Genomic DNA, 55,564 nt, shown 5'->3' with positions numbered 1-55,564 from the left:
CGTCCTTGCTCTTAGACAGCTCTTTGTCGCTCTCCACGTGCCATAGCATTGTCGTCCTCAGTGCTGCTCGAAATTCTGCATTTCTTGAACAAGCACTCGACCATAGCAGGTGGATTGGGTTCCATGCCTCGGAAAGCCATTCAGCCATCTCTTCAAAGGGCCCAACAATATTTAAGCATCTGCTTTTTTTTTTTAGCACTCCCGGCTTTTTTAGTGGTTCAGGAGACACGGGGAACAAAAACAAAACCATAGAATACAGTAGAAGCTCGTTGATACGTTTAAAAGAAACGCAAGAAAAAAATGTATTACTTGGAAAAACATAAATCCAAACTTACTATTTTTCAGCACACATGCACACAAAAAAACAAAAAAACAAGCGGTAGTTAAACAACAAGCAGTTCTGCGATGGCGTCGCGAAACGAAGCAAGATTACGCGGCACAGGAAAAATAGTGAAATGGGACGGCGCCGGCTTACCACAGCGTAGCCAACTCAAAGAAAGAAACAAAAAAATGCCAGATTCGTTCATTTACTACTACCGCTACTACTTCCTTGTACGTCCTAATCTGGAGTTACTCTTGCGCACTTTTGCAATCGGTGCTTTCAACCCTCCGAAGAATGCCTCTAAGTGTTTGCTGGAGCTACCGAGATTGAATCGTGACCAAAGAATTTCGACTTACATTCGTGACCAAATTTTGTGAACCTACCAAGGGCATGACGCTATTGAGTCACCGAGCCGGTGTTGCCGTAGAGCCGCGCCACTTTTTGTCTCGGAAAGATTTTGGTGCATGAAAACAACCGAACAGCAGCAGCCGGCGGCCTGCCCGCCATGGCTGCCGCCCGCGCGGATCCCTCGGCCGTCGGGTTTCGCACCTGTCCGCTGCCAGCACCGCTCACGCATTCCCCTCGCTGTGCAAGGGGGGAAAACCTGTTGCAATGATGCGTGTAAAATCCAAATTGAAAACGCGCTTATACGAGCATAGATACACGTTGCTAGCATAAAAAATGCAGTTAGCTTGGGTCGCTCATAAAGCTGGCGGACTACACTTTTAGGCAATTATTTCAATTAACAAAGTGATTACTCATCCCTACTTGACATTAAAGGGCCGCCACACATGCCGCTGCTGGTCCCACCGGGTGCAGAATGTGGACTCATCCGTAAAGATGATTTGTGAAGAATCGTCCACAGTCTACTGCTCTAAGGCTCGAGCAAATTCGAGCCTCTGCTGTCGCTGTCTGTCGGTTAGATGCAGCTTTTGTGCTGCCATGCAGTTAATCAGCCCCGTTTCCTTAAAACGAGGCTGTATCGTGTCGCAAAATAGGCATCTAGCTCGTCCCGAACTTCCCGTGCGCTAATGAATGGGTCTGCTTCCATCGTGGCTACAATTAGCCGGTCTTCCTCTTCAGTTCTTGGCCGGCAAAACGATGAGCATCAGGAATTCTGCCTTCCCTGACAACCATATTTCGGCTAATGGACATCCAGACAACATCTCCTGCAAGATATTAAATTTCCAGGGGATGTTAAAAACATTCAATTTATGTCTAGTAGATATCGTTAGGATGTGTCTATTGCCTCAAGCTGTATGTCCATGTAAGGTCCTCAAGACAATCTCATTGCGTCCACAGGATGTTTTTGTAATATCCAAAGGACTTTACTGACGTGTTATGGGCATTAGTGTGAACCTCCACTAAATGTTTTGGCGATGAAGTCACAATGTCCACAGGATGTGTCTGATATATCTTATGACATCCGGAGAACATATACTGCAGAGTATCCTCAAGCAATATTCAGGCTTAAAAATGCAGTATAAATAGGCCAATGAATGCACCGAGATTAAACTTTTCACAAAGGTGCTGTAGGCGGTGTATTTATCACGCTCACAATTTTTAAATGTAGATTTGTAGATTGTCAAATGAAAAACCTACTTTCTTATGCACAGCCGAAAGAAAAAGAAAGGCAGATCACTGGGCTGATGCTGTCCTTACTTACACCGTGTGCTAAGTTCTAATAAATGTTCATTTTTAAAATTTATATTTCTGTCAAAAAAAAAAAACAATTTTTTTTTATCGTTAGGGGTTGAGATTTAAGGGGGTCGACTTATATTTGGAGTCGACTTATACGCGGCAATATACGGTGGGCACCACTTGGATCAGAGAAAGAAAAGGTCCTCGTTTGGTGGGCTCTATGATGCCGGCCTGTTTCTTGGATGCCACGGCGTCCCTAAGCATGGGGAGTTGGGACACGGGGGGTGGGGTCTACCGTTAAAAACGAAAGTTTTCCGCGAGAAAAAATTTAAGGAGGTGGGATCGAAGGGCGGGGAGTAGCTAAAAAGATGGGAGGCAAGCTCCCAATCCACACGGGGGGGTTGCTCACTTGGTCGGACCGCGTGGTGCGGCGGGCCAGCTGGAAAGGCCGTCGGCTGTTGGTGGACTCGGCCTCGGCCTCGGCGTCACCGAGATTCGGGGAGGGCTGGTGGATGGCAAGCCATCGCAGGATGTGAAGGGCGGCATCCGTAAGGCTGTCCTCCCCGTCGTTGGAGTCCACGCCGGAGTCCAAGGAAGGCTCAGACGCCGAGCTTAAGGAGGGGGAGGGTTCCCCTGCGTCCGACCCCACGGGAGGGAAGTCGGACGGAGGGGAGGTTTCCTTCAGAGAGTCGGCGGCCAAGGAAGGCCCGGACACCGGCGAGGACGGAGACAAGAGGGCGGGAAAGCCAGCCTCACGTATCGGTTGAGCCAGGAGGTCCTCTGGTAGGAGGACATTCTGGATAAGCACCAAGGTGTGCACTCCATTCACCAGAGCGGCTGTAGGCCGGGCGGGGCTGAGGACGAGGTCGAGGACACGTGGAATGCCTTGGGGGGCCTCCATTTGTTGATGAGCTTGATGCATTCGGGGGGGTGCCACAAAGTTCCGTGGTAGGGGGATGGGTTCACTTGGGCGGTCAGCGTGGGGAAGGCTCGCGGTGGCGGCCGGGTGAACCTCTTGAGCTTCACTTTGGCTTCTTTTTTGGGGACTTCGGGGGTTACTGGGAGTGGGTGTTGGGGCGGTTGGCCCGCGAGGGACTGCCGCTGCGCTCAGGGGAGGTAGTTCTTCCTGTTGTGGCCGGTCGGCGAGATGGTACGGGGGCCCGAGAAGGAAATGCCCCAGTGATAGCAAAAATTTGCCTAACCTCTTGTTGACTCAAAATTCTCATTTATGTTATATATATCCATCAGATTATTCTGCGATTTGTTTAGAGGACACACACGACGTGGCATATGCTCTGTATAACAACAGTACCTAGAAATATGCGCCCTAAGAAGTTATGACAAACAGAAATGTTGAGTGGCTTGGGTCACTGCATCAGTCAATCAATTACTGTGCTTATTTATGAAATGAGATGTATGATATATACATATACTCTGGCCAGACACCCATTTTAAAGTCTTGCTTTCGCCACTTTTGCAGATTGTGTATGACCCCTAGCGAGAAACGAATAATGCTCCGTTATTTCTTTTTTGATGTGAACTTAGATACCCATTGTCATATTTGCAATTTCATACAAGAGTATTTGTAAACCATTTACAGATAACCCTAAGTTTTACCAGTGCATATTAAGCAGACTCTTACCAGCTGATCTCTTGTGGCATCCTGGATTGTCTCGTCAAATGTTGTTGAGTCTTGCACTTCATTGAATGGCTCTGGCAGAAGTGAGGAAATGTGGCTTTACCGAGCATGTTTCCAGCTCGCAGGGCTTCCAGAAGTTCTCTGTTTTGCTGTAGCACGAGCCTCATTACTTTCAGATGTAGAACTTGCTTTTGAAATAGTAGCAGATTGAAACAGATCAAAAACGGTTGGGGTGGTGGCTTTTCAAGACATGTCACTAGATGTAAAAAATATAAATAGATATAAAATAAATTTTTATAATATATAAATATATAAATAACATATATAAATAATGATGTATATTTATATAGAAATAATAAATATATAAATAGATACGAAAAGAGCTTTGAAGTTTAGAGTTACAAATACCTCGTTGTCAAAGGCCATCCTTTTTTCGTCGAGATCCTGTACACTTCTTTACATTGGCTGCAAGAATATTCTCAGGTGTTATGTCTGCACAAAAGTAAAACTCAAGTTTTTTTTATAGGATTAAGGTGCAACTAATTTACTGTATACTACTACAGTATGTTAGGAGCCATTATTTTGCTGTACACCACTGCGGTGTGAATGTCTTCAGCCAGGCATTAGGCACAGCGTGCAGAGAAACATTCTTGCAATCAACAATAAAATGAGCACCTTTAAAAACCTTCATATCATCGCCACAATAACAGCAGCTTTCCTTTAAGGGTGACTACATTATTTAGAAATATTAATAGAAGCAGCCCGAGAGTAGGAACCTGAAGATAAACCAAATAATTTTTATTGTCTGTAAAAAATTAAAACGCAATTCATAATGATAAATTGTGACTTTTAAGCCATGTTGGTAATTAGAAGCAACAACCATATAACAATAATGTCTGAGACAATAGCTCATGAGCAGTGATGTGATTGCTGCGCCAATTGCACCAAACTGCGCCAAGGAGCTCGCCCTGCTACATCCTGCTACATTTTGCCAAAATATGGGTAATCTGCGCCAAGCCTGCGCCAAGGGACCGTTTTTGGTCGCCTTTCTAAACCGAAATTAAACTTAGTACCGTAATGGAGCACGCGTGAACTAGGTGGCGCAAGCGGCCGCCCGACACAAAGTACCCTGCATCAATTGTTCATCCGGTCTTGCACGGATTTTCCCGCCATGTATAGCTGCGCGCCCTCGTTGTCTCGCTTTTTTTTTTTTTTTTTTTTTTTTTTTTAACGATAGACCCGGGCGTGTGCGGCCGCTCCGACGCTAACGTGCATGGGGTACCAGCCATGCCGTCATGTTCGGAAACGAAACCACTTTTTTTTGCGCGGCGGGAGTTACTTCATAAGCAGAAGCACTCGCTCCTGAGAGCAACGGCCATGGGTAAACTATATTTGGTCCCTGCCTTTCCGTCACCGTGGTCGCGCGACGTCGGGTGTTGCCGTCCCCACGTCGCTGCAGATATATCGCTTTCTAAAATGAAATTTAAGGACCGCCGCATGTTCATCAACATTCTTGTTCTTGTTTAATACGCTACTACAAAAGATTCTCTAGCTCAAAGGGTGCTTTGTCAGAGTATCGATTACTTAGGTTTCGCTCGGTTGGCTTTCTTTAAAGAGGAACCCTGGTACGTGAAAAATCTGCTGCGAAAGAAAGTTGGTGAAGAAAAGTGAGCTAAAGCAAAGAATGCAATGTTTGCACGCTGAACCTGCACAGCGCGCTTGTTTGTATCGAGTTCAGTCGTTGCGCAAAGCGCTCCAAGAACTTTTTAACCCTGGCTCGCGATGTCTTTCATCAATGTGCTCAGGTTTTTTTTTTTTTTTTCTGTGTGTTTAGTTTGTAGCTTGCCTGCCGGCCTGGCAAGCGCGTGCCGCTGGACTGTTTCTTGTCGTATGTTGGACAGTTACATTTTGTATACAATTTTAAGAACCACTTGGCGACGGAGCGGAGTGGCATGATTTCTATCGAACAGCCATCTCCGCTCGCGCGACAATTTCGCATTGCAGTGCAGTAGTTACGTGTTTCATCCGTTGGAGACTGCTTTCATTTATTTTATCAGTAGTCAACCTAATGCTGCGCTATTTACTACTAAGATGGTAATTTTCGAATAAATTTTCATATGTGCACTTTGGTTCTTATTTACTTATAGCGGGTACATATATATGTATCATTTAACTGAAGCATTGCAAAATGTGTCATGTCATTGGCATTTCAGTTACATGTTGAAAGAATCCCAGGTGGTCTTACTGGTCTAACTTGACTATAATTTGTTTATTGCGGCAAGCAGAGTGTCCTTCGTTTGTCCAGCACTTCAAGCAAATATTTGTATTTTTCTAAGAATATCTGCTCCAAAAGTCACTTTTGCTTCTCCGAAACACTGTTTTAGCTGCTCCAAAAGCCACTTTTGCTGCTCCAAAACACTTTTTTTGCTGCTCCAAAGGGTGCTCCAAAACGGCTTAGGCCAATCACATCACTGCATGAGTCAAAATTCATATCTGCATGATAAGCTTCTAGCTAATGCACCAATAATAACCTAACCTGTTGAACCTGAGGTGGATGGGCCTTGTGCTCCTAAGGTCAAAACACCACCAGGGCCCGCTTGCTCGAAGAGCTAACCGCGGTTAGCGTTGGCCAAAGTCCCTAGCAGGTACCGAAAGTACCTAGTTGTACCTACATTGTACCTAGTACGAAACTTTAATGGCTGGACATAAAACAATTCCGTCCTTTATTATTGGGCTGGAGCCTGCGCCACCTTGTGCTGAAAAAAATAAATCATTATTTTTTTTATGATACAACGTTTGCTTTATGGGAACCGTTTTCGGCTGAATCTAGTTGTAACTTGCAAGAAACGTTTGCTCAATTGAAAAGAAAAAGGATAGTTTCTTTTTTGCATCGAAATTCTTTCTTTCGAAGTGTGGAAGCGTAGACAAGACACCTAGTCAAAGTGCTTTGCAGTTTTCCGTTGTCGCGTTTTGCAAAAAGCAAGTGCGTCGACCGTCGCTTCCAAGTCTGGCAACGCCGTGTGTGCCGTGTCGCGTGCACGGCGTTTGTTTATACAACCAGTTTTGCCTCGTTGCACGCAACGCGCGTTTCTCGTTTTCGGTTATCATCTGAGTTTTCCTGTCTGTATTCTGCCCTTCGACCGACCGACCCACCGACAAACCCTCCGACCGGCCACGGACTGACTGATAAGATTTGCGGACCGATTTCCGACTTTGCTACCGGGCAGAATGTCCAACGCAAGGAATCGCCGACACAGAAGAGACCGCACGGACGCGCAGTACGCAGCGGCAATGATGAGGCGACAGCGTGTGCTGCGGGACCGCCTGGACCCCTTTGAGGATTTCGACGAGGATGGGCTGCAGCAACGGTTCCGATTTGGAAGAGCGGGCATAATGTTTCTCGCCGACACACTGCGTCCGGACTTGGAGCGCCGTGCTCGTCGTAGCCGCGCCCTCTCTGCAGAGCAGCAAGTGATCATCGCCTTGCAGTTCTACGCAACTGGGAACTTTCTGATCACTGCAGGCGACTACATTCGCGTGCATGTGTCAAGTGCTTCACGGGCTGTGAGGCAAGTCACCATAGCGCTGGCTCGTCGAGCACAAGACTTCATACGGTAAGGGTCCTTTTTTTTTCCTTTTAATTGTAGTTTGCCAGCCGTATTGAAGTAAAGTAAATACACTAAAAATATATCTGAATTGCTGGTGATAGGGATGTTTTGTAGGTTGCCTTTTTATGGCAGTAATATTCTACCTACTGGTAACTAGCCCCCCCCCCCCCTTCCCCCCCCCCCTTTTCAATAGAAAAAAAAATGATTACGGCCGTAAGCGGCCTACTTGCCCGATTGGAAAAAGCCCGGGCACGCCATTTTTCTGAGAAACCTCAGAAAGCGACCCGTTTGCACTTTTGGTAAGGACTTGCACCGAATCACAGTCACTTTATAGGTCTTGGTAACTGAACAAAAATAAAAAGGGATCCTATGAAAACATGCAAACTTCACTATTGAATAGGTGCTACTGAGGCACTTTACTGCTACCACATACTTGAAGGGCACAGCCAAAGTCCTTAGCATTCCTCATTAAAAAGGTATTCATGAGCATTGTAGCTGTAAGTTTGCTATATGTGGTTTAATTGCTGAGGGGATCAACGACGCAGATGGCCTGACGCTGCGGAGGGGGCAGCCTTGCAGCACAAGTTCTACGACATGGCCGGCTTTCCTTTGGTCGTGGGTGCTGTTGACGGTACCCATGTCCGGATCCAGGCACCCCATGTGCACGAGGAGGCGTACGTCAACCGCCATGGATACCATTCCATCAACGTACAGGTGGTCGTTCACGCCTCTTCTCGGATTCGCAACGTGGTTGCAAGGTGGCCTGGAAGCACCCACGACTCTCGGATCTTCACGGAGAGCACCTTGGCAGTCAAGCTGGCCAGTGGAGAGTACGACGGCCTGCTGCTTGGTGACAGCGGCTACTCCTGTCAACCATGGCTGATGACGCCATTCCTGTCGTCGTCATCAGCAGCCGAGGTCGCATACAATACGGCACACACGACGACAAGAAGCATCGTTGAATGGTAAATCTAGGCCATATATTGTGAAGGGCACAGAGATATTCATGCAAGACATTTCGAGACGACTAGCTGTCTTGACGTAATATGTGCAACACGTGCATGCTCCTTACGTCTATTGCTATTCTTTATGGCATAAAAATATTCATACCAATTTTTATATTAATCTAACGAAGCATAAGATACCGTGGTTTTATGTAAGCAAGATGAAAGTAGTATCCTGAGATTACGAATCAATACAACTTATAATAGCTGCCTAGGGTTCTGCGGTTTCAGTTTTTGTTTTTCTGGAATCTGCATACTTTTTTCGGTTTTTATTGTGAGTATGAAATTTTCAGTTTTTATCGATGAATATTTTTAGTCGAAAGCTTACTGCCTTTTTCCGGTCGATATCTATTGACCAGTTACGTTTTTTTTCAAGCAGGTTTGTCGAGAATGCAGTAGATTAGGTTCATATCTGAGTTATTCGTCAAGCGGCAACACTTGCGGACATGGCAAACGTAACCTTGGTTATACATGTGCTGTGACGACAAATTCTTAATCGCAAAATTCGCAAACGTAATTCTTGGCACGCTTCTTTGTTCTTCACATGTGGAGGACTATTAAAGCTGCTTTCCTCTAACCAGATAGCACCTTGAGAGAGGCTGTTTAAACGGCTTTGGTTGTTTTTTTTTATGCTCCCTACAATAGGAACAGAATGACATTCCATTCCTCCCAGAACAAAAGTAAGACCAAATGGCTTGACAAACAATGAGAACGCTCCAAATCCGCCCTCTAGACGACCACAGCAAACATGATGGACAAAGGAACGCAAATTGCATCGATGACAAACCCAAATACTTCCTAAAGTGTGCTTCCAACAGAATTGTTTGAAAGCACGGAGATAAGATAGTTGACTACTCGGTCACATGCTTCTATACTCTGTTTACTCGGTCACATGCACCTGTAATGGTCTAAAGTACTGACCATTTAAGTTTAAAATAAAACTTTCGAAACTTACCTCACCACACTTTATTGGGTTTTATCGCTTGAGACTGAAAATGCAGAACCTCAGTTATGTCTTAGGTCCCCAGGACTGGCAATAATGGGGACAAGTACTAAACTCACCTCAGGTGCCAGTGCTATGCAAGACCCGGACAGAAGTTGATATTTTGTTAATTGGACAAAAAGAAGCATTAATGACAATGGAATTTTTTTCCTAGACACAGCAGTGGAAGTAACACTGTGCCTTGGCACTTTCATATGTCTACTTTTTGAAATGTCAGTTTCGGGGTGTTTAATGGAAACTAACTAAACGTGCTAGATATGTATGTACTCATATTGAGTGCACAAGTACAGCTAAGCTCGTGCGTGCTAAGATGCGTGTGATCCAAAAATAGCGGCACATCGCTGTAAGTCGCAAACGATTGTGTGTTGCTGACCGTCTTGACCGATTGGCCAAGAGTACATGCCTAGCATGACCTATTCTGCTCTCATCGATGGATTTAAGAGTAGTGCCAAGGCATCATTTTGGACAATGTTGAAGTTGAGTATGCAATAACAGGTTTCCACAAATAGTCTCTAGACACCATCTTACACGTCATTCACGACTGATGATGAGTCGCTGCAATCTCAAATGTTCAGGCAAATCTTGCTTGGGATTCCAGTGATGTGATGGTTGCGCCAATTGCGCCAAACTGCGCCAAGGGGCTAACCCTGCTACATCCTGCTACATTTTGTCAAAATATGGGTAATCTGCGCCAAGCCTGCGCCAAAGGGCCAATTTTGGTCGCCTTTCAAAACCGAAACTAAACTAAGTACCGTAACTGAGCATGCATGAGCTAGGCGGCGAAAACGGCCGCGCGACACAAAATACCCTGCATCAATCGTCCATGGTTTTTTGCATGGATTTTTCCGCCATGCCGCCTCTTCTTTCACGTTCTCGTCGTCTCGTAAGCGTGTCTCGTCTCGCGTTTTTTTTTTTTTTTTTTTAGCGATAGATGCCGGGAAAGTGCGCTGCGACGCTAGCGTGCTGGGTACCAGCCATGACGTGACGCTGTGAAACGAAACTATGTTTCGGCGCGGCGGGAGTTACTTTTTGAGCTGAAGCTCTCGCTCCTGAAATCAACGGCCAAACGACGTTGCAGATATGGAGCTTCCTAAACTGAAACATAAGGACCGCCGCATGTTAATCAACATTCATGTTCTTGTTTAAAACATACGCTGCTACAAAAATCCCTCTCTAACTCAAAGACTGCTGTGTCGAAGTATTGATTACCTAGGTTTTTCTTGGTGGGCTTCCTTTCGAGAGGGACCCCGGTACGTAAAAAATGTGTCGCGAAAAAAAGTTTAAGTGAGCTAAAGCAAAGAAGGGAATGTCTGCACTCTGAACCCGCAGAGCGCGCTTGTTTATCTCGAGTTCAGTCGTTCCACAAAGCGACCCTGGCTCGCGATGTCTTACATCAATGCGCTCAGGCTCTTTTTTTCTGTGTTTAGTTCATACCTCGCCTGCCGGCCTTGCAAGCACACGGCGCTGAACTCTTCTTTGTCGCATGCTGGGCAGTTACATTTTGCATAGACGTTTGGCAACCAGTTGGCGACGGAGCGGAGAGGCATGGTTTCGGTTTCGATCGAACAGCCATTTCGCTCGCGCGACGAAGCACGTGCACCTGCAAGCCTGCCGGAGTTGCCCTCACGTGCATGAGAACCAACGATGCGAACATAATTTCACGACAGAATCACCAGCCGGGACGCTTGCGATTCATTGTTTTACATTTAATTACTCTTGACAAATATCTGGACGTCAGCAATCAATAAAACGGCGGAAAGCGGTTTTTCGGAATTGCTTGGCAACGCCTACAGCACTGTACACTTGTGGGATGTCGCAATGTCTCTTTGGAGACATTGAAATTGGACATTCATTACTACCCTAAGCTAAAGCAAAGCTTGCTCCAGCCTTGCAGAATGTTTCGAAAAGCAAAAAGAAATGTGTCATGTCATTGGCATTTCAGTTACTTCTTGAAAGACTCCTAGGTGGCCGAACTTGACCATAATTGGTTTATTACGGCGAGCAAGATTCCCTTGGCGTGTCCAGCGTTTAAAACAAATATTTTGATTTTGATTAGAATATCTGCTTTAAAACCTACTTTTGCTGCTCGAAAACACTGTTTTGGCTGCTCCAAAGGCCACTTTTTCTGCTCCAAAACACTGTTTTGGCTGCGCCGAAAGGTGCTCCAAAAAGGCTTAGGCCAATCACATCACTGGATTCCGTTGTGAAAGCGCCATAAGACCCTCTACCAAAACTTTTGCTGCATGCGTCCAGGAGCTTCCACTTGAGTCAGAAATGGCGGTGCGTGGACCTCTAACTAATAGGAACACTAGCGGCACAATCAAAGGGTAGGAGTACTTGGATAAGGCGTTATATCAAGTGCTTTACGTCTTACATCTCCCAGACTTACAAGACGGATTCTTATTGATCAATGACGAAAGTAGATGGGTTGCGCTACCACGAACATCTATTCCTGGAGAGTGGAAGGGGAAAGGCTCAACAAGACAAGAGTCTGGCTCTCTTTCTCTTTTCACTCTGTCTCACAAGTAACATGTAGAATGAAATTTTGATGGTACTGTATTTGTTTCAGTATAAAGCTTGGTTACAAGTTAATTCTTACAGCGTTGGCAGCAATCGGGTAGCAAAAAATTCTAACATATTGGCCTGTGCATATGCAGGTGTTTGCTTGGAAGCATATCCACGAAACCCTTTGAGGATAGCGCTTGAATAAAGCTGCACTTTGCTTGTTGCTTTCTATAAAACACATTGCACAGGCTAACCTCAGGTGACCCCGGATGTGAACGCAGTGTAAAAATAATTCGGAAGGAAAATAAAATGGTATGCATAATGCCCAGCTTTCGATATCCTGGAGCAATGGGCTGGAGCTTGGGCTGGAAAAATTAGGAGGTGTGATATCGGGCACGGCAGCCAATTTGCGATTCGAATTCAGCTGTAAATTTGTCCTTGTTGCGTGTCATCCTCTTGAGTATTTGCGTTCCACGCTGTTGTCCGATTTTGCTATTGGGTTTCTGGGAAGGAATAACATGTGGTTTTGATCCATGCGCTCTGTACAGGACAATCGGCCAACTCAAGCGGAGGTTCCATTGCCTTCACGCTGAGCTCTGAATGGCTCCAGAACGGTGCTGCGACACCATTGTCGCGTGCTGTGCCCTCCACAACCTGGCCAAGAGGTACCCCTGCAGGACACCCGTGGCCGCCATCCCCGCTGAGGTTCCCGTTGAGCCCGTAGCAGCCAACCGTGCTGAGAGCAACGAGGCCCGAGACTTTATTGTCAACCATTTCTTCGGCTAAGTGTAAGTGTCTGGATAGGTATCTTCTGGCTGTCCATTTCTAATGCAAGATGCTTTGTTATGATTGTGGCTATTGCTTTCACCTTTTGTTTATCAGGCTTTGCAGATAATTATAAGAAAATTATGTCAGACAGTTGTCTAACTAGATGGAATAATTGCTTGAAATAATATTTATTGTTTTGCAACTTAAACATCAATTGTATTTTTGGAAACTGCAACAGTTAGGGGCTCAACTGTGCTGCACAGTCAGCAAGAAGCCAACAGCTTTGAGATATTGATTAATTTTATTTTAAGCTTTTTTTGTATGATCTAACTGGATGTAAGATTATCATAAGTTCTACCCAAAATAACCCATAAAGGAGTGTGACACATGTGACAATGCTGAAAGTGTGTTATCAACATGACAATGACATTCCAGCAATGCATATATCACTCTTGCACAGATCAATTTGGGTAGTGCTTGCAGATATCCCACATAGAGTTTCGAAATTTGGATGATAGAAATGTAAAGAATGATTGATGGACATCCCCTTATACCTGTTGCTTCCATAGCAGTACGTGTAAATTGCAGCATGAGCGACGAAATAAGTAATGAAAAAAAATTTTCTTACTTCCCGCATTATTGTTGCAAAGGCTTTGATAGCTCGAAATGTGTCATTTGAGGCACTTATAATTAGCTTGTTGGAAAGAGTGTGCTCGAAAAAAAACCCTGCCGAAGCTATTGGTCAAACGGGAGTGCAGTGCAATGTCCAACACTCCTGCAATCGCACGCTGCAGCTCAACTGCTTGTTACTGCTTTGGTCTCCTCCCCATCAACTCCTGCACTCTCGCTGAGCTACAAGCATAGGCACACACAGGCACTCTTAAACTAATAGATTTTGAATTTGATTTCCGGAGTTCATAACAATGCACTTTTCAAACTTCTAACTAATGACACGAGGGATGCTTCTTCAAATTTGTGCACTTCTTCGCACTCTCTGGAGCTCTCTTTTATACTGTCATTATTTTTTGTAATATATTTCCCACACCGACGGACGCTTTATGGGAAGTGCTGAAGTCAGCCCTATAACAGACTATGTGTGCACAGTTTATAATGAGGCAACTGAAGAAGACAGTTATTTTCCCATTCAATATCTACAAACTGATACTATTTAATGGGTACAGGAGCATGAATAGGAGAGTATAGTGAAACAATGTTCATTTGATACCAATTTCAAAGCTATCAGTACAAATTATATATACTACCCCATAGAATGTTCATTTTTCACTGCATACTCATGGTTACTAGCTCATAGGATTTACATAGTGTACGCTTCTGAGTGTTGAGTCATAACACCTTTCACAGGTTTTTCCAACCTGCAAAGCTTTTCTCTTATTTTTTACAAACCTCCTAGGGTTAGTTCATATTTTCTTCATCCTGGCTGGCATGATAACATCATTTGCAAAACATTTATTTTTAGTAGGGCATTGTCCAGAGAGGAGCTTTATTGTACATACTACACTCTCATTAATTCAAACTCCAGAAAGTCACATATTTTAGTTGGATATATATGATACTAGACAACATTATGATTTGTTACATGGATAGCGACATATACAAAGCAGATTTTGGCCAGTTTCCTCTACATAGCACAGTAGCTTGCTTATAGTTAATGCATAACTATAAGCAAGTACAGGCGTAACAGATTTGTGAAAGAACTGTGACTAAGTTTACTCATCCGGCAAAAAAGTTGTCAATTGTGGACTGTTTAGTCAGCACATGAGATCTCAGAACAAAATTTTCAATGCCAGCCAACGCAAGTAGCTCTTTACGGGACTTTTCCTTTGCAGACAGAAACTTCCGGAGCTGAGCGATGTGCTCAAAGGTTTCTGTGGCTGTGACAGTTCGTAGTGGGTCATCCATTTCTTCATCGTCATCTTCACTGTCACTGCTGCACTGTGCTGGCATTACTTTCCGTACTATGTCCTCTAATGAGTCATCATGACAAACACACACATCGTCGTCAAGACTAATATATTTCGCCTGCACGGCGTTCACATTACGTGTTTCAAGGCCAGAAATCATGATACCAGTGAGCTGTGCCTCGTCCTCGTTGTCGTCTTGGTCATCATTGCTAGTCTTGAAGCACATAATGTGAACGCCGTTTTCCATTCATGTGTGCCGTTTTCGCTTAAGGCAAGACACTGGTTCTAAAATCGACTTTTTTGTTTATTAATGGATTATAATGAAAATAAGTGTGCATATGTGTTTTGGCTTCCTCTTTTCAAATATTCAATTAGTTCTGCAATATCTCAATTACTTTTTGAGTTACGAAGAAAATAATTAAGCCTAATTAGGTCATTTCTTACGACTCATTAAGGAACTTTCTAATACGAATTTTTTTGCATAAGTGATATGGATTTGTAGCTAAAGACCTGTCATGCAAGATGATGCTATTTATATTTTTGTAAAGATAGATCATTGTATAGAACTAGTCTAATTAGGTCAAGTACACTATTTAGAAAGCCTAACGAGGACACATTATCACTAGTAATAAAATTTCGGGCCCATACTGTCATACAAAAATAGCATCACCCTGCAGTTCACTTCTTTCTGAATTCAACGGTATAAAGTTTATAGAAATCCTTGAAGAACAATCTCCTGAAAACAACCGTAAGGCTAGGCATGTAGACGAAAAATGCGAAGCTGAGGAAATTGCAGTTGAAGTTTTGACACTCATTGCATAAAATTGAGTAAGAATCCCATGCAATAATGTTCAGCAATATGAAGCATAGTTCTATCTGAACAAATTGAGATGAAAAATTCTGCAATCCGTTCACAAGAACCTTTAAAAAATAATATAAAACTGAGAAATAATGTCTGCAATGTAAAATAAAGTTATAAAAGAATGAGTAGACTCTATAAGGGACAACGGGAGGAGGCACCAAGGGTTGCACGTTCCGAAAGCAGATTTTGTTTGGCCCTGAAAAGGGCCTTTGTTCGTGTAGCACTTGAAAGGGGAGCCCCTCACAGCTGTCCAGGACTGTAGTCCCCAGCTGTTCCAGTTTGGTGTTGCCTGGAGAACCTCTGCTTTGCATTGCTGCTGCTCTGGTGGGCAGCGCTGGCCTTACGCAAACACAGATTGTCCTTCTCCATGCTTTGAGAGCTTTCATGTCCACTACAATGAACTGTGTCCCAGCGTCGCGCGTCTGGCCTCCTGTGGTGATGCCGAGAAGGTCGGATTTGCGCTGGGTCGCCGACTTTTCCGATAGCGCACGCTTGCATTCGTCCGATCGTGCGACTCGTTGCGCCTGCTCGGCCGTGTAGTATGCGGTGTCGACACGAACCGCGCTCGCAAAGCTCGACAAACTGCCACTGCTGCATTGAGTCGCGATGTCTCCGGCTGATGTTTCCGGAAGATCCAAGGCATCCGGCGGTGCCGATCGCGGTGGCGCCAATCGCGGTGGCGCACTTGCAGCAGACAGCTTCGGCTTCTTGTTCCACGGTCGCTTCCTCTTCCTTCCGAACGCTTGCCGCGTGCTCGATTTCAACCGAGCGTCGTCCGGCATCTCGAGAACTCGAAGCGAAACAAAACACGCGCGACTTCGTAGGAAAACGAACCAACAATATTCAACGCAAGCGCGCAAACGGGAACTAAAACCTGCGCTCGACCACGGAGGAAACAAAGCAGACAGGCCTAAGGAGACGGGCGGAGACGGGCCCAGGAGCAGACGACGCACCTCTCGCCAGCGCGGGAACGGAAAGGAGGAAAGGAGAAAAAGAGCGGAGGGGCGCGTTTAGGCCAATAGCAGGGGCGCTAGGCGCCGCGCGTGCTCTGACGTATGGGCACCTTGCTAGCCGGCCAATGAGCGATCACAATTGGGGCCTTCGAAACCCACGGAATGCGGACGTTCCCCAATGTTGTCGCGATAATGAATGGAATGGGGAGGTGGGGAAAATAAGCAGCTTTCCAACAAGACCAAGATGACCGCGATCCGACGAGCGATCGCGAAACGCGCGGGGCGCGAAGTTCCACTTGTTTTCATTGAACTCGCTGTGTTAGGGCTCTGCGGGGACATCGTAAACATCATTTTTTGCATGCTTAGACATTGAATTCGACACTGAAACTTTGCAGGCAGGTACCTTAGACTACAATTAATCCAAATATGTGAATTTTGAAAAACGTGAAATTTCGCGTTTTTTTACCATTTTAAGACCCGCGTCTCCCCTTAATTCATAGTTTTTTGTTCTCGCGGCCCCGTTGACTGCGCTTCTTTCCGAGCACTGGTGCACTGCGGAGAAGCAACACTCGCAAAAGCAAGCTCCGCAGGTATTGCTTCTCTGCGGTGCACCGGTGCTCAGAAAGAAGCGCACTCAACAGGGCCGCGAGAACAAAAAACTATGAATTAAGTGAAAACGCCATTCGAATTAAGTGGCTTATAAATACATAAAAAAGCTTAGCGGGACAACCAAAATTTTTAAACCTGTTTGAATTAACTGGAAGTATGAAATATCCGAGTTCGAATTATCGCGAGCCTACGTGCAAGCAGCAAGTAGATTTCAGCTCCAAAAAACTGTTGTGTTGGATAACGGTGTATTTTTTTCTCGGTTGTATATCTATTCTGTGCGGACAAGTGATCACTTTGTGTTTTTATGTATGTGTGTTATTTCCCACCCCTCCTACAATAATGCCCTCGAGGCGATGAAGGTACTCTTTAAATAAAATAAATAAATAAATAAATCAATACTTAAAGAACAAGGTAAGTGGTGACGATTCAAAGTAATAAGAGTTGAAGACCCGGGGCCCCAAAAGGTGACACACGCAACAAAATGATGTAGTGTTGTCTTTGATCCCTTTTTCTGTTCCTGAGTTTCGGGATATTCTTAGTATGAACTTTTTCGTACATAAGCAGCACACAGTCCATAGGTCGCAGGAGCATATCCAGGCAGAAAGAGCCTTTATCTTAAAAGCAGAAGGAATATTTGCAGATGCAAGTCAGAAAGTGTCTGTGGTCCACTCATCGATTACTCGAACATTTTCTTAAAACACAGAAACTCGACCTTAGTCTTCTGCCGGGAGGCTAATCGTCTTGGCGACCTCCTCTCTTGAGCTGTGATGGGGAGCCGCGTTATGAAAGGGAAACATGTGAAGGGATATAGGAAAGAAGGAATTATACCTCTGCCTTTGAGCTTAACCCATATTTTTATTTTAGGTATCCATGTAAATTATGTGCCACCTACGGGGCGTCGAAAGCCTGGGTGCCATACTGCCAGTATGATATTCTGTTGCTTACTTAACCACAGCGTAAAATATTGCGATCAGAACAACCACGCTGGTCTAGTGTAGGGATAGTCAACGACATGGAAAAGATTGTGTGCAAGCTTCCCTTGTAGATAGCATGCATAAAATAAATGAAGTGTCAAACATACCGTGTTTGCACGATTCTAACGTGCCCCCGATACTTACATGCAGGCAATTTTAGCTCCCAGATATCGAAAAATTTAATTGCTGCCGATTCTACCACGCAGGTAAAGTAATGCACTTTGAACACCCATACCTCATAAAACCAATTTTAGGAAACGCACGGCAATACACAAAATAAATACCGCGCACAAGTTTCTGTTGTCGGAATCTGGCAATTGGTCTTCGCTGTCCACAAGACTGCAGAAGGTCATCCTTGCTTCCATCTAAAGCGTTTGAGGTGCCGTTCTTCTTGCGCTTGAACGAGTGCGCGACCGTTGCCTATTAGAGGGACGTTTTAGAGTGCAGCTCTTAGGCGCTCGCTTCCGGCTTGAGCGGCGTCGCCGTCGCCGTAACCGCCGGTGCATGATGGGTAAATTTCTCCGCTAAATCTAGCGGAAAAATTTCTCCGCTAAATCTAGTGAAAAAATTTCCCCGCTAAATCTAGCAGAAAAATTTCCCCGCTAAATCTAGCAAAAAAATTTCCCCGCTAAATCTAGCGAAAAAATTTCCCCGCTAAATCTAGCGGAAAAATTTGTCCGCTAAACCTAGCGGAAAAATTTCTCTGCGGGGTCACGTGACCTGGGGGTCACGTGACCCCCCCCCCCCCCCCCCCCCCGAGGTCACGTGACCCCCCCTCCCCCTCAGTACCCTTCCCTACTCCTCCTCAAGAGCTGCACTCTAATTCGGCGTTACAGAGTTGTAAACGGCCTTCACTTTTTTTTTTCATACAACACTTCGCGAGCTCATTGGGTCACTGGGATTGTGAGGCTACGCAGTGTCGCTCCGTGGTTATCGTTTCCCGTCAGTGTGATGACATAAAGGCGAAAGAACGTGCGATACGGATACCAAAATATCTAATGTAAACAAACGGTCTTAAAGGCGATTGGGCTAGCTGCCTTGCGTTTTTCTTTTGAGTTTTGGTTTCAATTGTAAGTGCATCTAATTTTAGGCACCCATTTTGGCAAAAAAAATGTGAGCGTTATAATCGTGCAAACAAGTATGTAGGTCAGAAAAAACGCAAAATATGTATACAACACAGCGACAAACAATGCAAGTAGCCCATTACATGAGTTAATCTTGTCCTAATTGTCTTTTTATCAGTTCAATTTGCAGCTGTGCTCGGGTGGTTTCAAGTCTAATGAGTTCTCTTTGCTCCCTGAGCACTTCCTCCCCTATAGCATAGAAACTCCGTGCAGCATCTGCTGCAGCGAGGGTTGCGTTTGCAGCCTGTATGGCCCCATTTGTGTACTTTCTCTCAAGGAGTATATTCTCATGCTCCAGATCCTGCTGTCGCTTGGCCCTTCTCTGGTACTGCTGTGCAGCCTCACGGGTCCAGCGCTGGTTGTGCTGCACAACAGGAGAGGCCAGTGTTCTCTGTGCTGCGTCGTCTTCAACTGTACTGCTGCCAGATGACGAGGGTGGCGGCGTCGTCACCCTTTCCGTGCAGCTGCTGTAGTGACACGCATGACCAGGAAATTGTTTGAGGTTAAAGGGATACTACAACAAAATTTCGGGTTTCATTTTTTGGTCTATATGTGTTCGAAGGAGCAGTATCACATCGAACACAACAATATCTTGTTAAAAAAGTCACGAAAAGGAATTTTAAAATGAATTAAGCGATTGGCAAAGAGCACCAGGTGGATGTCGCTAAAGCCTCGTTTGTAATGCCCGTCTAAGAACCTTGACAGCTAGTGACGGTAACTGTCTCGCCTCCGGCTACCACACTAGAAGAGGGGAAGGAGGAACTCTCCTCTTCCAAAGAATCCTTTTTGTATGTCCCAGAAGTTGCTATTTTCCCCCTTCAAGATTATAAAAGATCAACCCGTCACTCAAAATTCGTACAAAAGCAGCCGCTTTGGTGGCTGGAACGACTAGGCCATCCTCTCGACGTCAGCCTCGTCGCAGCTTTGCTCGTCCCGAGACGAACTACGTCACGATTGCGTTGGGTGTCACATGCTCTCCGCTGGCTCTTCTCCGAGCGCTTGTCAGGGTGGGCCGTTTGTAACGAAAACTATTAGCCCCGAGAACATGACGTGGCGCCACCTAACGGGCCTATCGTCGTGACGTAGGATAGGAGATCACGTGACCGTTTTTTGCGCTCAGTGTGTAGGGTGCAGTGTCTCGGTCTTCGCTTTTTTCTATTAGTATTAGTACGAGTGTTTAAGGTTTATTTTAACCCATTTTTTCGTTTTTGTACTCGATCCGGTCAAGCTCCTAAGTCGGCTACCGTACAACTGCTTCCGGGGAGCCGGTGAGCCTGTTGCAGGCTAGCAGGGAAACGGTCGCTGCAGGGAAGCACGGCGGCGTAGACTAGACTAGACGGTACGGGCCAATTTGTCGTTTTCGGCGGCTGTATCGGGCACTGCGATGGATGCGGACCATGTGCGACCTACCGTTGAAGGTAAGCGAAGCTTTTTTTTAGCTTCTATTTGACCGGGCAGCCCGTTAAAACTGTGTACCCCTTTTCAGTTGTGCTGCCTGTAAGCAGCATCAACGCGTTCGTGAACAAGGCCCACGAAACATCCCGGCTGTTGCTCGAGGGCGAACGAGTTCTTGAAGCGGGACATGTCTTCTCCTGCAGTATCAAGAAGGTGGATAAGGACTGCTACACGTTCATTGGATTCGTCCTCCAGACGTCGGCACTGACTTCGGACCCGCACGAGCTGGAGATGGCACTGAATGGAAGAAACGTCGGTGACACATCGTGCTCCTGCAAAGCAGGGTAAAGGAACATGCCGTGTATCATTACTCGGTTGAGTTGTATGTACTTATCGGCCGGCGTGTTGTCAAGTCGATCGAGGAGCTCGCGGCTCGAGCCGGGAACCGAACAATTTGTGATAACCGGCGAAGTGCTGCGCCTTGTTTACGAAATACGATCGGGCTTTACTCGTTGTTCCCGTGGTGCAGTGGTAAGGTGCGCGCTTCGTGAGGCGCTTGTCGCGAGTTCGACTCCGTGCGTCCGTCTTCTTTTTTTTTTTTCTTTTTTTCTTTTTTTAGTTTTTTGAGTATTCTCTTTTATCTTTTCTGCAATGTCGGAATTTTTGAGCTACGAGTATTAAACCTTGTGGATAACATTTAATTCATAAACTAATATCCGATCATCCAAAGGCCAATGGCAGTTTGTGTACAACATTGCTGTTTTTCTTTCTTCTGTCAAAAAAGATTATGCAAATATTCCTGTAGCTAGGTCCATTAGAGTTGTAGAATAGTTTTCTCTTGGCCCCTACATAGTAACCAGATGCACTACAAAAAGAAAAATATTACATGCAAATACGAGTGCAGCTGCCCTCGTATCAGCAACCTTTAAACTAAAATCAATGGAGCCACATAACATTCTCACATTTATGCAGCTGCTGGTTGCTTAGATACCACTAAGCTGCGAGTGATTTTCACGTTAAAATAGTCGGTGAAATTTTATGTCTTGCTATTCTCTGTAGATTACTCTTTCAAGTCTATTAACACTCAGCTCTACTGGCATTGCATACTGCCAACTTGTACATGCACTTTTAATCTCATTCAAATAATATTGAAGTTGCATGAGAAAGGTACTGCTAGAGGGTGAGACTGTTCACATTTTATGACTGATATTGGATATGCTGTTTAATTGCAAGCTAAGAACATTGCCATTTTGCAGGAACTACAAGTGTAAGCACGTTGTGGCAATGTTGCTACACATCAACGCCAAGAGGAACTTCAACGTACTGGCGTCCACAGACTTGCCACAAAAGTGGGGGAAGGGGCAGAAGAGAGCGGTCGGGGAGAAGTATGCTCCGAGGAAGATCGTCAACCTCCCGGGTCTTGAAAAAGTGAGCTATGAAACTTCTATTTATGCACAGCGCTTTTAGTAGACCTTGTGCATACCATAAAGCTCCCTCCGCCAGCGCCAAATGAAATCATGGGAAAGGGCTGTACAAGACCCACATATAAACGCTTCTTCTGCCCTGACCTGTGCTAATGGAACTTGACCAACAGTGTGTCACGGCATAGGTACGCCGAGAGCACACAGGATGCTCCTTCATTTTCTTGTGTGCGTTCCGTGACCTTGTGGGATTTTCACTAATGATGTAGTGCATCTGTTGCGTCAGCCTGAGTTAGCAAATCAAATGAAGACAGCAAATCAAATGAAGACAGTGATGTGTATGCTGGGCCAGTTGTGCGAAACTGTGCCAAGGGGCTAACCCTGCTACGTCCGGCTACATTTGCCAAAATATGGGTAGTCTACACCAAGCCTGTGCCAAAGCACCAGTTTCGGTCGCCTTTCAAAAACGAAACTAAACTGAGAACCGTAATTGAGCATGCGTGACCTAGGTGGCGCAAGAAACCGCCCAACACTAAGTACCCCGCATCAATCATCCGTCCGATCACCCCCACCCCTTGCATGGCTTTTCCCGCCGTCTCAGGTTTTGCGCTCTCATGTCATCTCGGGGCTCTTGTCCGGTGGTCTCGTCTCGCGCCTTTTTCAATTTTTTTCAACGATACACTTGGGCGTGTGCGGATGCTCTGACGTTAGTGTGCCGGCCATGCCGTCATGCTGTGGAACAAAACCAATTTTTTTTTTTTTTTTTGCACGGCAAGAGTTCTTTTGTGAGCTGAAGCACTAGCACAACCACAGTCACCGTGGTCGTGCAATGTAACGGGTTGCCGTCCCCACGTCGCTACAAATATGCCGCTTTCTAAACTGAAACGTAGTTACTGCTGCGTGTTCATCAACATTCGTGCTCTCGTTTAAATCATATGGCACTACCAAAATCCCCCTTTTCAAAAACTGCTTGTCGAAGTAGTGATTACATAGGTTTCTCTCGGTGGGCTTTCTTTTTCGAGAGGGACCCCGATACGTAAAAAATCTGCCGCGAAAGAGAGTTAGTGACGAGAAGTGAGCAAAGGAGGCAATGTCTGCAAGCTGAACCCGCAGAGTGTGCTTGTTTGCCACGAGTTCAGTCGTTGGACAAAGCGCTCCAAAATCTTTTTGACCCTGGCTCGCGATGCCATACATCGATGCACTCCGGTTCTTTTTTTCTGGGTGTTTAGCTTGTACCTCGCCTGCCGGCCTGTCAAGCGCACACCGCTGGACTGTTTTTTTTTTGTTTTTTTTTTTGTCGTATGCTAGGCAGTTGCATTTTGCATACAATTTTGGGATCCAGTAGGCGACAGAGCGGAGTGACATGATTTCGGTTTCGACCGAACAGCCATTGTCTCCGCTTGCACAACGAAGCACACGCAACTGCAAGCCTGCCAATGTTGCCCTTACATGCATGCGAACATGGTTGCATGAAAGAGGCACTAGCCGGCACGCTTGCAATTCATTGTTTTACGTTTGCTTAATTTTGGCGAATTTTTGCTTTATATTTTCAGGTTGAAGGGGATCCGGTCCTGCTTCCTAAAGGCGATATCCTGGGACGACTACTGGACTACTGGAGGGACTGACTTATAGGTCAGCTGCCCTGCGGCACACCGAAGAAATCCGTCCTCTTGGTTGGATCATGAACTGCATTTCCTCTTTCTCTTTCCCATTGTCTTTGCTACAGTTGGTTTTGGCTGTTTGTTGGTCATTCTTAAGAGACTTTATGAATCGATTCTCTCAGTATCCGACGAACATCAGTGGTGGCATGCCTCACACGGGATAGAAGCTGTGCTCAGTACAGACCTGCAGGATGTTTGGATCACAGCAGAAAAAACCCAAGATAAATGTACACTCCTGTGTATATTTATCTGTGTAGAATTTTTGTGTACATTGAAACCCTAGATAAATGTACACCACTTAGATCGGTGGCTGTGATAAATTGACACAGCTGTGAGCAGTACGCTCAACGGATGGGGACTCCAACCTTAATATGTTTACATTCTGAATTGTGCATGCCTGACTCACAAAAGTTACAGAGTTGATAATAAAAAGTACAGGTACTAGGTTCTGAAGGCATGGCGATTGCGCCATATATATATTAGATTTGAGTGGAAGCACTAATATCCAATATGTCGTAACAGGTGACTGCAAAGGAGAGAAAAAAATGTCAAGCGAACCAGAAAAGCAACCAGAAATGTTCCTTAGTACAATATGTTTAAAGTGGCTGAGGCTAAAGTCTAGTTGAGCAATGTGCACTGTCATCCTGCCATAGGCAGATTTCTACAAAAAACCAGATTGCCAGGTGCAGGTGACTTTCCTGGCCCACAACTCTAAACTGAAAGTGCGCCTGGAGCACCATCACCAATTAAGTATGCCACTACATGCTTAATTGGTGTACAAGGTCTGTTTAAGAAGTATCCTACCTGAATTAGTACCGTGGAAACAAATGAAGCGCGGATAGCTTTATCTGGTGGGGAGGCAGAGGGAACGTTAATGCGCATGCAAGAATTTTATCAGGCCCGCAAAAAATGGGAGTCGCAGGCAGTTAGCCTCGGAGTGATGACGTGTAGTTAGTGCTCGTTGTTTTTTTTTGTTTTTTTTGTTTTTTTGCAACATGACAAAGTAGTTTGAGTGAGAGGTATTGCATCAAATTTTGATTCAAGCTTGCTCACACTCAAGTGGAAACAATTCGAAATATTCAGCAGGAGTTCGAGGACGATGCCATGGGCATTAAAAAAACATTAAGGTTTGGTACAACCAGATCAAAGATGACTGCATGTCAGTAGGGAGAGGCCTTCAACAAGCCGAAATAATCTGGTGATTAACCAACTTCGTGCAATCGTGCCGAAGTTTCTCACGATGGAGCTGCATCATGACAGTGCACCAGCTCATTCATTGCGTCTGAGTTTTTTTGGCCAAAACAGGCTTCCTACTGTCTCAACATGGCTCCATGTGATTTCTGGCTCTTCCCTACGATGAAAATGCCGCTGAAAGGAACCCTATTCGAGTTAGGGAAAAAAACGACGAGATGCGACTACAATTCCTCACTCGGAGGCTGACTGAAAACAACTCACATTTTCATCAGGCCTGATAAAATTCACACATACACATTAATGTTCCCTCCACTTCTCTAACCAGAAGATGCTGTCTGCACTTCATTTGTTTATGCAGAACAAATTTAGGTCTGATACTTTTTTAATGGCCCTCGTATGCTCGCATATTAGTACCAGGCTTATTCAACGTATTCATATGGCAGCAATGAGACTGGTCATAATTAGTCCTCTTGTGTTTTGTACATAGAACTGTTCCCTAGCATTTCATTTTTGCATTCCAACAACCAATTTCTTTCCTATCACCTTTATAGTGTGTAATGTGTCAATATTCCCTGTTTATTTGCATGTTTGCAGAGATATCAACCGCCCCCACCGCAGCTGAGGAGCCCCCTGTCCCCGGACTGCCCACACTTACGCGACTGATTGCCACAACTGCTGCTCCCAGCTTCGATGCTTTTGTGGAGGAGATAAGGGCCACCTTCTCTGCAGACGTCTGTGCGGTAATCGAGGAGAGGACGAGGGAACAGTCGCTATCTGAGGACTGGTTGCGCCAGAGGATAGGCATGGCAACAAGTGCAGTCTGCCATTCCTTCAAAACAAGGGCAGCGAAGTGCGAGATAGAGCAAATGCCGCACAACATGGGGCCTTTGTTGAAGGCGGTCCTCCGCACGAGCACATACCAGTCTGCAGCAATGCAGCGCGGGCTGAGCATGGAAGGCACTGCGCGGGACAAGTATGTCTCGGTTGTGAAGTCGAGGGGCCACACATGCACTGTGGAAGACAGGGGCCTATTGATTTGGAACGAGTTTCCTGTGATGGGCTGTAGCGTGGATGGGCTCGTTACTTTCACCTGCGCCTGCTGCAAGGGTGAGAAGCGTATTTTAGAAATCAAGTGCCTCAACACGGTGAAAAAAGCTTTCTCAAAGGACAAGCCGACGCCCCTGTTCTACACACAGGTTCAGGTCCAGATGGGGATAATGAATATTCCAGTGTGTGACTTTTTCGTCTACAAGAGTCCAGAGGACTGGAGGGCACTTACCGTGCCATTTGATGCTGCACATTTCCTTAAATGTTCGGCTGCAGTGCACACCCTGTACGACAAGTACATTTTTGACACGCTGAAGAATCTGGCATGTTCATACTCGTGGTAGTGGGCCCCAAAAAGGGCCAGTGTGGTAACATTAGATATGCATTTGAAGCCAGCAAATAAACAAAAGGATGGCAACAAGCACGTGCTAATACATTCATTTATTACAGTATGCATGACATCAAATTTGCAAAATTAAATTGGCATAGAAACATATCTTACAAGGCTGTTGAATGGCTTGTGTGTCTAAATGCACGAGCTAGAAATATTGACTCATTTCTGTGCTTTGACAACCTTTCTCCAATGTGGCACAGGGGAAGAGTACCTTGAACGAGGTTAACAAGGAAATTCTTGGCTAGTCACAGTCTGTGACCGAACAATACTTTTTTCTTACTACCCTGCTAAAGAGAACTCATACTTCACAAATGGCAGTGGGATGCCATGTTTGAACTGCCCATTAAGTGATCTACAGATTAACGTCAACGTTTAAACAGGCAGCTAAAAGAAAACGCTATCGTGTCCTGTTCAGCAATGTATTAACCAGTTAAAAATTTGTCGTTGCTGAACAAGGGCTTTGAGAGGTTCACGAGACCTGCAATGATGACGACAACATCATCGATTTGCGGAAGGAGGTCTGCGCTGAAATTGTCCCGAAGAATTCGAAACAACTTCATTCGCTGAATTGCACGCTCGACATGGACGCGTGCGGCTGCGATGCTTTGGTTGTTTGCGGCGTCAGATTTGCTCAGCTGTGTGTTTTTACGGAGAAATGGTGGACGAACCAACTTTACCTTGTGTTCGCAACACAGCTCGTCAATTAAGAACCCTTTGTCGACCATTACGCTGTCGATGAAGGGCAGGCATTTCTCTAGAAGCCCACTCTCCTTTGTGATATGCGTGTCGGAGGATCTGCCACAGTATGCCGGACTCACATAGCTAATTAAGCCACCTGGCGTCTCGCACACAAGCACCTTTGCAGTGTGGGTTCCCTTGTAGTGACTGTAGGTAAGTAGTTGAGACTCCAGGTTTTTCGGCTTTTGCAGAGGAATCTCTGTACAGTCGAGCACCATGCGACAGTCCCTGTACTTGTTAAAGTACTTGGTCAGGGACTGGAGCACAGCCTCCTTTTCAGGCCAGAAAACGGCGTGCCTGAGCACTGCTGCTAGGACCGGTACCGACGCTCTAAATATGTTGGAAGCTGTTGTCCTATGGACCCCAAACAGTACCCCAAGAAGGGAAAACGTCAGATTGTGGTACAGCTTCATCATTGTTAGCAGTACTGCGTCCTCGTTACTGATGCTGAAATCCTTCCTCTGGCTCAATAAGCGAGATTCCCCATACAGGTCGCAGATGTTGTAGAATAGCTGAAAACAGGGTATGCAGGTCAGTGATACGAGGGCCGGTTCATTCTTAACCCGTGCTATCCCGAGCACTTGATCTTTCTCAAGCTGTAGTGTGTCCGCTTGACTTCCGACATCTTTCTTCAAGGTGTGAAGTTCAGCCTGAAGACCTGAAACATTAAAAAACAACTCTGGTATCAACTAGAATTAGGCTGACATGACTCACACTGGGCATGCAATGTTTGCTTTCTCCTCACCAATGGGATCTGCAGCATCGGCATCCTGGTTGGGTAGTTCCTGCTCAATCAAACCCTCACTGGTGCTGGCTTCTTCGGAGTTCAGCCCTGCCAATGTAACTGCTGCTGGCAGGTCATCCTTGGCTGTTAAATCCAAGTGAAAAAAACAAACAAACAGAAAAACCTAAAGTTACAGCTCAGCACTGGAACTGAAATAGACACGACCATGTTTTATCTTCTGATGACTGCAAAACAAAAAAAGTAAACAGGTATGCAGGAGCCAAATATTTAAAATCTGGTTATTTATCACACAGCATCCACTGATACCACGAATGTTCCCTACAAACGAGAGCACTCACGGCGAGGCTTGCATGTGTCCACACCTGCCCGCGGCTTCAGGGGCTGTCGCAGCTTCGGGGGCTTGTCCAGTGGCCGTAAAGGCAGATTCTGGGACAACACGGTTCCTGGGGCGAGTGTCCTTTTTTTCCAGCCTGACGAGAAAAAAAAGGAAGAAAATCAATCACGACGGAGCGTGAGCATGCGTCGATCTCGGCCGTCTGATCGCCAGCTTTGCTCAGTTCGCTCGTGTGACTTTGGGGCATCGTGGCCCAGGAAAACTAACGAGTGTTAAGCACTTAGATACATGCATGCGTGATATCACTCTCTGCGAAAACGTTTCGTGTTTGCAGCTTACGTGCAAAATGCAAGAGCGTCGATCTCCGACGGGTACCAACAAAATCCCCCCCTTTTTGTGGAGGTTCACTGAAATAACTGGAGAACACTTACCAAACATCTTCGCTCCAACCGCATACACGAAGTCTTCATCTCTAAAGTGCTTGCTGCACACTGTCGAGCTCTTGGAGTTTAATTTGCCCATTCTCAACTTCACAAGCCACTCCGTGCGCAGCTGCTTCTCCTTGGGGTAGTTGTGAAAGCTGACGTTCGGGTCGGTCGCGTAACTGCGGCATTGCGGCACCGAACAGTACTTCACCATTGCTTCCTGAGCACGACGGCTGCCGAAGCCGATCCACGCGTGAACTAATCGGGCTCCAAACACAGAAAAAAACACGAAAATAACGACCGAACGGTTTCCGAATACCCCGACCAAAGCAAGGCAGAATAACCGTCCTTATCACGTGATCCCCTATCCTACGTCACGGTCGAGCGATCGCAGCGCTCCAATCGGTCCCGCTCGGGGCCAATAGCCACCAGGTTCAAAATACAAACGTGCGATTGTCATTTAGGGATACAGTGGATCATATTTAGGGTGTGCTTTTTCCGGTTTTAACCGAAAAACACCGATAAACATCTGTCGGTAACGAAAATATAAAATCGGTTAAAACCGAAGAACACCGGTGGCTGGATATTTTCGCCCTGGTTGAAACCGAAAAACACCGGTCGTTGCTAGTTTCCGACCTAGCGAAACCCTTTCCCCGTAGAGGTTCGTCAAACGTGTTATCTTGTGGATAATGCATTCTTCCAGTGTTTATACATGGCTTGCCGGTGGCGTCAGTCCACCCTCCTTTCTGGGGGTCAAAAGCGTCTAGTGAACGCAGTGGAAGCTAAGCTCTCATACGCCTTTCCCCTATTGTGTCTCCCATGGCCCCTTTTGTGGAAAAATTAACGCAGTGGAGGGTAGGCTCTCACGTGCCTTTTCCTCATTGTGTCTGGCCGAGTGATGTCGGCGCAAGCCATGGATTCAGAGGTTGCTGTGGTTCCTGGAAGACACTGCCAACGTCCATGTCGTACTGGAGCGTGCGTTTGCATAATTGCGGGTTGCGAACCGCAAAGAACGTGCTGCCATAAGGGCAGCACGTTCCTTGCGTGTAGATGCAAGCATGAAATTATGCTTGCTTCGACTATAATAACCAAGTGTGAGAAATAGTTGCTTCCTAGAGAAGAGTGTATGAACTATGTGAATAAAATTGGAAATCTTTGTCTGTGATCAATCGCTTTTTTTTTCACCGATAATCACCGATTTTAGTCTCATCGTGAGACGTCCCACCGAAATACACCGGTGTTTTGAAAATAAATAAACACCGAAAAACATCCGCCGATTTTTCTCACAAATAAACACCGGAGAGTACACACCCTAATCATATTCAACCTATTTTTGAACACGACGGGTATATTTTTAATTTCGTTGAGGTATCCCTTTAACGCATAAGCCTTTACAACGATTATCAGCAAACTTAAAATGCCAAGTCACTGACTGGCTGTGGATGGCAGCCCGAGGTACAATATTGTCCTGCGTAAAGTTAATGCTCGGGACGTGTTCCGAGCATGCGCAGTGAGAAAAATGGCAGCTCACAGAGGGCTATTGTTGGGCAGGAGTGAACTTGTAAATTTCAGCATAACTTGGCAAACTGCAAGGGCTACAGCTCCAGAGAGCTGCTCAGAGCATTGAAGCAAAGGATTGTGACTAGACACCATACTCGTGCACGTATGTCCTCCGTGACATGATTCTCTCCGTCCTCTATCTCTTTAAGTGATGCATGAGGGCTGCAGTGCATGACATTTTTGATGTCACCCTGGATCAGGGTACATATATGTGTGGGAGAACTGAGTGCAACGTGCGGCAACCTTAATCCAGATGTGACAGTAACACTTGTCATAATTTTACCACATATGTTGGTGGTACAACAGACTGGAGTGCCTAACCCCACAACTTCGTTTCATTGACGGTTGGTAGAGTCGCCATATAGACATTTGTACAAGATTTAAAACAAGTAGATGTGGCACTCACACCAGCCATCATATGTGATTATTGTGTACCCAAGCACTGTCCGGCTAACTGGGACATTGATACTTTTTCAGATTTTGTTGGCACAGATCAGCATCGAATAAGTCATTTGTGCATTCTCAACTTAATCTCATAAAAGTTACCAAAAAAGAATGGATTTTTGCTACGTTAGCAGGCATGTACGAAGATCATGCAAAAACATTTCCACTGACAGTGGAAAAATTTGGGTATTGAGTGACCTGACTTAGAAGAAAATAGGTGATCTCAACTTGAGAGAAAGACTACCATAGCTTTGTTGATTATGATGTAAATATTTCTTTGTAATTTTGTGGTACAAATAGTTTCAAACTGAGTTTTACTGCATTTACCCTAATAAATGGTTTCATTGGCACTTTTTCAGCAGTGCAGAAATGGCTAAATATGTGAAGGTGGTGTCCTTGTGCTGTGTTCTGTTCTCTACTGGACAGGTTTTGACTCGTGCTCCTAATATTGTCGTTTTGCTTCATGAAGTTGGTCTCTATGTAAGGGCACGCAGCAGTAGTGTTATGCAACTGACATGTCCACTTTGAGATGGAAAACCAATATATTCTTTTATGACAATCCAAACTGTTCCCTATGCTCATCAATGTTTTCTAGGAGCATGCCAACAATTGGTGACTTTTGATATGCCTTGTGTCTGTGCTCAGTTTCATACCTATCATCAGTGACAGCAGAACATCCCTATCAGTTTCATAACTATCATCTTGTGGAAGTACTCATAATGTGACAAGCAGAACAGAAAAAGAATGCACCTTCAGCGCGTGCTCATTCCCTTATGCTGCTTGTGCATCCTTGTGCTGTCAGGGCTAGTAAGCTGTAACTGGGTGCAGAGCTTCCACTGTACTATCGCCTCCATTGTCACAGTCTACATACAGTGTGCAATGATATCAAACTTGTAGGCGTAAGGGTGGGCCATTCAATTAGCACAAGTAAGGTGATTGACGAAGCCACGTGCTCATACCTACAACTTTAGTATTGCAATGTATAAAGTATCAACAGGAGCATAGCATACACAGCATGGCCTATAAAGTGTTACCTACTTTTCGGTTTCACCGATGATGACGTCAATCCCACAGATAGTCGGGGAATCGTCCCCGATCACATTTAAAACAGTCTCGACAAGTGGTGTCAGCTGATGGGGGTTGGGACCAGCACCTATGAATTGAAGTACACTTATTTTGTTTACTAGGATGTAAGCACAATTAAAGGTGGGGGAGGGGAGACAGGGTGTTCATTATTCAACATAGTATCAATGTGCGAATGAACAGAAAACGCGTAAACATGTAATTGCCAATAATGATAAGATTTTTTTCTTACCTTCGTTTTTTTTTTCACCCTCAGGTTCCTATTATCCGGTCTCGGGTAATATGTGATGTTGGGCAATTTATTTCTTTTTATTTTTTGTTTGACAGCAAACTCACTGTTGCCAGCTACCGGCTAGCCTGGCCCACTCTGTGCCTGAATCGGTTGCGTCGGAAGTGTTTGAAACGTGGAGGGGCGACGGGGCCTCTGAGCTTAACCCCGCCCCCTTTTGCAGCATTGTTTACCGCAGCTGTCTGAAATTTCAAAGGGGGGGGGGAGGAAGGGGAAGGGGGTCTGAAGCCCCCCTGCCCTTGTTCCCACGCTACTTGCCTACATACATTTTTCTTCTGTGTTTAGTTGAACAATAGTGTCTACATTGTTTACAGTGCTAAAGACAATGTTTTTGGCAAGCAAAATTTGGACATTAATTTTGAGAAATTACGCAGGCCCACCGCGTGGAACAGGATCCAAGGTGCTTTGGGGCTATTTCTGTGTTAGTGCCACTGTGTTGAAACTTGTGCGAGTAAGAGCTAATTAATCTTCGGGCTTGCCCTCTCATGATATTGAGCGAAATGTTAGTTGTCGCGTATTGAATGGGGTCTTCGGTTGAGATATTTGCCCCAAAAATTTGAGGGGCTAATGTATCACTCTCTAATAAATTTGTACAGTGCACCCAAAGTTTCCAATAAAGATTTTACAAATATCGCCCTTTTTTCTGTTTTGGTAGCGCAAATATTGGAACTTACCTGTCCATTGGTCATGTTCTTTGTACAATCTGTACAAAGTTTGGCACTTTTTAAGTAATTTTCTCCATGGTTCTTGAAGTTGTTTCACTGAACGCGGAACTTGGTGGCGGCGGGTCATGGAATTGGCGACTTGGTCCCAGGCGCGTCTTTTGGTTTTAGTAGTCACGGTAGGGCCGAATTTTCCCAGGATTTGGTATTTTCGAGCCTCAACTTCCCGGACTAATTCCAATTTTTCATCTAGGGTCCAATTCTTTTGATGCAGCGGCGCTGTCCCCTTTGAGGTAGTCGCTCGGTTCATTTTCGTTTGCAGAAGGAGCATGATCGTCTGCTACCTTGGTTTGTTTAGCTACACAATCGCAACATTATTCCTGCTAACCGTAAAATATTTTTTCAGAAGCAACGCGAAATAACAAACAAGTGCATTTCCAACAACTTCAGTATTGTTTATTTCTCGGTTCTACAACTTTCGCAGACGGCACAACGGAGTTGATTCGGAAAAACTGCATGTACCGGCTTTCTTGGAGGGCGAGTGAATTGAACGATCGGCAGGTCACTGGTCTTTTATGGACAACGTAGCATTTCACTAAACCCAGAGAAAGTTCTGCTACTCATCACTGCTAAAATCCATTGGACCGTTGAGCCTCTGTCCGCCGTTTATCTGCAGAACGGTTGATGCTGCAGCTGCAGTCGCACTGTAAGCAGAATACGAGGATTTTGTACAAAATGGACACCCTGAACAGAAATTTTCCCGCCGTGACTACTTTCGATAAACCGCAATCGCTACTCAAAAGGCAACTCTCCGTAATGCTTGCTTTCAATAAACGTATTCTGATCCTGCTCCTGCTTGAAGTTAGTTTCACAGCGCTCAACATAACGTGAGTATGAGGCTGGCCTCATCACAACCCTATCGCGAAATGTTTTGGTGCTCACCGTAAAATGCTTGTCGTACTCAACTATCGTGTTCCTTGGAACGCATCCCACATTTCGGCGCTGCGGTGCATGATTCTTGCCGTGCTTCAATGAAGCCGGTGCGAAGCTTCGACAGTCGGCGACTCCGGGCCACTGTACTTCTACAAATCGGTGACTCTGAACCACTGTTTGTCGACGGGCTGCTGCCGTCGACTTCAGTCGCAGTCCCCTCAAAATGTCAGTTTCTTTAAGGCGCACGTAGGATACTTGTACACTCTTAACTTAGAACACGGAACCTAAATCATCGCTCTGAAGACAAACACCAATGCGATCGCGACCGCGGAAACTGCGTACGCCGCAGCCATTTTGTCGAACGACGCGACGGGGCAATGTGTAGCTCCCCGTATCCGTATCCCTACCGAGCCAGTCACGTGACTAAAAAATCTCTCTCCTAGGTACTGCGGCTAACTTTAGCCGCTGTTAGCTGTTCGAGCAAACGGGCCCTGAAATAACAAAGGCTCAAAACTATGTTTATAAACTTAGTTATGCTTCTAATTAGAAAAACATACCTGGGCTATGAGCTGAGGTGCTAAGGCCATTGTCATGCCCCAAAGCTGCAGTGGCTGAAATTTCGTGAAATGCAGATATGGATTGAAAAATGTTTCACAAGCGCTAGCATAATTATTTTTTTCACCTGCTCATTGACACACTTTGATTTTACTTCCCTTACCCAGTCCCTTACCCTTGAATCAAGTTGGCTAACACTTGCCTGATGCAGTTGAAGAGGGAAAATCCTCTGTTAGTGCCGGATAGAGTTGGTGTGCTGTAAATGCTTGGTTGCTTGCTTTCTTTTTTTTCTTTTTTTCTTAAAGTTGTGAGTTGTGGGAGTTTGAGCAGGTATGAACTGTCTGCTTTTGCACTGGACATCTCTGCAGTTCCTATCAGTTAAGGCAAGATGAGATGTAAACTGGGAATTGTCCAGGTTTTTTTCTGGCTCGTTCATATGGAGCTGAAAATAAAACATTCATCACATTAAATATTCACATTCACATTAAACATTATTCAATTGAATGGCTCCAGCCAATCAAATGCCGGCTAAAAGCACAGCCATTGGCTGCTCTCCGAATTCAGCCAATGACTGCGCTTCGAGCCGGTGTTTGGTTAGCCCCGGCCACAGATACCTTTGGCTACGCTCGGACTTAGAGTGTAAGGGAGTATAAGATCTAGTTCAGCCTTTTTCTGACACAAACCAAGTATCTAAGTGCAAGGCGATGAACAAAATGCATGAACCTTTTGGTGATACCCCAGGGCGAGCATCGGTACAGGATTCTCTTCCGTCCTCTTGCCGTCGACAAAGTACCGAGAGCACACACCAAAGGTAAGACCCTGCAGGTTTTACCTTTCGTCACGGTGTATACATCCGCTTTGGTGGTTTGGGACGCAACAGTCCATGTGTCCTCTTCAACTTGCTTGATGTCCTGATCGGTGATTTCAAGTCCCTCCGATGCTTCTGGTACGAGGCAATAGTTATATGGCGGATAATTCCCTTGATCATCTTAGTTCGGTGGCCCATGAGCTTGTTATGTGTCATTTTTAACACCTTTACCCAGGTGTCAAGACGTTTGTTACACTTGCCATCCATGTAACCGTGCTTGAGAAGTCCAAACAGGTTTTCCAGCCTGATGTTGATGTTGATTCTGGCATATTTTCGGAAGCAATATGCACACTCCGTTGGTCTGGATGCGTAGTATGTGACAAAGTAGTCGTGGAAGTCCTTCAGGATTGGCTCCTCTTGCTTTTTCAGTTTGTCCAGGAATCCCTCCATCAGCTTGTGGAACTTGTCTTTATGCTGACAGCAAAGGATGGCTCATAGTTGCATGTACAGGGCTTATTGGTTGAGCTGACCATGAACTCTAGCAATTCGCTTCCTCCAGTTCTTGTCGACATGCCAAGCACACAAAAGTAGTTTTTCAGGCTCAGGCGTGACACTTCTCCGGGCATTTATGTATGCTGGAGCATCGTCCGACATAAAAACCTTGCAATGGACTTTTCCAATCTTGCATTCAATGGCCTCGAAAAATTTCTGCATTTTAGGCGAATCCACTTTGTTTGAGATCAGGTAGGCAGGCAACAGGCACCCCCGCATTGAACTCGTCTACAATTATCAGTGTGGTCAGTTGGAATTCGTATCCATTGATGCCATGTGTTGAGTCAATCTGGATCTTGTCAGTGCCGAGTTCTGCTAGGAGGAGCTGCTGTTGAGGAGTCGTGATTTCTAGCATGAAATCCTTGTCTCCAGATTCACTGCCCATGCTTTGTGGCTTGTAGCAGATGATAGAAGAGTCAGATACACCACAGATCTTCTGAACCATCAGGTCAATGCTCACTGCGTCACTGCTGTCAAGTCTTTTGGTGTGGACAATGTTGAATTTAACGGCAATGTTCGGCAGGTCCTTTTTTGGACATTCAGCAGATGAGGCTCCACAGAGCCGACAGAGCTGATATTATCGAGGATCCTGTCTCTGGTTACGCCTGCCTTGAGCTTTTTTGCTAGTGCCTGCCTCCTTGTCACTTTGACTCAGCAGAGAATGGGCTATGTTCTCTATGTGTCCATGGTGTGTGGGCTGGTAGATGACAATAACCCTACCATCAGTCTGCTTCAGGATTTCTATTTGTGCCGGACACTTTGTCCCACAGTGACTGTTTCCTTGTGATTTGAGCTGTCATTTCCCCTTTCCTTTCGGGACGTATGTGCCACCGTGCTGACAATACTTCAGTTTTTACGGTACCGTCTGCCAACCGTCCTGCAGATCTGCGGACCACAAATCTGGTCTTCGTTTTCAGCTCTTCTGCGTTCTTCCCCGTAAGGAAATCTGCCTTCGTCGGGAACTCGTGGCACTCCTTCGTGATCTGAGAGTTATGATAGAGGACCTTGTGGCTGTAGAGACGATCGCGGAAGCTGAAGGTGGCCGAGCACTGGTCGCAGGCAAAGCAGTGCCTTTTCGTAGGGGGAGTGATGCCGTGCATGTTTTTCAATTGCTTGTCAAGGGTCTGCTTAGTGAGAAATTCTTTGTCACTAAAGGTACAAGTGGCACCCACAGCTCCAGAACTTCTTGGTGCATAGGCGTCCGAGTTCGCGTTTTCGGAACTGCCGGGTCGTTCAGCGTCGGACTCTGGCGATGTCATACTCACGTTGCTTGCGGAATTCGTGGATTCTCACCAGTTTCCTCTTCTTTAAAGACATCACGCCAAGGGCGAGCAGGAGGAAGACCCATAGATTGAAACATGCGCTAAGAACAGCACTTGTGCACGCAAAGAACCTTTAGTCTTGTTATGGCACCGAGAGATTTGGAATCATACTCTTGCCCTCTCGCTACCACACCACCGTTGTGCACGTGTGAATTAAAAACATTGACTGAGTTAAAATTTTCAGACTCATACTATGCGCTTGTTATGCTGGTAGGCAGCTTTTTTTTTTTTTATAAAGAAAAAGCTACATTGCAGTACATGCATAAGTTTAGGTTTCGTGTTGTCTCCACGCAGTATTGCAGGTGCCCTTTACTTGAGGGCATCCAGGATTTACAGGAAAAGCTGCCCGTGGCAGTGATGTGATATAAATAATCCGTTTAATGAGGAATTTAGTATGCATCCAGCCCAATGGTGTTTATTGAGTGGCGTTTGAGCAATCGGTGAGTGGTCTACACATCACGGCCAGCTTGAACTCTGCTTGACCTTAGCTTAAGTGGTTGGAACAAAATGCCAAAGTATCATAACGTAGCTATTCAAGAGCAGCGGTGTGATGTCGGCGCCATTTGCAGCAAACGGCTTCAAATGCCTTAGCCTGCTACATCCTGTTTCATTTCGCCAATATTACTGATCTTTGCCAACGCTGCACCAAGGGTAAAATGTTTTTGTCAATACCGAAACTAATAGGTTGCGGTACACTACTGGATCGTTATCTTAGGCTTGGGTGAGTTTTCTAGACATTAGATTATTGCTTCGCATACCGTTCGATTTGATTGTCTTATCCAGCGCCAACTGTACGCGGAAGTTGCATGGCACTTGACATAGTTCTTGCTCTCGGGCAGGTTAGCTAGTCTGTTGAGTGCACTTCCTAGCGTGCGTTTGTTCGCTGCAAACGAGCGACATTTGCGACGTGGAGATTGCGATTCTTTGCTCTATCTTCACCGCAACGCAGCTGCGTGTGTAGGCGAACACACTCCTTCATATCAGAGTGGCGCTCGTGCCCAGAATAAACAACAAAAAACAAACAAAAAAACCTACATGGGGAATTTTTATGTGACAACTCTGCCTTTAACCCTTTAAGCACCAGTCAGTTTTCGAAAAAATGTAACCAAAATGCAATTTTATTTTATTGCTCACTTTGAAAGAAGAATTTTTCCTTATTTCAAGCATATAAGACATGGGCAGAAAAGTTTAACAACTGAAAACCGAAATTGATCTAATCTTAAACCATATGAGGCAAAAAAAAAAAATTAAAAATGGGAACCGAGACGGCATCAGGAATTCCGTAGTTGAAAAACAAAGTTCTAAAAACTGGAAATGCAGACTTCTACACCCGTTGGAGAAGAACTCTATAAACCTTCAAAACTGTGCCTTGGTGTGGTACACCTCGAAGCATGGGATGGCGCACAGTCCCACGCCACAGTCCTTGCACCAGTAGTGCGTTTCTTTGCGCACCTTCTTGTCCCCACCACCTCGTGCCTTGCAGCACACGACGCACCTTCGTGTTGGCAGCTCCTTTCGAGGTGTCGGTGGGATGTAGGACACAAAGTGTCTGGCGGTCAGACGCAGCAAGCTGGTGTCGGACGGCCTGCCTCTCTTGAGGGTGCGGTTCGGATCGTGGTACTTCTGGACGATTCCTTCGTCCAGCGCCAGCCGTAATTCCAGGTGGCTCAGTTTCCCGCCTTGTTTCTGGTAGAGCAAAAATGCGTTGAAGACTGCCATGTCTAGGAGGTGACGGAAAATCTTCTTGTAATAAATTTTTTGTCGGCTTCTGGTTGTAGGGTAGTAGGAAAGCATCTGATCACTCTTGTCAACACCACCCACGGTGTGGTTGTAGTCGATGACTACAGCTGGTTTCGACACTGTCTCTTTCTTCCTATTTACCATTTCCGTCATGGTGGCATCATGCACAGTGGACAGCAAAGTCACAAGTTTTTTATCCCTCCACTGGACTGCCATGCACTTTCCACGCTGGTATGCCACAATATCTCCCTTTTTGAGATTAGCATCTCTGAGAGGTGGCATATCTTTGCGGGATGGTCGCACAGTGCCGTAGACGTCAGTCTTGCGACTCAAAATTTTTCAACCAACTCCGGCGACGTGTAGAAATTATCCACAGTAAGGCAATAGCCCTGGTCCAGCAGTGGCTCCATTAGTTTCATGACGACTTTCGTCCCCATGGCGCTTGCCTGATCGTCGACGTCAGTGCCCTTGCCTGTGTAGATGACGACGTCCCATATGTAGCCGGACGCTGCCTCACACAGCACATAGAACTTCACGCCGAAGCGGGACCGTTTTAGCGGAAGGAACTGTTTCCAGGAGAGTCGTCCCTTGTAGAGCATGAGGCTCTCGTCAATGGATATATTCTCTTCTGGCATGTAGCTTGCTTTGAAGCGCTCTTTCATGAGCGACAGCACCGGCCAGATCTTGCGAAGTTTCTGACGTGCTTGCCCCACTTCACCAACATCATCTTCGTTGTTTGCAAAGTGGAGAAACTTCATGAGCAGAATAAATCTGCTCTTACTCATCACCTTTCCAAACACTGGGGTTTCAATCACTCTGCGCTTTGACCAATACCGCTCGACAACTGGCTTGTCTACTATTCCCTGTAAAAGCAGAAGGGCGAAGAAGACTTTCATTTCTGCTTCCGTCACCGGTTTCCACGCCTTCACACGGGAGCCCCTTGAGATTGGTGCGGTCGCCAAGTGTTCATCGGCATACCAGTTTGTTTCCTTGACGATCTGAGTCATTACGTCCGGGCTCAGCAAGAGTTCCAAGTACCCAACAGCGTCAAGGGTGTCGTTTTCGTCGAGACCAGCGGAGACACCCGGCGTGGCAGTAAACGGAAAGCGGGGAGGAGCTCGTGGAGGATTTGTCGTGTCCACCTTTGTCCAGTCCCGCGCCGAAGCAAGGACCTCATCGCCGCTAAGGTCCGAGTCACTGGAGCTTTCAAACTCTTCCGCGGACTCTCCGCTTCCGTCGCTATCGTCTAGCGCAAAGTCATCATCATCCGAACTAGGAAACTCATCATCAACTAATGATACGCGCTTCCGAGACGAGCGACGCATGCCACCACTCAAAAGAGACGCCATTTTTAAAAAACCATGTTGCCGGAGGAGCACGATAGATTCTCAAAATGATGCCAAAATTAGCGAAATTTCGGTTCGCTTTTCCTCCTGGTGGCTAGCGGGAGAACTATTCTCAACGTAAAAATAGACTGGACGAGCGTGCCTCGTCGCTAGCACTACAGACGCGGGCTGAAACGAGCGGACGAGCGACGCTCGTCCTCGGCATTTTCGGAACGAACTTCTTGGACGAGTCAGACTCGTCCTCGGCGCTTAAAGGGTTAACTTCACAGTTCAAAATAGTATGAAACTATATAGGATAGACTGGGATGCCTTGATGAGTGGTGTGTGTCATTTGTCTGATTTGTTTTCAAATTAATTTGAGTAGTTATAGCTCAGCTGCACTTAGGCTTAATTTTATTGTCAAATTCCTGGTTCATTTGTCAACTTTACGTATCGGCCTCAATTCTTGGAGAGTATGGTCGCTGAGGTTTAACCTAAAGATAAATTAGCTTTAGGATTGGATGAATGGAAACTTGGGAATTAAATTTGAAAAGCTGAGCATTATTTTTTTAAAAAGGAGTACTCGTCATCCGCATGATCATCATTAAATTCTTCGTAAAATGTCATGTCTTTTTGAAACCTGGTCTCATTGGGCGTGGTCTGCTGGCGTCCCAACGACTGGCCCCTCGGGAGAGGGAAAAACTTTTATATAGGCCCGTGCCCCGTGGCGGCGACCCCGCCCGTCCCCACGGTTATAGTGCGGTGGAGTCGGGAGGGGCCGTCTGCAGGGTTGTCGTGAGTAGGGATCCAACCGACCCAGCCCCCTTTATTTGTGAGCAGAACAGTGGCGGCCATAGCCTTAGGTGCAGCAAAAGTTTTTCCTAGGCCCTTGGTGAGGGCGTGGTAGGCGGCTCGGTTGTCGGTGAGCACGCAGGTTTGGGGTGGTGCCAAGAGGAGCGCGAAGAGGACAGCCCATTGTTCTCTCTGGTAGATGGTGGTTGGGGTGTCCGCAAGGATGGCGACGTTGCTTCGGCAAAGCACATGCCCAGTCCGGAAGAACTGGCGTCGGCGAAAACATCGCGAAACACTGGGACATAGTCAAAGGGTACTGCGGTAGGAAGCACGGTCACCACTTGTTCGAAAAGTTCTAGCCAAAGGGGGGAGGGGGTATTCCTGAAAAGGCGGCCACATGAAGTGGCTGTATGGCGTGGTAGTGCGCCGCATGAAGAGAAAAATAAAACGACCAAAGTCCAGCTGCCCGCTGGTACACTTTTTTAGTCTGCGGCCTGCAGAGGGCCTGAAGCACGAGGAGGTCTCGGCAACGGGTGGGTGTGTGGCCAATTGTTGCGGCGGAACCGTCCAAAAAAACCCCAGGAACTTGACGGTCGGGGAAGCGCGGAACTGCAAATCCGTAGGATTCAAGCGAATGCCACACGCCACAAGTTGTTCTAAAAAGTTACCGAGCTGTTGCTCTAAAAAAATGGGGTCGGGGTGAGCAAACAGGAAGTTGTCGAGGTGGCACCAAGCCCAAAGTCCACGTGAGCGTGCCTCTCCCGGGCCAGAGCTGTTGCAAGCGACTGCATAAAAAAAGGGGCAGGCTTAATGCCAAAGGGCAAAACCTTATAACGGTAGTACTTGCGGTCCAGGCAAAAAGTAGTAAGGGCTCAGGCCGGGGGGGGCAAGCCCAAAGTGGTAAAACGCGTCGCGAAGGTAGAATTTGACAAAAAAAGGGCACGACGGTAAAGGACGAGCCTTAAGGGCTGTCGGCAAAGGGGGGGTCGAAACTTCGGACTCTGAAGACTGGATGTTAAGTGGGAGCTATCGAGAACGAAACGAGAGGAGGACCGGGTCTTGGGTGCGACCTGAATTGGGGAAAGGTAGGGTCCTCTTGTCGTTTCCTCCATGATGCCCGCGGCAAGCATGGAAGCAACAGCGTCACGCAACACAGGCAACTGAGAGGTGTAGGGAGGCCATGCATTGAACACCGACGGTTTACGAGAAAAAAAGTTCTGGTCCGAAGGGTCAAAGGGTGGGTTGTACCCAAAAGTACTTGCGACTAAGTTCCAGTCGACCGAAGGAACGGGGTCACTTGGGCGGACTGGTGGATGCGGAGGCTGTAGCGGGAAGGCCGCAAGCCGTCGACTGTCGTCGTTGGATGGAGAGTCCGCATTATCGTCTTCTTCGGGTTGCACAGGTTGGTTGCGTTGCAACCAGCGTAGGATGCGGAGGGCCGCGTCGGCGAGGCTGTCGTCCTCGTCTGCCAATGGGTCCTGCACCAAGTCAAGGTCCGGGGAAGACCCGGAGCGAGACGAGGGGGAGGACCCGGGCACGTCACTCTGGTTGGAACTGGAGTCCTAAGCAGAGGGAGGTGCAGGGGTGGTCCGGGCAAAACCGTCCGGGAAAGGCCTGAAGGTTGGCCAGGTAGGTGCCGGGAGGCCGGGAACGCCGGCTTCGCGAAGGGCCTGGGCAAGAAGGTCCTCGGGGAAGAGGACGTCCTGGACCAGGGCTAAGGTGGGGACTCCGTCCACGACAACAGCGGGGGGGCGGGCCTCACTGAGGACAACGCCGAGCGCTCGGGGAGGGCCCGAGGGGGGATGCTTCGAGAGCGTCCAAGAGGGTCCAACACTCGGTAGGTTCTTAAATGTTGGCCGGGAGGGGAACAGCCTCACTTTTTCTTGGGGGGCTGCTTCTTCGGGGACTTCTGGCCGTGCTGTGACCTGGTGTTTGGTCTGGTAGATCTGCCAGGCGAGGTGCTGCGGTTGGTGGCCACAGGGCGGGGGGCAGGAGGTCCAAACAGGTAGGTAGTAGAGGGGTCTGCATAACCGTCAAGGGCAGCACCCCATCCTGAGAGTGCAACGTGATGCAACAGTCGGACTCTGTCGAAGATCTGAAGTTTAGAGCGCGGCGGGAGGCCAAGACACCTGCAGTCCCATACGTCAATGAAAAGTTTGAGGAGTTTGAGTTCCTGGATCTCCCTTCGTCCGATGTGCTGGCTATGCCGGGCGACTTGCTGGACAAACAAGAAAGCCTCTGCCACATCACGCCTTGACGGAGCGTCGGCGACAGCAAAGACCTGCTGCCGGGTGGAATGGGTAGAGCCAACGTTGACGTTGGCTCTGCCATCTCCAACTTGTTTTCTTGTAGAAGAGACCGTAGATCGCGCATAGACGAGGCCCTGTCGTCGACGAGGACCTGCTCCAGGCGTTGAGAATGCTGACTAAAGAATTTAGGGAAGTCAACCTGCTCCTGCAGCTCATCGTCACTGGCGCTGCTGCCTTCAGCGGGAGGAGTGGGAACAGGTTTAGGAGGCATACGACCAGGAGCGCAAACGCGCGGCACAAAGCCGACGAAACTGAGGACAGTCTGCCACACTGATGGGAACGGTCCATCCTCTCGTTTGCTGAAACCTGGTCTCGTTGGGCGCGGTCTGCTGGCGTCCCAACGACAAAAGACCGAGTCATTGGTGCATACAATTAAATTCCAAGACCTTCTTTGAACTTTATTTGGAATTGCAGAGTTTTAAGACAACCTTCAGAACATGGACGAAAAGTTATTCTACCTTAACATTTTTTCACTGGAGTACTATTTGCTTTACCTTTGTTGTACACTTAAAATAATTCACCGATGTCAAGATCTATGCTTTAGGCAGCAGCTGCTACTTTGAAAAGGTTCCTGGTCCCCTCAGCATCCTTGTTGTTTATAGTGCTTTTAAAAGGCCACTCCAGACCCCCAAATTTTGTTTTTTTACAAACAGAACAAAATGCGCACATCAAAAAATTTATTTTCTATGAAAAATTATTGAACTGAAGCAATATTTATGGCGCAAGCTGCATTTTGCTGCGTGGCGCAATTGTTTTTATGTTGGAGCCAGCGTAGCTCCTCCATGTGCTGCAGACAGGTGCGGGAGAGAACAGTGGAGAGGAAGACAGCTCGTTTTAATTGCATCTTGCGCCGTAAGTATTGCTCAAATTAAATTATTTTTGCTTGGAAAATGTGCCTTTGGGCCTGCACCACCTATCTGGGCTGTTTAAAAAAAATATATACTTCGGGGGAAGGGAGAGGGGGCTGGAGAGGCCCTTTAGGTGCTCAAGATGCAATTCTCTTAAATCCCTAATGTGTTGTTCAGGAGTTACAATCACTACTGACCAGCTGGTTGGGTGTTTGAGGGAATTGTCTGCTGTGGCGATGGTCACTAATGAGAGGTCATACAAGAGTAAGAAACCAAGAAGGGCATTAATTGTAGCTTGGGAAGGCCAACACAGGATTCTTATTGTACTAGTTGCAGTGAAAATAATAAAAATAAAGTATATTTTTCTGCTCCAAAAGTTCCTTCTCCAAAGTGGGCTTTGTCTGCAGTGCTTCAAAATGATCTGAACCAATCACATCACTGCAAGAGTTATATGCAATCTTCGGGGATTTTACCAGACAATACTCGTCTCCATGTATTTACAGGCATTGATTTTACCAGACAATATTCGTCTCCGTGTATTTACAGGCATTGTTAGTGGAATGTCTGTTGAATATTCCCAAAAGCGTATTAACTTTTGAATTGGACAAAGCTGAGTTATGAAACTTTTCCATCATGTTCATATGTCACATTGTTGGCTATAGGGTCACATTCTGGCAAAGTTTGAGTTCACTGGAGCGTGTAGTTTACTTTTTAGTTAGAAAAACAGGGTTCTGTTTAATGTGATCTTCGTGCCTAACAATGACGGCACCCGGTAGTTTAGCAATATAATTTAATAGGTGGCCAAACGGGTTACTTAGCTCAGTTGGGTGCATTTCCTACCACGCAGTAGTGTACTGCGAAGAAGTGAGTTACGTGAAGTGTACAAAATATCTCATCGCCAGCCTCCAAAGCGGGGTGGCGCACAGGCCCATGTTGGGCACGGGTTTTATATTTTCTAAAAATCAAGGGGTGAAAACTGGGCACTATTTCTACACCTGTTAAGGGACACTACCCAAAAAAAGTAAAGTTTCGAACCACTTGTCCGATTTAAATTATATTTACAGGGCTTGTTTCTGTTGATGTTGAGAACATGTCTGCCAATTTTTGTTAACCTGGGTGATGTACAAAAAAAAAATTGCAAACGTTCAAAGACGAAAGTGGGCGTGTCTGCGTAGGAAAACTATCGTTTTGAAATCACTTATAAATTTGTCTTTTCCACATGTTATATTGCATTAGGACAGTTCAGAGCAGATAACTATGGAGCTATATTTCTATGTTATACCATCTTTCATGACAAAAAAGCCATATAAACACAAATACAGTTTTTTAGATTTCCATCCTTTGTCCAAACTTTTAGTTCTTGAGCATGAAAAATGACAAAAATAAAAAATACAAGCTCATAGTTATCTTCCCCTTAAAATTTCACCCCAGAAAACCTCATAAAAATGAATCCAAGTTGCATAATAACAAAACGATAGTTTTCCTAAAGTGAAATTTATGCCAAAAAGTGGAATAGAGAAAATTGCGTTCAAAGTGCTCCAACCTCTATCTTTTCTTTAGCATTGGTGGACCGAAAATAATTTATAAAAAATTAACTATGCAGTGTAAACTAATGAAACTTTCTGGGAATACACTCTATATGTTGGTGGATGTAAATATGACATTTTTCAAAATCGACTTTTTTTTGCAGAAATTGTTTTTTCTGGGTAGTGTCCCCCCTTAATCGGAGAGAAACAAGGCTTTTCTAAAAACCATTCCGCAATTCGGGACTTTTTGTTATATTCGAAGTGTAGTTATCAATATACAACATCGGTTGTAGCGCATGAAGTGTTTTATTTACACTAATGAAACTAAGCAAGGTCCAGATAATGCTTAGAAACATACATAGATCACATTAAGGTTTGGATTTCTCACAAACGCTTGTTTACAAATGTGACATTTTCATGCTCGGAGCAAATCAGTGTTCATTCCAGACCTGCCTGGTTGCAGCAACATTGGTGCGGTACTTATTAGCCTTGGTAATGCGCAATAGCATCATGCCAATAGACAACTGGGCCAATAGTTATATTCTGGGGGATAGAAAAGGGTCCTATAGACCCTTTCTATGTTTACAAACAAACGCCACATAGTTCTGAAATGAATGTGTGCCGGCATTCATACAATTTAGAAAAGGCTTTTCCATATCAAACGAGTGATTCTGGAGGCACACATTTCTTTAATTTTCATGGACTCGGCTGGTTTTCGTGCCTAAGGAAGGTGGCTTTTCGGGAAGAAATCGGGTTTAACCTGGCCTCATGAAATTCTTTCAGGGTGCAAAAATCAAGGAATATCGGGTTTTACCCAAAAACGAAGAACTCTATATGCGTGATATAGGCAGCGATGTGCTGATGAGTTGCATGTGCCATTTGTTGAGAAGTTGAGCACTGAAAACATGAAACTCTATTATAAATAGTAATCGTAGAAAGAAGTAAGAAAACAAGCAGGTGATTGTAGAAAGACTGACTCGGCCTTCGTTCACCTGTTTTTTTTTTGCTTTCATCTATTAAAACTACGCTACCACACACGTTGAAATCTTGGCTATAAGTGGGGCTCGGATTTCTTTGTACTTATTAATAGATGCTCGTCAATTTTATTTTTAAGGATTTGGCATAAACCAGAAAAGCCGAACATAGGTCCACTGTCTTTTTGCTTTCCAGCTCGTATTATGAGCCCAAACTTGATGTCTAAACTCTGGTGACTTCAGCATGTATACTGCATATTATTCTGCATGATAGCAAATGAGAAGACTCTGTTCAACGCTGAAAATCTACTTCTGCGACCTAGTCAAGCCAAAGCGGTTGACTGAAAAAGATATATTAGTCGTCTGGCACACAAATAATCAAGATTGCTTGCACAGCAACTTCTTCAAGACTACAGTGTTAAAGAGGATCACTTTTTGATGCCAAGAGCCTTGTCCTAAGCGGTGAGAAAAGTGATGAGGTTGCAGGATGAAAAATTAAAAAGAAAAGAAACGGGGACATGTACTGCAAAGAGAAGAGCCTTGTTTTTCAGTTACTGGTTCTTTTCGACAAAAAAAAAGCTGAAATTAAGGTAAATAAAAAGGCAGTTTTTGAGAAAACAAAATTTTCGTGGTAGTTGACGCAAAGATTGCCTGCATTCTCTGAAGCTGTGGCCCAGGGAATCACATTGGCTACCGTGAGTAACCACAGGTGGAACACGGCCGTTACGAGCAGGGGCCTCTACCCAGGTCCCGTAGCGCCCATGGTATTCGTCCACCGCCAGCATGTACTCGTGGGGGACTCGATCTCCAGAAAGATGCTGACATCCACAAGAATGGGATACATATACGGTCACACACCATGAAACGGCTGCAAAAGCAGGAAGCACTTACATCCACGTTAATTAGAAAGACTTCTCTCTTGCGAAGAGCCACTGCAAGAAACCTGTTCAAATTTGAAGGAGCAACCAAAGGCAAAAAAGAAAGTGAGAATGGCACTTCATACAATTTGCAGCAATCTTGTTCTTTTAAAAAGCAGTTTGTGTGTCATATCCTTTAAGCATAGCAGAATAACTTGTGCACCACCTGATATGCATATTATGAAAGCTGATACGAAATTTGTGGGAAAGGCCAGCTTTCATCAATAGATGTAATATTAGGAGGGCGCTTACACGATTTTTGCTATATTCATGCAGTCTAATGTAATGTGCACTATCATTACCTTTGAATCACCCCGCAGGGGGCACCTGTGAAAGCAGGTGTTTGGAGAGTGGCGTCTCCACGGACCTCGAGCCCCGCAGCCTGCACCTTAGGTGCTAGGTGCTTGGTGAGTAGCGTCACCACGGACCCCAGCCACAGTGGCTACATTACGGACCCTGAGTAACAAGTGAATAAGACCCACCCACGTCTGGCTGTGCGTGGCGAGCCCGTGTCCAGGGAAAAGGGCATCCTGGTGGTTGAGCTGAGCCCGGGGTAGGTTTGGACCCTTCGGGGCCCCCCGGGCGAGGCAACACACCACTTTGGCCCCTGCCTCCTGTAGACGGGTGTCCTGGCTTGGCCCGACCAGGATGATTCAGTCAGTCGCCACATCTTCTACTATCCCCTCTTATCTTTCTCTTTTCTCTGCTCTTCTTTCTTTCATATTCACCATCTTTGGCGGCAAGGGCTAACCTTGGGTGGCGATAGACCCCTTGTCTAGACCCGCACTAGGTTATAGTGTCTTGGTAGCACTGATAGCGTAATGTCGTCAGCAAAACCTTTATTGCTATGGCGCATTACCTATCCCCATGTTGGGCTCCGTGGTGGGTGGTGCGCTACAGACACCGAACGCCTCCCCATTTCTCATGGGTTCCAAGCAAAACCAAAAACCTGATCGGGCCCTGAAAAGGGTCCGGACCGAAGTACACGTTATGAAAGCATTTACACCTGTGGAGAAGTTTCCTCGATTTCTTGTTATGCATTCTGAAATGGAAAAACCCTTATCCAAGTTATCCCCTTTCCTGGTTTCAAAGACACTTGAATCTGTGATCGGAAAGAATTTTAAAGCAAACAAAATGCCATCTGGAGATCTCCTCGTTGAAGTTGTGACCTCTCAACAATGCTCAGACCTGCTGGCACTCAACTCGGTTTCCGACTACAGGGTTACTGTATCACCCCACCGCACTTTGAACACTATTAAAGGCGTAATATCAGAAGATGACCTTCTAGAATCCCCCGAGGAGGAAATTGTCGATGGCCTTCGTGACCAAGGAGTCATAGCTGCAAAGCGAATTTCTTTTCGCCGGGACGGTCAGGAGATTAGGACAAAGCATGTCATTCTGACTTTTGAGCTGAGAGCGCTCCCAGAATCGATCAAAGCGGGGTATCTAAACTGTAAAGTACGGCCGTATGTGCCAAACCCTCAGCGTTGCTTCCACTGCCAGAGGTATGGCCATAGCGCCCTGAGCTGCCGTGGAAAGACAACGTGCACCAAGTGTGGCAAAAATGATCACCCTACAGAGAATTGCTCGAATCCACCTTCCTGCATCAACTGCAAAGAACCTCACCCTGCTTATTCCCGATCTTGCAAAAAATGGAAAGAAGAAAAAGAAATTATAACACTCAAAGTTAAAGAGAACATTTCGTTCCCCGAAGCCAGGAAGCGATTCTCCTTCCTGCAGAAGGGGCCTTACTCTTTGGTGGCACGTGCAGGGGGTGTGCCATCAAAGTCTTCGGCAGGAACCGAGGTCGGTCCTAATGACCTGGGGATTCCACCACCTCCCCCTGCCTCGCAAAGATTTGGTCCACGACTCCGTTTGTCGTTGGAACCGAAGACATCTCAGGGGCCTCCAGATGGTGCAGAGGCGAGGGATGCCTCTGTGCTAATGGAGGGGAGACAGGAGAGGCGGCAACAGCAGCCTCGGGGAGAAGGCATTGGTGCCTCCTCCATTCCAAAGGACGGGCCGTCGAACGATGTGCCTGCCTTGGTTACTCGGACCCCTCCCAGGAAGAAGGAGGGTGTGTTTTGTTTCAAGGCACTAGGAGAGGCCTCGACATCTAAGGAGGTGCTCGTACCAGCTGCTCCCTCAGCCGTTCAGCCTGAGGAGGAGCGGATGGAACTTGGTGAACCTTCTCCCCCTCGTTCAGTCCCACCTGATGACACCAGGCTTAAAAAGTCTTCCCAGAAAAAGCTCAATCCGCGAGTAACTGCACCCAAACCGCCCCAGGGCACCTAGAGCAGGTTTCCTTTTTGTTTTGTTTTACTTTAAATCATTTTTAACATGAACACATAGTTTTATACAGTGGAACTGTAGAAGTCTCCTGCAAAATATTGATGACAATCATTTCTTTCTAGATGAGCTACAGCCCATTGCTGTGTGCTTGCAGGAGACATATCTTAACAACACCCATACAAATGTTTTTAATCATCACCGCGTTTTTAGAAAGGATCGGGATTCAGACCACTCTTCTGGTGGTGTTGCCATTGTTGTACGGAGTGGCATAGCATGTGTGGAAGTTCCTCTGCGTACATCACTAGAAGCAGTTGCGGTACGTGTTCTTACCGATCGTCTCATTACGGTTGTGTCCTTGTATTTACCACCTCATCGTCAACTGCTTCTTCTGAACTTCAAGGATTGGTTCAGCAACTCCCAACGCCTTTTTTAATTTGTGGTGATTTTAATGCTCACAGTCCCATGTGGGGCAGTAAGCGCCTTGACTCTCGTGGCGCTGTTGTAGAAAGATTTTTACTCTCGTCAGACATATGTCTTTTAAATAAGAAAGAACCAACATTTTATAGTTCCACTCATAATTGCTTCACATCCATTGACCTCTCCATTTCATCACCATCAATACTTCCCTGTTTTTCTTGGAAGGTTTTAGACAACCCTTTTGGGAGTGATCATTTCCCAGTTGTAATCGAAAGCCTCGTTCCTCTGCCGACTATTTTAAAACGAACACCTAGGTGGAAACTGGACAAAGCCGACTGGGCACTCTTTAAACTTGATGCAGTGCTTGATCCGTCAGTTCTAGCAAATTTGTCACCTGAAGAAGCGACAGTGTATGTTACGGAGCAAATCATAAGTGCCGCCCAAGACGCCATTCCTCGCACCTCTGAAAATTTACCCAAGAGGTGTAGGCCTTGGTGGAATGAAGACTGTGCTACCACAAGGAAAAAGCAGCATAGGGCATGGGATACCTTTCGGAGGTACCCTACTTCTTCAAATAGGATAGCATTTAAAAGACTAAAAGCAAAGGCCCGATGGACTATGAGGAAAGCTAAGTGGAAGTCCTGGACCAAGTACATTTCCTCCCTAAATAGTTTTGTCTCGGAAAAGGAAGTTTGGGATAGGTACAAAAAAATCAAAGGGGACTACCGTTGCTTTGTTATTCCTCTATTTAGCTCCTCTGCTACTTCGCTGAAAGATGTTGCTAATGTGCTTGGAGAGCACTTTGAGAATGTTTCCAGCTCCCGAAATTATCGTATGGAATTTAAACGTTTTAAAGCAAGTGCTGAGCGTCACCGTATACCCATGTCCGGTTGTAGCTCTGAGCCATACAACACTCCTTTCACAATGCAGGAACTAGACGTAGCTCTGGGCTCCAAAAAGAGATCGGCTCCAGGCCCTGATGGAATCCACTATGAAATGCTCCGTCAGTTGTCTCGTGAATCGCTGAACACACTACTAGGTTTTTTCAACAATCTGTGGGAAGCAGCTTACTTTCCTCAAATCTGGAAACAGGCGCATGTAATTCCTTTGCTGAAAGCTGGGAAGGACCCTTCGGACCCACGTAGTTACCGTCCAATCGCGTTAACGAGTTGCCTTGGCAAAACCTTCGAACGCCTTATTAATAGGCGGTTAATATATATTTTGGAGCATAACCACTTCTTTGCTAATAACCAATGTGGCTTTCGAGAAGGTCGGTCTACTTTGGACCACATAGTCCGTCTGGAAACAACCATACGTGAAGCTTTCGTAAATAGGCAACATTGTGTATCTGTTTTCTTCGACCTGGAGAAAGCATGTGATACGACATGGCGGTATGGTATCCTTCATGATTTGTATGCCTCTGGTGTGCGTGGTCGCATGTTGCGGTGTATAAGCAGTTTTCTCACAGGTCGCTCCTTTCAAGTTCGACTTGGCACCACACTATCCGACCAGTATATCCAGGAAAATGGTGTTCCGCAAAAAGATGTACTGAGTGTCTCCTTGTTTGCCGTAAAGATAAACTCTTTGTCAAAGGTAATTCCACCTTCCGTTTCATACTCCCTCTCCGTAAATGATATTCACATCTCGGCCTCTTCTTGTAATTTGTCTAGCTGTGAGCGGCAACTGCAGCTTACCATCAACAGAATTAGGAAGTGGGCTGACGAAAATGGGTTTAAGTTTTCAGCTGATAAGACTATCTGCGTGCCATTTTCTCTGGGTCGGGGCTGTTTCTAGATCCAGAACTGATGCTAAACAGGGTTCCTATTAATGTAAAATCGGAGCATAAATTTTTGGGCATAACGTTTGATAAAAAGTTAAACTTCGTTTCCCAACTGAAGGACCTGAGGAAGACGTGCCTTAAATCAGCTAATATTCTTAAAGTCTTAGCGCACAAGTCATGGGGATCCGACAGAATATGTCTGCTACGCCTGTACAACTCCCTTATCCGGTCACGTCTGGACTATGGTGCTATAGTTTACGACTCAGCGAGGCCTTCTGCACTGAAAATGTTGGATCCTGTGCATCATCTCGGTTTAAGGCTCGCTACAGGTGCCTTCCGCACATCGCCCATTCCTAGCTTGTACGCTGAATCTAATCAGATGTCACTTAGGCACAGACGACGTTATCTTGCTCTGACTTATGCTTCCAGAATTTTGTCCTATCCAAATGCCCCAACTTATGGTGCCTTGCAACATTCTCGGTTTGCTCGTCTTTTCGAACATAAGCCCAGGGTTGTACCACCTTTAAGTCTTCGCCTTGAAGACATTTGTACATCTCTTGACCTCACCCTTGACGAGACCGACCTTTTGCAGAAGGGTGAAAATGAAGCTCCGTGGAGTACGTTGCCCGTCTTTTGCGATTGGTATTTTACTAGATTTAATAAACATAGCGTCCCCCCAGTGGTGATTCAGCAAGAATTTCTTGAGGTGCAGAAGAAGTATGCTAACTACTCCCAATTTTATACCGATGGTGCCAAATTATTGCATTTTGTAGGGTCAGCAGTATACTCTGAAGGATTCAGTAAGGTTCAGCGTCTCAAGGAATGTGCAAGTATTTACACGGCAGAGCTCTATGCAGTTTTGATGGCCTTAGAATATATCCTCATCAGCAAGACAATGAAATCTATTTTATTCGTGGACTCTCAAAGTGTGCTCACCACACTTTGCTCAATAAAGGAAAGTAAAAATAGACTGGCACAACTTGTCCGATCTAAGGTACAATGTGGTCTGCGGCTTGGCCGAGACATAAAATTCTGCTGGGTGCCTAGCCATGTCCGGGGATCCTAGGTAATGAAAGAGCAGACGAATTGGCCACGAGCTCTAAGCACCTACTGCCAGCCACCTCACAGATTCCATTTCAAGACATGAAGCCCTTGGTGAAATCATCAGTTTTCCAGCTATGGCAATCGGAGTGGAGTCTGGAATGCGAAAACAAACTTCACAGGATTAAACCAGCTCTTGGTATGTGGGAGAGTGCATCCCACAAAACCCGCCGCCTTGAAGTTCTTGTGTGTCGTCTTAGAATTGGACATTCCTTCCTCACCCACAAACATCTGCTCAGGGGGGAAGCCCCACCCCTGTGTGATGAATGTGGGGAGCGTTTAACAATTTTACACATTTTGTGGCTGTGCCCAGGGCTTGAGCAAGAACGACGTACACATTTCCCCGAGTTTTTTTCACACCAGATTTCTTTTCACCCAGCGCTGCTAATTGGGGAGACTCCTATAGTACCATTTGATTGTGTCATAAATTACTTAAGAAAAACCGGCTTCCTACTGGAGTTGTAATTTTAACTCTGACTTTTAACCTTGTCATATGAACATCTTTTCGATAATTCATATAAAACAGTCCTGAGTATGTCCCAACTAAACAAGCTTGGCGCAGTATGGCCATGGTAGCTTTGCGCCATAAAGCCCGCAATCAACAACAACCTTTGAATCACAAATGGCACTATACTACACCAACTTATAGAAGTGTTTGTGGCAACACTGAGCTAGTAAATAAGACAGCGAGACTGCAACAGACAAGTTATACCCTATAGTCATTGACAGTTAAGAGTGCATCGGAAGTTCCACATCCAGCGCAAGCTTTCCCAGCCTTGATGTCACATGCACGCACACATAGCCCAAGTGTGGCAGAAGGTAACAAGCATGTGCTCTAGACAGAGCTTCAACTACACTCTTATCTTGTCACCCACTGTAGACCGGTGGCTGCAGAGAACTTCGAAAAAGCTTTGAAAAATTTTGATATTCGCACATCTCTACTTAAAATGTATCTAGAAAGGTATGGGGAGAGGGAAAATTTTAAATTCAGTTCAGGCAAGCGGATCCGAAAAGGAAGAGAGGATAGCCACTAAATTAGAACACTGCTTCACCTTCACCGAGCATCGGGAGGACTCGTGTCTTCGTTGAGCACAAAGATTTTGGTTCAAACAGCAAAAGCAGTTGCTCAGCTCAGATTATTCGTGTGAAAGGAGCGTATGTTACAAACATGCAGTACGACCTTGGGCACTGAGCAGACACAGTGGCTTTGCTGCTTCTTATATTGGCCACTGCGTGTGTCCAATGCATACACATATCTCTATCTTGCATGATTGTGCCTCTACTCAAAGAGGTTTTGAATAGACAAGTGTTCTGGATGGGCAAAATTTGGTTATTTTATTTAAAGGGCCACTCCAGCCCAGAAAGGCACTTTTTTAAAACCCGCCTTAGAAACAGCACAGATCACAAGATGCATTTTCCACTAAACAATAGTCTAATTCAGTCGATATTTATAGCACGAGACAAAATTAAAAAGAGTAGTCCTCCTCTCCACTTTTCTTTCTTGCACATGTTTTCAGCACGCAGGGATATACATTAACTACAACTTGGAACCGATTTGCCGCGCACTAAAATGCATCTCGCACCATAAAATATTACTCTAATTAAATTATATTTTTGTGGAACATGCATCTTGTGAACTGGGCTTCCTATCCACGCTGTTCTTAAAAAATGTTTTTTTTTGGGGTGCTGGAGCCAGTGTGCCTGCCATTAGCTGGAACTTGACACACATGGTGGCTGAACTTGAACAATGGGTTAAGGAAGGGAAACTACTTGTTGAATCGTCGTCGTTCCTCACGAGGAAGGGCAGTCTGTCCAACTCCGGGCAGGAGTTTAAAAACAACCCGTACCGCTTGAAGCAAACAATCTGTAAAGTTCTGCAAAGCCAGCGTGATGTGATATATTCAAACAAGATTACATTGATGGATATATTCAAACAAGACTACATTGATGTCCACCAAATTGGGACATGAAAATACTGAAAACAGAACTGTTAACTTGCTATAGTATATAAATGTGGAGTATTCACTGCAAATAGGTCATATATGCATACCTATTACAGTTGCAGCCAGTCTCAAGAACTGGCTGCAACTGATACTTCATGTAAATAAAATAATTAATATTTGTAAAGCATATTTTTATGTAACACATAATGACATTGTTAAGAATGTGTCCACTTTGTATGGTGACATAGGTATAATTGCCCAAATGAAACACACTCCAAGACATTTTCCCTGCCCGAAAAAGGTAGTAATGCAAATACCACTTTCATCAGTATCAATCGGATAATTGTATGTAAAGCAAGCCAGAGTAATCTGTGCCTGCACCAAAGAGCTCATTTTATCAAAGCCATATTTTGGTGGCTTTATCCTGCAAAAGGTTGAGATGCTGCCATTCTGGTGAAAAACTAAAACACAATTAAGAAGTTCAGTAATAGCCCCAATTATTTGACAGGCACTGGGTCAAGGTCACGTCCGCTCGATTCGGACCATTGTGAAATGAGTCCTTACATCCACTCGTCGATATCCGTCATTGAACGTCTCCAGGATATTGTTCTCGTGATTCACCTCATCAAAGCTATGGCCTGAAATTTCACAAGTTAAAATTCACCATTACAATGCAACTTCGCTGAAAATTCGATTTCGCTGCAAGCAGATGCGAATTTCGCCGGCTCGTTCCACATGAAGTCTCAGTGCTACCCTTCTTGCAAAAGCCTAAATAAATAAATGAAGTTGAAAGACCCCTATTAAATGAGAGGAATTCCGACATACCTCCAAAAAGTATACCGCGTTGCTTGCGCTGGACGCCGTTGAGCAAATCATTGCCACCGACATAGATCACGATGAAGTGAAGGTTCCTCCAAGATTGGCGGAGGAACCACGACTCCAGCGACTCGATTGTGGCCCCTCCCCCGCTAAACATAGAGATTTTGATGGAGGGGCTGAGTGTCAGCCGAAGCTTGAAAAATTTAAGTTGGCTGTCGCCGCTAACCGCTGTTCATGGTAGAACGTGATCGTACAATTCCTGCGGTTGCTTCGGACAGAAAGACG

General features: G+C 45.8%; 5 protein-coding genes and 1 long non-coding RNA gene across 6 annotated transcripts; 2 read left to right on the top strand and 4 right to left on the bottom strand.

Moving 5' to 3' along the window:
- Positions 1–6,682: 6,682 nt before the first annotated feature.
- On the top strand, positions 6,683–8,179 carry LOC115323366 (putative nuclease HARBI1). Its single transcript, XM_040219787.3, has 2 exons — positions 6,683–7,216; positions 7,756–8,179. Exons 1-2 carry the CDS (start codon positions 6,831–6,833, stop codon positions 8,177–8,179), a joined length of 810 nt encoding a protein of 269 aa, XP_040075721.2. The 5' UTR covers positions 6,683–6,830.
- An 11,924-nt stretch (positions 8,180–20,103) lies between these two features.
- Positions 20,104–26,148, top strand: LOC115311824. Its single transcript, XM_040219796.2, is given in 6 exon segments — positions 20,104–20,352; positions 20,421–20,673; positions 21,586–21,757; positions 23,304–23,357; positions 23,360–23,423; positions 25,200–26,148. Coding segments are annotated over 6 exon segments (1,374 nt in total). The 5' UTR covers positions 20,104–20,318; the 3' UTR covers positions 25,997–26,148.
- A 220-nt stretch (positions 26,149–26,368) lies between these two features.
- Positions 26,369–27,270, bottom strand: LOC115310677. Its single transcript, XM_040219801.2, has one exon. The coding sequence runs from the start codon at positions 27,198–27,200 to the stop codon at positions 26,469–26,471; it is 732 nt and encodes a 243-aa protein (XP_040075735.2). The 5' UTR covers positions 27,201–27,270; the 3' UTR covers positions 26,369–26,468.
- Positions 27,271–27,300: 30 nt separating this feature from the next.
- Positions 27,301–27,959, bottom strand: LOC115310684. The gene is made up of 3 exons (XR_005717486.1): positions 27,868–27,959; positions 27,530–27,652; positions 27,301–27,442 (listed from the first exon to the last, which is right to left on the bottom strand). It is a non-coding gene; the product is annotated as an uncharacterized LOC115310684 (long non-coding RNA).
- Positions 27,960–37,852: 9,893 nt separating this feature from the next.
- Positions 37,853–38,518, bottom strand: LOC115329626 (piggyBac transposable element-derived protein 4-like). Its single transcript, XM_040219802.1, has one exon. It carries the CDS (start codon positions 38,516–38,518, stop codon positions 37,853–37,855), a length of 666 nt encoding a protein of 221 aa, XP_040075736.1.
- A 47-nt stretch (positions 38,519–38,565) lies between these two features.
- On the bottom strand, positions 38,566–39,132 carry LOC8052485 (piggyBac transposable element-derived protein 4). The gene has a single exon (XM_002436133.3). It carries the CDS (start codon positions 39,130–39,132, stop codon positions 38,566–38,568), a length of 567 nt encoding a protein of 188 aa, XP_002436178.3.
- Between the last annotated feature and the right edge of the window lie 16,432 nt (positions 39,133–55,564).

The sequence above is a fragment of the Ixodes scapularis genome, unplaced genomic scaffold (assembly GCF_016920785.2).
Source record: "Ixodes scapularis isolate PalLabHiFi unplaced genomic scaffold, ASM1692078v2 PGA_scaffold2__306_contigs__length_199485367, whole genome shotgun sequence".
NCBI lineage: Eukaryota > Metazoa > Arthropoda > Arachnida > Ixodida > Ixodidae > Ixodes > Ixodes scapularis.
Note: the sequence above shows the minus strand (reverse complement) of the source record. Positions and strands in the feature narration are given on the sequence as shown.

Excerpts from the sequence above, each read along its gene's own strand:
- LOC115310677 (XM_040219801.2), bottom strand. The coding sequence starts at position 27,200 with ATGATGAAGCTGTACCACAATCTGACGTTTTCCCTTCTTGGGGTACTG.
- LOC8052485 (XM_002436133.3), bottom strand. The coding sequence starts at position 39,132 with ATGAAAGTCTTCTTCGCCCTTCTGCTTTTACAGGGAATAGTAGACAAG.
- LOC115323366 (XM_040219787.3), top strand. The coding sequence starts at position 6,831 with ATGTCCAACGCAAGGAATCGCCGACACAGAAGAGACCGCACGGACGCG. Across the intron at positions 7,217-7,755 it reads CGAGCACAAGACTTCATACG|ATGGCCTGACGCTGCGGAGG; the intron begins GTAAGGGTCCTT and ends TCAACGACGCAG.
- LOC115329626 (XM_040219802.1), bottom strand. The coding sequence starts at position 38,518 with ATGCCACCTCTCAGAGATGCTAATCTCAAAAAGGGAGATATTGTGGCA.